Source organism: Carex rostrata, chromosome 28, assembly GCF_964058835.1.
Source record: "Carex rostrata chromosome 28, lpCarRost1.2, whole genome shotgun sequence".
Lineage (NCBI taxonomy): Eukaryota > Viridiplantae > Streptophyta > Magnoliopsida > Poales > Cyperaceae > Carex > Carex rostrata.
The window spans coordinates 3,479,556-3,551,644 of NC_135945.1; the positions used below are offsets into that span (position 1 = coordinate 3,479,556).

At 33.2% G+C, this 72,089-nt stretch overlaps 5 protein-coding genes and 1 long non-coding RNA gene across 6 annotated transcripts; 4 read left to right on the forward strand and 2 right to left on the reverse strand.

Annotated features, from left to right (window-relative positions):
* Nucleotides 1–625: 625 nt before the first annotated feature.
* On the reverse strand, nt 626–6,675 carry LOC144545578 (Major facilitator superfamily protein). The gene is made up of 5 exons (XM_078294145.1): nt 6,125–6,675; nt 5,227–5,486; nt 4,952–5,050; nt 1,782–1,952; nt 626–1,315 (listed from the first exon to the last, which is right to left on the reverse strand). The coding sequence occupies exons 1-5, from the start codon at nt 6,534–6,536 to the stop codon at nt 698–700; spliced, it is 1,560 nt and encodes a 519-aa protein (XP_078150271.1). The 5' UTR covers nt 6,537–6,675; the 3' UTR covers nt 626–697.
* A 4,030-nt stretch (nt 6,676–10,705) lies between these two features.
* LOC144545729 (Tetratricopeptide repeat (TPR)-like superfamily protein) lies at nt 10,706–13,838 on the reverse strand. The gene has a single exon (XM_078294277.1). It carries the CDS (start codon nt 13,598–13,600, stop codon nt 10,844–10,846), a length of 2,757 nt encoding a protein of 918 aa, XP_078150403.1. The 5' UTR covers nt 13,601–13,838; the 3' UTR covers nt 10,706–10,843.
* Nucleotides 13,839–16,111: 2,273 nt separating this feature from the next.
* LOC144545726 (cis-zeatin O-glucosyltransferase 2-like) lies at nt 16,112–18,133 on the forward strand. The gene is made up of 2 exons (XM_078294274.1): nt 16,112–17,640; nt 18,062–18,133. The coding sequence occupies exon 1, from the start codon at nt 16,168–16,170 to the stop codon at nt 17,560–17,562; it is 1,395 nt and encodes a 464-aa protein (XP_078150400.1). The 5' UTR covers nt 16,112–16,167; the 3' UTR covers nt 17,563–17,640; nt 18,062–18,133.
* A 1,703-nt stretch (nt 18,134–19,836) lies between these two features.
* Nucleotides 19,837–21,817, forward strand: LOC144545725 (cis-zeatin O-glucosyltransferase 2-like). The gene is made up of 2 exons (XM_078294273.1): nt 19,837–21,359; nt 21,781–21,817. The coding sequence occupies exon 1, from the start codon at nt 19,887–19,889 to the stop codon at nt 21,279–21,281; it is 1,395 nt and encodes a 464-aa protein (XP_078150399.1). The 5' UTR covers nt 19,837–19,886; the 3' UTR covers nt 21,282–21,359; nt 21,781–21,817.
* A 5,103-nt stretch (nt 21,818–26,920) lies between these two features.
* On the forward strand, nt 26,921–28,518 carry LOC144545727 (cis-zeatin O-glucosyltransferase 2-like). The gene has a single exon (XM_078294275.1). The coding sequence runs from the start codon at nt 26,975–26,977 to the stop codon at nt 28,364–28,366; it is 1,392 nt and encodes a 463-aa protein (XP_078150401.1). The 5' UTR covers nt 26,921–26,974; the 3' UTR covers nt 28,367–28,518.
* A 16,554-nt stretch (nt 28,519–45,072) lies between these two features.
* Nucleotides 45,073–46,532, forward strand: LOC144546020 (uncharacterized). The gene is made up of 3 exons (XR_013508663.1): nt 45,073–45,280; nt 45,616–45,686; nt 46,089–46,532. It is a non-coding gene; the product is annotated as an uncharacterized LOC144546020 (long non-coding RNA).
* The last annotated feature ends 25,557 nt before the right edge of the window (nt 46,533–72,089 follow it).

The window sequence follows — 72,089 nt, forward strand, 5'->3', positions numbered from 1 at the left end:
TACAAAAGTAAAGCAAAGGTGGATAATTAATGCAAATTTGTTTTACAATATGACAATAAAAAATGAACGGTTGTACTTTTTAATAAAAGGGGTGGAGAGGCGGTAAAGTGGTAAACATTGTCATTTCTTTTATTATTTGGATTAAACTGAATTGTTGTGTTTATGTTATGTTAAATAGTGATGATATTAATTTTGGTTGATGGTACTAATGGTTAATTAAAGATGACTAAGTCACTTCTATAAATTAAAATTAACAATTTTGTATTTTATATTCATAATTTGTATAAGTACTTGTATCTTTTAGAGTTTTTATAAACTAAAATTATTCTACCATAACTTATTCAGCCTCCCAAATCTCAATTTTCTAATTTTGTTCCTGCTCCTTGCCAACTATTCCAAACGGAGGGGAAATTATGAAAGAAGCCCCCTGCCTGACTCATTCTTTGAACAAGGAAGAAATGTTGCGGAGTGCTCGGGTAGCGGTTGGCAAAATCGGGCAGTTTATTATTTTTCAATAATCGTAAAAGTGTGAATAATCTGTCAACGCCATAAATATTAAGATAAACTAGATATATAAAAAGAACAAAATACAAATAATGCCTGTAATTCTGTGTACAACTAATGGAACAAAAAGAATAATCATGCATGATCTTTTACTTTGTAAGATATTTTTAATATCATCATCTTGCTTGTTTGCTCACACTTCATCCACATTACCTAGTTTAGCAAGCTGCACTGTTTCCTCGAAAAATTCACTATCCGATTCACCACCACTACTACCCTTACCCTGTGATTTCAACAAGTCCGGTGGGACCAATACTTCGTTTGGGCTCACATTAGGCACAAGAAAGATGAAAAACAATGTGCAAAGCCGAAGCACATTCCTTATAAACAGAGCAAGCCACAAGTTTGTGAAGTCGGTTCTCGTAACATGCAAAGCTCGTAAAAGAAGCCCTCCTCCAATTTTATGTGTCAAAGAACCGAGGCTATCGATGCACATGAGGAGTGCGAAAAATGTACCCTCGATGCCCAACGGGCAAAGCTTTGTGCTCAAAACAATCATGGGAATCCATCTGATTCGGGTTATGATTCGTGAGGTGCATTCTTCCATGATTACAAAGATTGGATCGGGTAGACCTAGCTTTAGGTTCCAACGTAGCACAAAGAAGAGGTCGAGTATGCCGGATACACCGTACAAGAGTTGAGCATAGAAGAGGAGGGTACGGAATCGGAAATTCTTCAAGAATTTGTGGTAGATCAGAACACCTACCATGGATGCCATGGCCCCTATTGCATAGATCATCCCTACAAACTCCTAAATTAAATCAATTGTGAGAAGCCACAGTTAGTTCGAGCCTATTCTGTAATTCAATTACCAGAACAGGTTGTGGTATTAGGTACTAAGTACAAATGAAAATTTAACTACAGGAAAACTTTGCTTTGAAAAGATAGTGAGAAAATTTGAATAATAGTAACTCTTATAAATAGGAATGCTGGAATGCTCATGCCCCAGCAAGTTTTACCAGAAAGTCTTTCAGAGAAGGAACCAATTTGGAGCGGGTATCTCCGATGAACACCCGATCATTCGATCTACATCGAGATTCGTGCGTACATATTAAAATCATAAACTGCTAAATATGGCACACGAATCTCAACACGGACCGAAAAGCCCAAATTAGACATCAGATCAAATTTGGTCTGATGCCCATCAGAGCCCCTTAGCCTTTTCTTGATTTTTGCTTTTGATTTCTATGTAATAAAAAGGGAAAAAAAAAATGTACCTGAGAAAAATGAGGCCCAGCAGTTTTGTCGGTGTACCAGTAAAACTGGCCTTCATGAGTGCTAACACTGAGTGCCAAGGAAATAAACATGTAGAGCGATGGCTGCCACACCGCCGAGATCTTTATCGTCCTTCCCATACCACTCACCGTCGTGCCGACCTTCTCCCATGCCTGTGAAGAACCAATGCCAATCAATCAGCAAATAAAATTTCCGTTTTACTGGTAAATACATGTTCAAATACTACCACAGACAGAACACTTCCTGACATTTTCAAGATTGAGCAGATATGACATGTTGGTTCTGCTTCTTTTACATATTTTTTCACGGTTCAATCAACAATTCATGCTTGACATTGCATTACACCTAACTGGTAGCTTTTACCAGTAATTTAAAAAAAGACATTTCATTACACAATTGCTAAGTCTTGTAGCTACAATTTGGGTTTTAGTCTGATGTCAAAATTCTTCAAGTAGATACATGAATCAATATGAATATTGAAACAAATTAGCTTTGTAATTGGATGCGAGTTTTGTTGAAAACCAAATAAAAAGAATGAAAAAATAGCACAAGTTTTCAACATTGCACACATATTTATGGTAATAAAATCTTAAAAACTAGAAAATGTGGTAATGAATAAACTAAACTAATTAGTTTCTTATGTATCATAATTTAATGTACATAACAAAATTTAATTGTACTTTTAAATAGATAAAAAATCACAACCGTGAAAGTTGTATATAGAAAAACCTAGGGTTCCCTCAAAAAAAAAAAAAAACTATTAACTTCACTTAAAAATAGTTCAAAAATTTCAATCCACTCGAAAAATATCATGCTTAGATCTCATGACAAAGATAATACAGTAATACCCTTTAAATTAAATTGAAAATTCTTTGTCAATATTAAATAATTAGATGATTTCATTCGAACTTTTATTATAAAAAAAATATTAAATTCAACATGGATTAAAAAAAAAAAGCCTATTGACACCACTTGTTACAGAGGAGCCGAAATGTTTGAAAAGATATTATCAAATATTAAGCCTTCATAAAATGTTGCCGACTTCAATTGACGCTGACGCATGTGCAAGTCCAATAGCTGGTCAAATTTGTCTATTCCGTTATTTATTATAATATTAATATTTCATATTTCATATTTTTAACAATAATATTTTATTATGGAATGGATAACTCTCAACAGTTTTGATTAAAATTATACTTTCATTGTATCTAAATTATTTGTACGAATTATCAAAAGTTAGAGCACAAAGAAAAATACATTTCTTCAATACTGTCAAATCTGTAGCACAGGACACGTGCTTGGACACCTGCGCGACACGCATTGACACGGTCAAATCACATTATTCTATGCACACAGTCAATACATTGACACGGTGGCGACACTTCTTAAACACGTCAAGCTCACTTCGTTTTCTTTTGTACACCTATTGCGCAAAAAAAATATATAATAACTTCTCGTTTCACATAAATTAAACCAAAATAGTATTATTGACCGTATCAAGAGCCGTGTTATGCACTTACGCTTATAATTTTTTATAAAATATCGTGCTGTACTGAATCCGATTAGACATGATTGATTGTCAAATTGATTGAGTTCACATTGTCTTGGTTGACTTTAAAAATGCCCATTTATAAAGATATATATCTAGTTAATCTCCAGTTTAAAAGCTCATTGGATGCTCCAGAATATTTTAGAACGTAAATTACACATCAGACAAAGTACCTGAGATGCAATTTTTTAACTAACTGGAGAGGATCCAATACATTTAATTTCTTACCAAGAGCCTCGGAAATTTTTTATACGTAGAAATTAAGAAAAAGGAAGTGAAAGAAATATAGATAGTACATCATATTTTTTTATTGGTTGAAAGATTGGTAGAATTTTTATTAATTTTAAAAATTAAAAAGTTTGAAATGATAGGAATTATACTGATTTAAACTTAGTTTTCTTTTTTTTATTTGATGCATAGATAGAGAGAATTCTTATATTAGATCTTTAGTAAAATATAAAAAAAATTTACAAAAATAGATGAAATGTTCTATTATATGTAAATTTTAGGATAATCTATCTATTTTTTTGTAAAAAAAATTATATTTTCTAGAAAAAAAATTAAAGGAAAAAAATACAAACTGCTTTAGAACAGTAGAATTCCTACCTATCCAAACTATTTTATTTTTAAAATTTGTAGAAATCCTACCAATCTTTCTACCAATTAAAAACATAATACACTCTTTCTTTTTCTCTCACTTCCTTTATTTTAATTTGTACAGATAAAAAGTTCCTAAACCTCACCCGTTAATGATGGTTGTTTGTTAAGGGCCCGTTCAGCAGCCTGGTAGGGAATAGGAATGGGTGTGGGTGTGGGAATCAAAAATTTTGAACTGGATTTTACTGTTTACCGTGGGAATAAAGACTTAGCTCTGAGCAAAAAAAAATTTCCCCACGGTGAACAGTAATCTGCCGAACGGGCCCTAATTGTGCGGTCCCTGTTGGTTTTTGACTTTTGTTGTGAATAAAAGGGAATTATTTGTCAACTAGAACTAAATCTTTGAATAAACGAGCGTACGTAGTCGTTTTCTTTGAATTTATATATCTTAATTATATTGAATTTTACGTAGTCGTTTTTACTACTAATAAAAATATCTTGGCATACTGCATACAGCTAGAGAACTATCACTAAAAGCAAAAGGAATTGAAGTAATTTGCAGGGATTTTTCTTTTTTGGGAACTTCTCAACTCCACAATTTAATTTTCTTTGACTATAAAAATAATTCCAATTAATTTACATGTTGTACTACTAATATTGGGTAAAGGTATTGTTATTTTGTTATTCATAAATTTAATTGGGCAAATGAATTATACTCTATAATTCATTTGCTCAATTAATTTATAGTTGACAGCATATACACAATTTTATCCTTCTTATTTCATATTATAATATGAAATACGAATTGGGGTCCATTTACCTCTTTTATATAATTTCGAGTAAAATGTTTAGATACTGTAGAACTGATTCTCATTCGCAGTATAAAATTTTTACATAATTAATTTTAATTTACGTTTGATTTCTATAGTTAGAAAGTCTTGACTCCGCCTCTAGTAACTATACTGTAAAAATCAAAATTCAGTAGTTTAAATTTGCTGCACTAACCTTCTCTTTATTTGAAACCTTGTAATTCTTCGATTCAAACAGCACAAATCCAAGTAGAACCAGAAGCACCGCCGGTACCGCCATCAACGAGAGCGCTGCCTTTATTTAGAGAAAGCAAATTCATGCATAAAATAAGAAAGAAATTAGTTATTTCCCCTCTCAAGATTATTACTAAAATTACATATAGTTTGATTACATTCATCCAGAGCTAATTGTAAAGAGGAATCATAATAAAAAAAAAAGAGAGGAGGAAACAAAAGCGTGTTGAGACCGACCTGAGGTCCAAGATGATGCACAAGAAACCCGCTACTGGAATACCCGATAAGGGCTCCGAAAGAAGATAGAAACCCGCAAAGGCTTTGCATATCAGGTGCAAGCTTGGGTTTGTTAATGCTGTTTGTTGCGATGCATGCATCGATAGTTACATCCGCCATTGCAACACAAACAGATACCCCCACAAAGCACAAAAGGGCCATGGCGACCGGGAGGCCGGTAATGGCAGATACGGTAAAAGAAGCCACTGTTCCAATTATTCCTGTAGCAAAATTTGAATTTATAGTGGGAGAAATGTAAAATATTGAATAAATTTGTCATGATTGCTCTCTTGGTTGTGTTAATTTAATAATCATTTGTTATGGTTGTTTTGAAGAATATTAACAGAGGAGATGAATTGGTGACTACAAACATTTGCAAAATCCATCTGAAATTTGAAAATTAAATATGTTTTTTATTTAATTTCCTAGAATTACAGATGTAGAACTATGCATTTTTTCCAAATTTGGCTAAAAGAACTATGCTCTAAATTAATACCTTTTGTGTTACTGTAAGACAACTAAAGGAAAAAAAAAATACTATTCAAAAATAACTTTTTCCATTTTCAAATTTGGAATATAAATGCTATCTTCTTACCTAAGCTTCTGGCTTGAGAATTGAGATGCCATCATGAAAATCCAAATTAAGAAAGCTTCTTCCCTTTTAAATTTGAGACCAACAATGGCCTCAAACCCTTTTGTTTTATTTAATTATCACCCAACTATAAACAAAGAAAAGGAAATACCATCTAATTTACTAAGGCCTGTATTTTACTGACATGACAACTAACTAAATAATCAAAACAAAACAATTATTATCAACTACACAAAAAAAGAAAAAAAGAATTCAGAAATGTCATACCGGCAAACACGAAATACGGCCGGCGGCGGTACCCATACACCGGAAAAGCATCGGTAAGCACACCCCAAATGGGTTTCATTAGCCACGGTATATAATAAAACCCGCTAAACATCTGCACATCCGATGGCTGTACCTTTTGCACATCCTTCCAGTAATAATCCGTCACGACCCGAGAGAACGACCCGGTAAATCCCTGGCTAAGCCCGTAGACCAAGAACACACCGAAAATGAAACTCGGGTTTAGTTCCCGGCTGAGCATAGCAATCCATGTGACAGGCTGTAAGATAAGCTCAATTCCGAATGTGGAGCCATGCTGGGTTGATTGATGTGACCCGGGCCCATCTTCCGGCTTCTCGGGCTCGTCAGAAGCAACCGATTGCCGGTGAACAAGTTCCTGGGTTTCTGAGTCCATGGCATTTGGGAGGGCTTGAGATTGGGATGTGAATTGGATTGGTTTTTCTCTTTTCTTCTTTCTCTTCTTTTTTTATGAATTCTCATAGAAGGTATCTGGTGACTTAAAAAAGAGTTAGTTTATTTCTCCATCTGCCAATGAAGGTCACACACAGGTGACAGGCCAAGTAATAAATTCTACAACAGGGTACTATTTGCTAATAAACCCCCAGATAATTTGTAAATAGCAAAATATAATAAATGTACTTAATTTAAGAATTCTATATGCAAAGGGGGACAAATTTTATGGCAAGAAGAAGTAATTAGTTCTAATAAAGAATATACGTTTTGGGTTTATGAAGAATTATTTTATTAATTCACACTTTATGTTAATAAATTAATTATTTTAATATATTTATAACCATATAAAGTTGCTTAAATATGTCGGTAAAACTATTAGAGAAATTTTTTGTAACTCGTGACTTGCTCAAAATCAATTTAAATTTAGCTTGAATTTGTCTCAGATTGGACCCTTTTTTTGCCAGCTTGAGCTTGAACTTGAATTCTGAATTGTTTTATTTTAACTCGCTCTACCTTGATTCTTTTCTAGACCAACATGTTGGTAAAAAAATCTATTATTTTCCTATTCTTTTTGTTAATTTTGCTTTACATGATCTCAATACAAAATCATGATGTTGTATAACAAAAAAATTCCGAGGGCATTAGTGCAAAATCAGCTATTTTGATGATTACTTTTAAAAAAGAAGTCCCTGCAGATCAGGACTAACAAGAAGTACAAAAGAAAATAATTAATTAAAATCGCATGTGAAGTTTTGAGTTCATCCACTTCTCCACTTATACAGACTTGAATGGAGAAATTTAACAGAGCAATTTTAACTTCATGCAGCGCACAGACTATAGAATCAAACCATCTCTCTGCGTGGTTGGTACGCTGTATGAAGTGAAAAATACCCTGTTAAAATATTTACCCAGATTTCAGGCACCTGGATCAAAACTAGACCGCCCAATCTAATCCTACGGTTAAAATCTTCTTCAGGTTCTCCAATAAATACTATAAAATTGGAGAGGATCCGAGCTCATATTTTTTATAGGAAAAGGTTCAAGGTTGTAACCAAGTGAGGTGGTTTTAGGGCTTTTAAAAGTCAACTAAATGGTTTAAATTAGCGAACTAAAGTTCTCGGGGAGGTATACCCTTTTGTTAATTTCGAGTACAAAATAAATTGATGCATCTCTGTAGACAAATATATAACGGGTCAAAAATAAACTATAGAAGCTCTCAGTTCACTTGTTATAGATAAGTTATCTTCAGAATGAGAACAGAAAAACATGATTCCTTACCTTAATCTTTGGCAATTGGCATTCTTCATTCGTCTTAAACAAAAGGGGGAATTTCACGTATACCCCTCAAAAACTTCAAAATTACGTATTTCCCCCTCTAAAATTTAAAATTACATATTCCCCCCTCTAAAATTCAAAAACTCACATATTTACCCATTTTATTGTCTTTTCTATTAAAACACATTCTAAATTTATAAAATACATATTTTACCCTTTTATTAAAAAACATAAAACACCCATCTGACTCCAATTTGAATATAAAGGTTCCTCTACCGTCTGAATTGCTTTGAGATCCGTGCGCGCTAGATTAGCACGAATCTTGAAGCGAACAAACATTGAAATTGATGCAATGTACACAGATCTTAATGCGATGCACACAGATCAAAATTGCTTTGAGATTCGTGCGGGCTAGATTAGTACGAATCTTGAAGCGAACACACAATAATCTTATTGCAATACGTGCGGATCGGACGGTAGAAAAACCCTTCAGATTCAAATTTGAGTTCGATGGGGCATTTTATACTTTTAATGAAGGGTAAAATAGGTATTTTATATATTTAGAATGAGTTTTAATATAAGACAATGAAATTGGTAAATATGTGAGTTTTTGAACTTTAGAGGGGGGAATATGTAATTTTCAAATTTAGAGGGGGAAATACGTAATTTTGAAGTTTTTGAGGGTTATACGTGAAATTCCCCCTAAACAAAAATAATGAGGTTTGCGAGGTTGTTTTAAAAAGGTAAAATTTCAATCTACACCCTTCAAAACCTCAGAATATTTATACAAACACCATGTAAATCTTTTTGAGTGAGTCTATGGACTATGGTACTATGCATATTACGATTTGGCACCGTGATACGGCTCTATATTTGAGTTTTCAAATCCTAATGGTCGATCCTAACCGTTCATCTTGTTCTCCATATTAATATGTGTTTGGAGACCAAATTTTACATTTTTTGAAATTTTTTTACTATTTTTTTAGATTTATTAAAAATCACTGTTTTTGGATGGTCCAAAATTTTCAGATCAAGTGATTTTCTAAATATCTAAAAAAATAGTAAACAAAATTTCAAAAAATATAAAATTTGGTCTCCAAACACATATTAATATGGAGAACAAGATGAACGGTTAGGATCGACCATTAGGATTTGAAAACTCAAATATAGAGCCGTATCACGGTGCCAAATTGTAATATGCATAGTACCATAGACTCACTCAATCTTTTTAGATAAAGAGTAGAACTATGGTGTTCTTAAGCTCACCAAATTTTTTGGTGAGCTCAATTTCAAAATGTACTGGATTGACTTCAAACAAAAAATTCAAACTGGCAAAACTAATATACTTTATAAGTGATGTATTTATATACAAAATTTATAATTTTTTTTTAAATAATTGTTAAGCGGTCAAAATTAGATGAAAAATAAATATATTAATATTAACTTAACATTTTCTTTACGGCTTTACTTTATACTAAATTAATTTTATAATTTATAAATTTTTGCATATAAATACATAAGTAAAGTATTCGGTTTCAATGATTTGAATTCCTCAATTAAAGTCAATCAAATACATTTTGGAGATAAGGTCAACAAAAAAATTGATGGCCAATGTCTACTTTTTCAGGCATTATTGTCTTGAACTAGGGATGATACCCAATGTCAAAGACATTGTTCACCAGACATTGCTAGGATCCGTATCCTCCCAGGTACCTGACTCAAGCAAATTAAAACTGACGGACCAGATTAATTCCAGCCGGATCAAACTCAATTTGGTTCATGTAAAGACTGCAGGGTCCGTTTTAAGATTCGCGTCAGGCTAAGAGAACTGTCCGATTATAAATATCCTCAAATCTGAGAGGATGTGAATTCCACATTGCTAGGGATAATTCTACTTTTTCAGACATAGCTCACCAGACATTGTTGACTTTTTCGTCAAAATGATGCCAATGAAACTAAACTTCAAGTAACAACATTAAAATAATATTTAGGACGAATTTTATGGATATCTTCAAAAACTTTGAAATTACATCTTTCTCCTTCTAAAATTCATAATATTGTGTTTACCCTTCTAAATTTCATAAACCCACAGATTACCCAATTTATTGTGTTTTTATTAAAAAAAAATTTATATATATAAACTGTCCATTTTTTCTTTATTAAAAAAATAAAAATATATAGCTCGTGTAAGTGAAATGCTCAATTTCTAATTGGCCAGTTTGTGAGAACAAAATAATTCGTCTTTCTACTTGTGAAGTAAACGCAAACACAATCAATACATAATTTCACGATTTTTGAAGGACACACATAAAATTTTCCCTTGATTTTATTGAGATATGGACCTAGATCTCCAAATACCAATGACCAAATCTCATCAACTCTTGGTGTCTATTGAAACAAAGTCATTTTTTTAACTAGTTTAGATGATGCATTCATTGATGCCTGCTGTTGGATGTTAGTTGGTATTGCTGGTAATTTGCTATTGGATCCTTAATAGCAACAAATCTTTTGTTGTTGCTGTGGAAAGTAATGCATTTGATTGGTCAGATCAAATTGGGCCCACAAAGGTATAACTAGATGTAATCAATTGGGTTGGAGGCCTGCTGAGTATCAATGCTAAACATTATAAACTGATATAATAGTTTGTAATGATCCATTAAAAGGCCTAGCAAAAATATTATCAGAAAATAACCTTATTAACTACCTATATATACATGTATTTTAAGAACAAAATAGAAGTATCAATACAATTTCTTTTAAGATACAAATGACAATTCAGCAACTTACCAGTATTGAACAGTTTTGGTAAACAAATCAATATATAGATAAAGTAGATGGAAAGCAAATTAAATTATTTCCTCTATGACAAATTGACAAGATAAGATATACATACAGAAAAGAAACTCAAAAACAAAAAAATAAATTACAACTTATTACATACAGTATTAAAAAAAAAAATTGAAATAAAGCAACTCAGTTGTCAGAACTCATCTGCTTCATCCACAGAGACCACTTAACAGACTCGAGAAATTTCTCGTTTCTCCGCATTGCCGTGACAAGATTTGCATATGTAACCTTATCAGGGTTTATTTTCTTACTCCTCATTTCTTGCACCAAACCAACCGCCTCTTCAGGCATGCCGGCAATACCATACGCCTTAATCAGAGTATTATACCCGTATAAATCAAGCCCGAGACCTCTCTCTCTCAACTCCTTCAATACATTTGACACCTCCTCTATCCAACCCTTCTTCCCATATATATTAATCATGGTGTTATAAGTATAGTGATCAAAATTGTACCTTGCATCTTTCATCTTTTGCAAAATGCTGTTGAATTCGTCCAATAGATTTGCCTTGCCGTAAGCATCTAGCATTGAGTTGTATGCCTCGAGTGAAATCGGGTAGCCCGCATTCTCCATTTGTTGTGCTAGGGATGCCAATTTTGAAAATTTCCTATTTTGCCCATAGGCTGCTATCAAAGTGTTGTATGATCTTACATTAACTAGGCCTTGTTTACACGCCATGTGAAACACCCTATTGGCCTTGGTCAATAACCGGGCTTTCCCGTAAATATCCAGCAATACATTGATTGTTATGGTGCTTGGAGCAAACCCTAATTTGATCATTTCCTCAAACAGTCGGGATACTTCATCAACTGGCAATGCATGGCCGCAACAATTTATTATACAATTGTACATTGCCTCATCTAATTGGATCCCAGTTTTCAAGATCCAATAGTAATTGCTTGCCAGTTTCTCTTTCATGTTGCGTTTCTGGTACGTCCTAAGCATGTCACGAAACAAATAAATGTCAGGGGTAATTCTGTCATTCTTCTCTATCACTTCCAATACTGAGCATGCCTCGTGTAGTTTCTCAGCTTTAATATACATCCTCACTACTACACTGTATGCTACCAGATCAAGTTTAGCTCCAGATTTTAGCAAATTTACGTATAAACCCTCAGCCCCAATGAATTTTCGCATGCATGTGAAGACATCGATCATGGTGCATGCAATGTGAATATTGTCGCGGGACCCATTTTTAGGCATGTGGTTATAAACCCTAACAGCATCCTCATACTGGCCGGCCTCCTTGCAAGAACAAATCAACAAATGGTAAAGGTTATCTTCATAAGAGCAATCTCTCCACTTCTTTTCATCCAAAATCCTAATAGCATGGTCAATTAATGAACTTTCGACAAATGCCACTGCTAACAAGGAGCAAGAGGCCGGGTCCGAGAGAACATTCTGGTAAATAGAAGCTTCTAGAAGGCACAGAATTCTCTCCACTCCACCAACTCTTTGATATGCCTGAATAACAGTACTGATAATCACTGAGTACTGACAACCCGCGGCACGCATATCTGCTAGTGTCTCAACTGCATGTGCCACATCAGCATGCCTTGCTTGTAGGTTCACCATTGTGTAGAAATTAGAAGAACTCGGTGTATAACCCGATCTCTTGAGCTCCTTATAGAACGATAGAGCCTCCTTATAATCGTCAACCCGGCCAAATCCCTCTATCATTGATCTATAAGTGGTCTCATCGGGTGTTAACCCAGTTGAATTAAGGCGATTAAAAACCTGTTTAGCTCCGCTCATATTTGACCCCTTACCATACCCGGTAATTAACGTGTTATAAGCAACAATATTTGGTTCAAAGCCGCAATCTTTCATAGAAAGAAACACCGATTCAGCCTCTTTAAATTTACCCCGTTGACTATATACATTAAGCCTCACTAACCAATTCTCCAAATTTGGAATAACCCTATCTTTATCCATAATTTCAATTATCTCCTCTGACTTCTCATATATTCCCAAACGGGTATAAATTGTGATCATGGACGAATAGGCACTTATACATTTGATTTTATAATTTCTCATCTGGCCAAAAACATGCTCAGCTTGTGAAACATTTGAAACCCTTTGAAACATTCCCATGAGCATACCAACTGTGGCGATATCAGGTACCACTCCAGCCTCTAACATAAAATCGTACCATTTTCTCCCCCAATTAATAAGCCCCCTTTTTGCACAAATAAATATGAGCGAATTAAATAACTTCACATTCAATTCACACTCCGAAACTGAGACCATTTCTTCGAGCAATTCCTTGGCTGTGCGCCAGTGCTCTCTCCTTGCCACTGCCCTCAGTGCTAACTGGTACGCATCGGCATTTTTCATCAATTTACCGTGAGATCTCATCCAATCAAAGAACTTAAGTATCCCCCCATCGTTATTTCTCTCGAGTTTCATTAAAATAGAATTGCACATCTTGACAGTAGATTCCGGAGTAACAGTAGATAAATAAGCATCTACCTGACTATTATCTCCTTCTGTTTTTCTGAAACTTTTTTTGCTGTGCGGTACATGCTTTACCGGCTTGCTGACATGCATGCATCTTCTTCTAATGCCTTTCACATTATCATCAATTTGAGTTCTTTTCTTCACTTTTGGATTTACCGATGGTGTGATGCCGATACCAGTACCACTATTTCGAGGTCTGATAGCTAAATCTGTTCCCAGTTGGGTCCCATGGACAGCTTCAATTTGACAAATTTTACCAGTATTATTTAACCTAACATTAACCTGGTATCCCCAAATTGATTTAAGAAATGGCGAATTGAAACCAACCAAATCAGCTACATTCCCAAATGACTTGTTACCTAAAAGTCTGTACCTTTTCGAATCAAAAACATCTTGGGCACTGCAAATTTTGAGGGTAGCCATTTTCTAACCAGAGTTCATCTCTGGTGCCTCAACTCCTCAATCAACTGAAAGCAAAATCAATCAAGGCTTAGCAAGACTAATTAAGAGTAATGAGGTAACAAGTTGGAATAGAGGAAGGAGAGAGAGAGAGAAGAAAGGGTATAAGATAAGAGAAACGATGAGAAGTGATTGGAGGTGTTTCTTATCCAGCGTAGAGATTTTGATTTGAATTGCAGCCTCTCTTCTGCTCTCAGTCACTGATCACTCGTTTAACTTGGAATTCGTATCCTCTGAGATATTTCAAACTTTGCGTGACTTGATGGAAAATCCCATCCGTTTAAATATGTTCTACACGAATCTCGAAGCACACATAATACTGACCCCTACATCACCCCCGAATAGGCACCGGACACGTCGGTCACGCAAAAGTTGAGATATCTCAGAGGAAAACTTCCTACTTGCTTAGAACTTGGATCCATATCCTCCCAGGTACCTGACTCAGCACAATTGAATCGAACAGCTCAGATTTACTCTCATCCGGTCGGGATTCGGGATGATAGAGGGGGCAGGATTATTGTGCTTTGAGATGCGTGCCAATCCATTTCCAGACCGTCCGATTCAATTCTACTCAGTCAAGTAACCTGAGGGGATACGAATTCTGCTTAGAAGCGGCGTGTTTGAAATTACATAAATACCCCTCTATTTTTCTTTAGCAAATGCCAAATGGCCATATGTGAATTCTTATTCACAGGGAAATTTTTAAAATGATTCTCTAATAAGTGAATCTGGACTGTTCTTTTAACTTGTACGAGTGACGAGTCACATTAGTCCGAATCTCAAAGGTAGTGTTCGGCAACCATAGCTTAAAGCTCCTTACTGCTCCTTAGTGCTCTAATGAGTCTTAAGCTTGCCGAACGGGTGCTCCTTTGTCAAGCTTAAAGTTACTTTCTTAGTGCTCATTTTGTCCACTTTTCTTAAGCTTGTCCAAGATTTTAAGCCATAGTTATACATGGCTTAAGCAATTTGCCAAGCTTAAGTCTTCTTAAGAAAGCGATTCTTCAACTTTATTGTCAAACGGGTGCTTCCTAGTACAGCTTAAATTTTAAGCTTGTGACTCTTACTGAACACCCTCAAAGAGAATGAAAGTAAATCTTAGTGGATCCCACTGGAGAATACAAAAGACAATACTGACACGTTGGAAATTACATAAATACCCCTTCATTTTTCTTTAGCAAATGTTGGTTTTTGTCTTTTATTAATTTTTTTTGTTTTGGAGTAATGCTTAGTATTTTTATATCAGTGTTATAAATAACGGTACGTGTTTATCGGACTGACGGAATATCATTAAGTGATTAATATGTAAATAATTTTACATTTTTATTAAAGTTATTTGCAAATAACTCATATTTTTTAAAATAATTAATTTACTTATGAAACTTATTAAATAAATTTATTTTAATTTAATTTATTATTAAATAATAAAATTTCATAAAATTATCATTTAGAAAAGGTCCAAATAATAAGACAAATCAAAACATATAAATCAAAGCATATGACGGATTAGTTGTATTCGGTACACCTATCGCTCATATTGCCACACGATTACACAATTGGTTACGTAAAAGAACAGCATGTACCGAACCGAATGTGGGTGCATTAATATAGGAGTGGCAAAACAATTCGTAGTTCGTGATTCGATTTGAGTTTGATTTGATTAGAAATTAGTTTATTCTGAAACAAATTAAACCAATTCAGTTCAAATGTTATTCAAATCTAACTCAAACTGGATATAATTCGTTCGAAATTGATTCGCGAACTATTTAAATTCAAACCTCAAATAATGAAATTAATGGATTCAATCATTAATATTTAATAATGCAGAAACTAAAATTATATCATAACTCAAAATTATTAATATAATTAATAATAACTTATAATAGGAAAATGTTTCAGCAACGTAACAAATTAATAATGGAATAAGTTCCATTTGACTAGGTACATACCGTGATTTTAATCAATCTAGCAGCGTAAAAGGTAAGAAAATCTTGAACTGGTCCATAATCTATTAGTGTGAATTCGTGAAAGATAAAAGAAGACCGTGTGAATTTTGTTCAGCGAAAAAAAAAACTAATGCATAAACTACCGCGAGAAAAAAACTTTGTATGTAGTTCATAATTCGGTTGACTTCGATTCGAAAAATTTGTAGCTTGCAATTAATCTGATTCAAAATTAATTTGATTCGAAACAAATTAAATCAAGTTCAATTCGAATTTTATTCAAAGTCAAACTCAAACTGAGGTAAGTTTTGATTCGTTTACAGCCCTACATGAATATATATGGTCCTTATTTTTTGTTCAATATAATTTTTTAAGTATACGGTCCTTATTTTTTGTTCAATATAATTTTATTAAACATCATGATTACTAATTGTCATTAATTGTGGCGGTGTTTCTCCAGTTGAAAAGTTTGACTAATGACTAGTCTGCAAAAATAAATAAATACCTTCATCTGAGCTGTGAGATGTGAGCAATATCTCTTCAATATTCTTTCTTCACCAATAATTCAAACAAGCACCAATTGAAGAATACATGGAGGCAACCAAAGTGGATGTAAGCATTGTGGTGGTTCCTTTCCCTGCTCAAGGTCACCTCAACCAACTCCTCCACCTTTCCATCGTCCTCTCCGGTCACGGCTTGACCGTGTACTATGCGGCCCCCGCAATCCACATCCATCAAGCGACATCTCGTCTTGAAGGTTGGCATGCTTCCGCCATCGACTCGCTCCGTTTCCACAAACTACCCATCCCTTCATTTGCCTCCCCTGCACCAAACCTCAACTCGAACTCATCCCTCTTCTTCCCGTCTCATCTCCAGCCCTTGTTTGAAGCGTTCGAGCATGTACGACCTCATTTGGCTGATCTTTTACGTTCCTTGTCTATCTCTTCACGTCGCGTCGTCGTCATATCTGACTATTTGGTTTCCTTTGTAGCATCAGAAATTGCTGCACTATCTAACTGCGAATCATACGCTTTTCGGTGTACACTGCCTTCATCTGCTTTACCATGGGAAGATCAAGATAGTCCAGCTGGGGCCCTACTAAGATCATTAGGCCTGAATGCACCATCTACGGATGATTGCATATCAGAAGAATTTCTTGCGTTGCTTACCCGATGCGAGAGACAAGAGGACTCCGGTATACTCATAAACACTTGTCGTTTGTTAGAAGGTGAGTTCCTTGACTTCCTTATGAAACAACAAAACGATTCTTTCGTCGGAAAGAAAGTGTTTGCCATCGGTCCATTGAATCCAACAGTAATAACAGAAACAACCAGGCCAAGACATCACTGCTTGGATTGGCTTGACAAACAACCTCCCGGTTCAGTTATTTATGTATCGTTTGGAAGTAATTCATCTATCTCCGACAACCAGATCGAACAATTAGCAATTGGATTGTTGAACAGTGAGCAGCGGTTTGTTTGGGTGTTGCGGGAAGCAGATCGTGGCGATGCCTTCACCGAATTAAATGAAAACGGTCGGCAAAACAAATTGCCTTCGGGTTTCATGGAAAGAATTCACGGGAAGGGAATAATAATCGGAGATTGGGCGCCGCAATTAGAGATATTGTCGCACAAAGCGATTGCATGTTTCATGAGTCATTGTGGATGGAATTCATGTATAGAATCTATTAGCATGGGAGTGCCAATGTTAGCATGGCCTATGCACTCAGACCAGCCATGGAATTCTGTGTTAGTATCAAATTATCTGAAGGTTGGGGTGATTGTTAGAGATTGGGACCGTAGAAGAGAGATTTTGCTTGCAGAGGAGATAGAGAAAGTTATAAAAGATGTGATGGTTTGTGATAAAGGAGAGGAGATCAAACAGCGAGCAAAGGAATTAGGAGAGGCTGTCAGAGGGGCAGTGGCTCATGGTGGCTCTTCCAACGCCGAGTTCATTTCATTTATTAATCATATTACAAGATCCTAAGGGCATTTATATATTTTCAAATGTTAGAAATGAGAAAGGCATCTTTAATATATGTATAAATTAAAGATGTTATATTGAGTATGGCTAATATAACATCAGTGTCATTTCAGTCTATATATAACGCTAACTTCAAAACTTATCAAATCGAGTTCAAATAGTGAATCCAAACCGTTCAAACCAATCTACTTCATTAGTTGTGCGTTTACATGTAAAATTTATAATTTTTTGAGTTTATTTGGTATCAAGTCAAGCGATCAAATGTGTGAGTTTTTAAGTTAATTTTATTGCATTCATTTTGCAATTTTTTTGCCGCTTGATTTGATACTAAAATAACTCCAAAATATAAAAAGTTTGCATGTAAATGCATCACTCATAAAGTAAATTAGTTTGAACGGTTTGAATTCACCATTTGAACTTGATTTAATAGGTTTGGGAGTTGGTGTTATATAGACTGAAATGACACTGATGTTATATTAGTCATACTCTGTTATATAATTAGTTTTACTTTCTTTGTGAAAGGAAACAGTTTCTTTGTTTGGTTGAGGTATATTCAAATTCAGTAAAAATTGGACGGCTGATCTAGTATATAAAAGCATTTTTTTACATTTCAAAGATTTAGGGGTAGAAGTTTGCATCTCAGTGACAGACCTGAATGTAATTAAATTGGTCATATTTATATTTATTTTTTTTAAGTCTGTTATTAAATATTACATTTCTTTTACTATCTATGTTTTCTTTCCGCATTCTGATAACATTAGTTTGAGCATGCATGATCGATCTTTTATTTAATTTATGATTAACTTTCATTTTTGTAGCCCAATTATGCATAAGATAGATTAGTGTATTTAGAAAGAAAACGGTAACTTAAATAAAAATATTGTTGTTATTCTCTATATAAATATAAGGTTAGAAAAAAATTCTGTGTATGAAATTCATTGGATGATGTACGCAATTTTTGGATTATTCTTTCAAGTGGACGGTTAAAAAATATTGATGGTAAAGGCAATTTTCTTCTTGTAAGAGTTTGCAGATTCAAAAATTGAATGGATCCTTTGCGGATATTATCTCAGTTGGTTTGATTTAAAAATTGGACGGTTTACAGTGGCTTTGATATAATATTAATGAACGTAATTAAAGACTAATTAAAGAGTAATTAGAGGGTAATTAAAAGTAATTAATGAGTAATTACAAAATAATTTAAAAATAATTTAAAAAAGTACCTATAATCGCTTAAAAAATCGGTTGAAATCACCTTTTTTTTCTCTCTCTTTCTCTCTGCCTTTGCTCTGATGTTGAAATAAATTTGGAATGAGCAGGAGAGAGAAAAAAAAAAGAATATATACTACTTCTATAGCTGACTGCTCCTGCCTGAGACGGCAGATCTTCCTAGCGGACCGTCTCTACCTGGGGCAGTCAGGTCCTCAGAGTGGGCGGTCCCAGTAGGGAACAGTTGTTGGGGCAGTTTTTTTTTAAAAAAAAAAAAAATCGACGACATGTTCATTAAAAACTTTTTTTTTATTTAGGGTACTAATAAAAAATTGGGGACCCGATTTGATGGGTTTAAAATTTGAATGTTTAAAATTTTCATATATAGACGCATCACTGGTAAGCTAGGCGGGTTTCAACGGTTCAGATTTATCATTTAAACCCGATTTGATGGGTTTTAGACTTTGAGTTCATCAAGGAACTTGGTAAGAACACCCTCGTTCTACTCGGTATGTGTTCATCGGACCGATGAGATATTGTTAAATGATTATTTTGTATGCATACAATTTTATGTTTTCATTAAAATTATGTGTAAATAACTCATAATTTTTTAAAAATAATTAATTTACCTTATCAAACTTATTAAGTAAATTTATTTTAACTTAATTTATTTTTAATTAATACAATTTTATAAAATTATTATTTAAGATAATTTAAAAAAAAAATCCAAATAAGACAAATCAAACCATATATGACGGATTAGTTGAATTCGGTACACCTACCGCTCCCATTACCACAAGATAACACAATCGGTTACTTAAAAAAACACCATGTACCTAACCGAATGTTGGTACATGATTATATGGTCCTTAGTTTTTGTTCAATATAATTTTTTTTTAGTATATGGTCATTATTTTGTGTTCAATATAATTTTATTAAACATCATGATCATGACTAATTGTCATTAATTGTGGCGGGTGTTTCTTCAGTTGAAAAGTTTGAGTAATGACTAGTCAATGCAAAAATAAATAAATACCTTCATCTGAGCTATGAGCTGTGAGCAATATCTTCAATTCTTTCTTCACCAGTAATTCAAACAAGCACCAATTGAAGAATACATGGAGGCAAGCAAAGCGGATGTAAGCATTGTGGTGGTGCCTTTCCCTGCTCAAGGTCACCTCAACCAACTCCTCCACCTTTCCATTGCCCTTTCCGGTCACAGCTTGACCGTGTACTATGCAGCCCCTGCAATCCACATCCATCAAGCGACGTCTCGTCTTGAAGGTTGGCATGCTTCCGCCATCGACTCGCTCCGTTTCCACAAACTACCCATCCCTTCATTTGCCTCCCCTGCACCAAACCTCAACTCGAACTCATCCCTCTTCTTCCCGTCTCATCTCCAGCCCTTGTTTGAAGCGTTCGAGCATGTACGACCTCATTTGGCTAATCTTTTACATTCCTTGTCTATCTCTTCGCGTCGCGTCGTCGTCATATCTGACTATTTGGTTTCCTTTGTAGCATCAGAAATTGCTGCACTATCTAACTGCGAATCATACACTTTTCGGTGTACACTGCCTTCATCTGCTTTACCATGGGAAGATCAAGATAGTCCAGCTGGGGCCCTACTAAGATCATTAGGCCTGAATGCACCATCTACGGATGATTGCATATCAGAAGAATTTCTTGCGTTGCTTACCCGATGCGAGAGACAAGAGGACTCCGGTATACTCATAAACACTTGTTGTTTGTTAGAAGGTGAGTTCCTTGACTTCCTTATGAAACAACAAAACGATTCTTTCGTCGGAAAGAAAGTGTTTGCCATCGGTCCATTGAATCCAACAGTGATAACAGAAACAACAAGGCCAAGGCATCACTGCTTGGATTGGCTTGACAAACAACCTCCCGGTTCAGTTATTTATGTATCGTTCGGAAGTAATTCATCTATCTCCGACAACCAGGTCGAACAATTAGCAATCGGATTGTTGAACAGTGAGCAGCGGTTTGTTTGGGTGTTGCGGGAAGCAGATCGTGGCGATGCCTTCACCAAATTAAATGAAAACGGTCGGCAAAACAAATTGCCTTCGGGTTTCATGGAAAGAATTCACGGCAAGGGAATAATAATCGGAGATTGGGCACCACAATTAGAGATATTGTCGCACAAAGCAATTGCATGTTTCATGAGTCATTGTGGATGGAATTCATGTATAGAATCTATTAGCATGGGAGTGCCAATGTTAGCATGGCCTATGCACTCAGACCAGCCATGGAATTCTGTGTTAGTATCAAATTATCTGAAGGTTGGGGTGATTGTTAGAGATTGGGACCGTAGAAGAGAGATTTTGCTTGCAGAGGAGATAGAGAAGGTTATAAAAGATGTGATGGTTTGTGATAAAGGAGAGCAGATCAAACAGCGAGCAAAGGAATTAGGAGAGGCTGTCAGAGGGGCAGTGGCTCATGGTGGCTCTTCGAACACCGAGTTCATTTCATTTATTAATCATATTACAAGATCCTAAGGGCATTTATATATTTTCAAATGTTAGAAATAAGAAAGGCATCTTTAATATATGTATAAATTAAAGATGTTATATTGAGTATGGCTAATATAACATCAGTGTCATTTCAGTCTATATATAACACCAACTTCAAAACTTATCAAATCGAGTTCAAATAGTGAATCCAAACCGTTCAAACCAATCTACTTCATTAGTTGTGCGTTTACATGTAAAATTTATAATTTTTTGAGTTTATTTGGTATCAAGTCAAGCGGTCAAATGTGTGAGTTTTTAAGTTAATTTTATTGCATTCATTTTTCAATTTTTTTGCCGCTTGATTTGATACTAAAATAACTCCAAAATATAAAAAGTTTGCATGTAAATGCATCACTCATAAAGTAAATTAGTTTGAACGGTTTGAATTCACCATTTGAACTTGATTTAATAGGTTTGGGAGTTGGTGTTATATAGACTGAAATGACACTGATGTTATATTAGTCATACTCTGTTATATAATTAGTTTTACTTTCTTTGTGAAATGAAACAGTTTCTTTGTTTGGTTGAGGTATATTCAAATTCAGTGAAAATTGGACGCTGATGTACGCAAAAATTCTTTAAAGTGTATGAAAATTTGACACTGATGTACGCAATACTTCCATTGAGACAGGACAATCCCCTTTGGCCCACGAGCCACTTCAATCCCAAGAAAGTATCTCAGATGTCCCAGGTCTTTCACCTCAAACTCTTTCCCCAATCTCACCTTTAGCCTAGCAATCTCATTCTCATCATCGCCCGTGATAATCATGTCGTCCACATACACGGCAAGCATCGTGATATGGCCTCCATCTCGTCGAAAGAACACAGTATGATCGGCATTGATCTGCTGATACTCCATGCCAACCATAGCCTTTCTGGACCTGTCAAACCAAGCTCGAGGAGATTGTTTTGATAGGTTCAGAAAGGCTATGGTTGGCATTCATTGCATCTAACGGGAACCTAGCAAAAAGGCCCTTCAAATTCGAGCTATTCTGGCTGAATTATCAAGAAACCCGAGATATTGTGGCGACCGCATGGGCTTCTGTTCTGGATAGAGGTAACATTGCCAAAACCTTTCAACTCAAAATTTTTGCAGTTCAGAGAGCACTGAAAAAGTGGGCACGGGAAAAATTTAATTCGTCTGAAACCTATCTCAACCGATCCAAATGGGTTCTCAGACAGTTAGATAGAGCAGAAGAGCACCGACAACTCAATAGGACTGAAATGCAACTGAGAATTTCACTCAGGGAGCACATTTTCAGGCTGTCAAGTGAAAAAGAAGAAAAATGGAAACAAAGGTCTAGGTGCAGATGGTTAAATCTGGGGGATAAGAATACGGCCTATTTTCATGCAGTGGCTAACGGTAGGAGAAATCGGAATGCTATACTATCTCTAACTGCAGAGGATGGTTCAGAGATACAGCAACACCACCTCGTACAATTCGTTCTGGATCACTTTCGGCAGGTACTGGGGCAGAGCCGCCAGAACAGACCGGCTTTTGATTTGACGGGGTTAGTGGGACCTAAACTCCAACAGCAGCTGCTCCACTTGGATGACAATATCATGAGTCAAGAGATTTTATTGGCACTCAATCAGATGCCGAAGCAGAAGGCTAGTGGGCCTGACGGTCTGCCAATAGAATTCTACCAGAGGTTCTATGAAATAATCAGGGAGGATCTGATTAAGCTAGTAACAACACTGCACAATGGAGCACTAGATATTTCTTGCCTGAATAGAGCGGCGATCACGCTGGTGCCTAAAAAGATAGGAGCAAATAGAATTGCTGATTATCGACCGATAAGTGTCATTAACACCGTCATCCGTCTAATCACAAAAATCTTGGCAAACAGACTGCAACCACAGCTCCAATGCATCATATCTAACACACAAACTGCCTTTGTAAAAGGTAGGTCGCTGATAGAATCTTTTTTGATAGCAAGAGAGCTACTTTGCGCTGCGCATGCCAACAGGACCCCGGCTGTGCTTTATAAGGTGGACTTTGAGAAAGCCTTCGACATGGTGGATTGGTGTTTCCTTACAAATTTACTCATAGAAAGAGGATTTCCGCCGAGGTGGTTATCAACGGTACTGAGTATCCTCAAATCGTCTTACTCCTCGATCAAAATCAATGGAGACACCACGAGCTTCTTCAAACATGAGAGGGGCCTACGACAAGGGGATCCCTTATCCCCTTTGTTGTTCATCATAGTAGCGGACTCGCTAAAGTGGTTCATATCCAACTCAAGGCCAGACATGCACACACCGATCCATATTCCGGCCACAGTGATTCAGTATGCAGATGACACCCTCATAATCACGGAGGCACACCCAAAAACCCTAAAAGTCCTCACGCTAGTCTTGGAGACATATGAATCTCTCTCGGGACTCAGAATAAATAGGGCCAAGAGCAATTTTGTACCAATATCGGTCCCAACACAAGTAACTCATGTGATTCAGAGGATCCTAGCCAGCCCGAGTTCCCAGCTACCAATGACATACCTTGGATTACCATTGTCAATCCGAAAACCGTCTAAGGTCCAATTTCAACCGATCATTTTGGCGGTCCACAACAGAATAGCGAGTTGGAAGTCCAACCTCCTGTCATATGGCGGGCGATTGGTACTAGTTAAATCGGTACTATCGGCCCTTCCGCTACATTATGCACAAGCATTCAGGATACCAAAATGGGTGATAAAACATATAGACCAACAGAGAAGGAACTTCCTATGGAAAGGAAATGACAAGTGTAAACCAATCAACTGCCTAGTCAACTGGGAAAGGACGTGTGCTCTAAAACAAGAGGAGGGCTTGGGGATTATAGATATAGCAGACCAGAATGCGGCACTGCTAGTTAAGTGGCTATGGAAACTGCACAACGATGAAAATGGTCTATGGGCGCAGACTCTCCTCCAATTATACGGTATCTCACACCAAGCAGACTTGGGAATGCAGGGATCATACTTCCTTAAATCCCTAGCTGAATTCTCATCCTTCTTCGACTGCTCGGTAAATCTTGACCACAACTCAAATCGCTTAACCTGGAAATGGACAGAAGGGACCTTCACTACGGCATCAGTCTACAAGGTCTTACATCGAAAAGGAGTCAGGTGCGAATACTACAAAGTTATCTGGAAACTTAAAATACCGCCCAAGGTTAGAGTATTTGTTTGGCTATTCATAGCGGATAAATTGCTAACAAGGGAAAACCTAATAAAAAGGGGCTGTGCGGTTGATTGGGAGTGTGTCATGTGCACAACGGAGGAGGTTGAATCTAGAGATCACCTATTCTGGAATTGCAACTTTGCTAGGGCTTTCTGGATGGGGCTCTTTGCGGCATTGAACATAAGGCTACCAACACATACGGAGGTTGCACATGAAGTTTGGTGGAATAATAGGGTCACCCTATCAGGGGAACAAAAGAAGAGATGGGACGGGGCATGGGCGGCGGGGCTCTGGACTTTGTGGAAAGAGAGGAATCAGAGGATCTTCTCTCAGGAAAGAAAGCAGACGAATATATTAATTAATGAAACAACAGAAGAAGCTATTTTGTGGTCAGCCCATTGTTAGTAAAAGGAGAGTAAAGAATAGAATGGGAACGTACGATCATGGTCGATCATTCGTGGCCCTAATCAGTGTGTTATTTACGAGTTAAGATTGTGTAAAGTAGGATAAAAAGCTCCCGTTGGGAGATGTAAATAAATTTTTCTTATTCAATATATCGACAGCTGGCTACTGGCCAACTGTCCTTCAAAAAAAAAAGTGGACGGTTAAAAATTGATGGTAAAGGCAATTTTTTCTTCTTGTAAGAGTTTGCAGATTCAAAAATTGAATGGATCATTTGTGGATATTATCTCAGTTGGTTTGATTTAAAAATTGGACGGTTTACAGTGGCTTTGATCTAATATTAATGAACGTAATGAAAAGCTAATTAAAGAGTAGTTAAAGAGTAATTAGAGGGTAATTAAAAGTAATTAATGAGTAATTACAAATAATTGAAAAGTAATTTAAAAAAATACCTATAATCGCCTAAAAAATCGTCTGAAATCACATTTCTCTTCTCTGTCTTTCTCTCTGCCTTTGCTCTGATGTTGAAATAAATTTGGAATGAGCAGGAGAGAGAAAAAAAAAGAATATATACTACTTCTATAGCTGACTGCTCCTGCCTGAGACGACAGATCTTCCTAGCGGACCGTCAGGTCATCAATGTGGGCCGTCCCAGTAGGGAACAGTTGTTGGGACAATTTAAAAAAAAAAAAAAAATCCACGACATTTTCATTAAAAACTTTTTTTTTTATTTAGGGTATACTAATAAAAAATTGGGGACCAAATGTGAATTCGTATTCAAATGGGAATTTTTAAAATGATTCTCTAATAAGTGAATCTGGACTGTTATTTGAACTTCTACGAGTGACGAGTCGCATTAGTCCGATCGAATCTCAAAGAGAATGGAAGTAAATCTTAGTGGGTCCCACTGGACAATACAAAAGACAATAACTGATACGTTGGAAATTACATAAATACCCCTTCATTTTTCTTTGCCAAATGTTGGTTTTTGCCTTTTTGGGCTGGGAAAATGTGATTATATTAGGGCTATGATCATTATAATTTCTTTTTGTTTTAAGGTAATGCTTAATTAGTATTTTATATGAGTGTTATAAATAACGGTATATAAGAGTAGATCTAGGGTGTTCTTAAGTTCACTAAGTTTTTTAGCGAACTAAAGTTTAAAACTCGTAAAATTAGTTTTAAATGATGAATTTGAATTGTTGAAATCCGCTTATCTTACGAGTGATGCGCCTAAATGTGAAAATTTTAAACATTCGAATTAATTTAATATAAAGTCAATCGGTGTTAATAAATTAATTTTAATGCATTCATTTTTTGAACGTTTTTTGACCGCTTAACTTTATACTAAATTAATTTGAATGTTTAAAATTTTCATATATAGACGCATCACTGGTAAGGTAGGCGGGTTTCAACGGTTCAGATTTATCATTTAAAGCCGATTTGATGGGTTTTAGACTTTGAGTTCACCAAGGAACTTGGTAAGAACACCCTCGTTCTACTCGGTATGTGTTCATCGGACCGATGAGATATTGTTAAATGATTATTTTGTATGCATACAATTTTATGTTTTCATTAAAATTATGTGTAAATAACTCATAATTTTTTAAAAATAATTAATTTACCTTATCAAACTTATTAAGTAAATTTATTTTAACTTAATTTATTTTTAATTAATACAATTTTATAAAATTATTATTTAAGATAATTTAAAAAAAAAATCCAAATAAGACAAATCAAAGCATATATGACGGATTAGTTGAATTCGGTACACCTACCGCTCCCATTACCACAAGATAACACAATCGGTTACTTAAAAAAACACCATGTACCGAACCGATTGTTGGTACATGATTATATGGTCCTTAGTTTTTGTTCAATATAATTTTTTTTGAGTATATGGTAATTATTTTTTGTTCAATATAATTTTATTAAACATCATGATCATGACTAATTGTCATTAATTGTGGCGGGTGTTTCTGCAGTTGAAAAGTTTGACTAATGACTAGTCAATGCAAAAATAAATAAATACCTTCATCTGAGCTGTGAGCTGTGAGCAATATCTTCAATTCTTTCTTCACCAGTAATTCAAACAAGCACCAATTGAAGAATACATGGAGGCAAGCAAAGCGGATGTAAGCATTGTGGTGGTGCCTTTCCCTGCTCAAGGTCACCTCAACCAACTCCTCCACCTTTCCATTGCCCTTTCCGGTCACAGCTTGACCGTGTACTATGCAGCCCCTGCAATCCACATCCATCAAGCGACGTCTCGTCTTGAAGGTTGGCATGCTTCCGCCATCGACTCGCTCCGTTTCCACAAACTACCCATCCCTTCATTTGCCTCCCCTGCACCAAACCTCAATTCGAACTCATCCCCCTTCTTCTGCTCTCATCTCGAGCCCTTGTTTGAAGCGTTCGAGCATGTACGACCTCATTTGGGCGATCTTTTACGTTCCTTGTCTATCTCTTCGCGTCGCGTCGTCGTCATATCCGACTATTTGGTTTCCTTTGTAGAATCAGAAATTGCTACACTGCCAAATTGCGAATCGTACACTTTTCAATGTGTACCGCCTTCATCTGCTTTACCATGGGAAGATCGAGATAGTCCAGCTGGAGCCCTACTAAGATCATTAGGCCTGAATGCACCATCTACGGATGATTGCATATCAGAAGAATTTCGTGCGTTGCTTACCCGATGCGAGAGACAAGAGGACTCCGGTATGCTCATAAACACTTGTCGTTTGTTAGAAGGAGAGTTCCTCGACTTCCTTATGAAACAACAAAACAATTATATGGGAAAGAAAGTGTTTGCCATCGGTCCATTAAATCCAACAGTTATAACAGAAACAACCAGGCCAAGACATCACTGCTTGGATTGGCTTGACAAACAACCTCCCGGTTCAGTTATTTATGTATCGTTCGGAAGTAATTCATCTATCTCCGACAACCAGATTGAACAATTAGCAATCGGATTGTTGAACAGTGAGCAGCGGTTTGTTTGGGTGTTGCGGGAAGCAGATCGTGGCGATGCCTTCACCGAATTAAATGAAAACGGTCGGCAAAACAAATTGCCTTCGGGATTCATGGAAAGAATTCACGGCAAAGGAATAATAATCGGAGATTGGGCGCCGCAATTAGAGATATTGTCGCACAAAGCGATTGCATGTTTCATGAGTCATTGTGGATGGAATTCATGTGTAGAATCTATTAGCATGGGAGTGCCAATGTTAGCATGGCCTATGCACTCAGACCAGCCATGGAATTCTGTGTTAGTATCAAATTATCTGAAGGTTGGGGTGATTGTTAGAGATTGGGACCGTAGAAGAGAGATTTTGCTTGCAGGGGAGATAGAGAAGGTTATAAAAGATGTGATGGTTTGTGATAAAGGAGAGGAGATCAAACAGCGAGCAAAGGAATTAGGAGAGGCTGTCAGAGGGGCAGTGGCTCATGGTGGCTCTTCCAACGCCGAGTTCATTTCATTTATTAATCATATTACAAGATCCTAGCTAGGGCCATTTATATACTTTTCAAATGTTAGAAATGAGAAAGGCCTGTTTAATATATATATAAAATATGCTATATTAGTTTTACTTTCTTTTTGAAATGAAACAGTTTCTGTATTTGGTTGAGGTATATTTAATAAAAATTGGATGGCTGGTCCTGTATATAAAAGCAATTTTTACATTTTCAAATATTCAAAGGTAAAAGTTTGTATCTCAGTCACAGATAGGGTGGTAACGAGCTGCTAAAGAGCGAGTTAGGTGTCACTCGTAATCAGTTTGTTTATGGATCAAACTAAATGAGCGAGTTTGAATTTTTAGGTTTCGAGCTGAAATTGTTACTCAAGACTCGTGGCTTGTCCGAGCGAGCTGAACTAGCTCGTTAACAGCTTAGTAGATTCATAAATTTGTATATTTTCATTCCTGCTAAATCTTAAATTTGTATATTTTCTTACCCATCTTATCAATTGTAGCTAAAACAAAATAATATTTATATGACTAATTATTTAGGAATACTCTTAATTCAACTGCAATTAAGCAAATCAACTACTATAAATTAAGTTTACAACTAAATTCATACAAACAAAAATATCAAATCCTAAATTCATACAAAAATACTCACATAATAAATTCATGCATATCAAATTAAACAAATTCATACATATTAACTTAGTTGCTTAATTAATTCACACATATTCTATACAAAATTACCAATCAACTTAAGCACAGTCCAAAGTACAATTACCATAATATTGGCTATAACATCCATAAACCATAATACCCCAATCGAAGTAAATGGATTCGAATAAACTATTAAACTACGTATATTAAATAGCTCGTGCCGAGCCAGGTCAAACTCAAACTCATTAATTCTAGTTCGAGTCTATGGCGAGCGAGCTAATTTTAACTCGGTCCACTAACGAACAAGTTGTTACTGATCGAATCACGGACGAATACCAAGCAGGCCATGAGCCACGCTTTTTTGCCAGCCCTAGTCACAGACCTGACTTTAACTTTAACTAAATTGGTCATTATAATTTTTTATTTAACTCTGTTATTAAATTTTACATTTCTTTTACTATCTCTGTTTTTTTTTTTTTTTTCGCATTCTAATAACCTTTGTTTGAGCATGGTCGATCTTTTATTTAATTTATGATTAGCTTTCATTTTTGTAGCCCAATTATGCATAAGATAGATTAGTGTATTTACATTTACACATAGTTTTGCAACTTTTTCAAAAATAAAAATATTGTTGTTATTCTCTATAGGAAGATAAGGTTAGAAAAAAAATTCTACGTGTATGAAATTCATTGGATGATGTACGCAATTTTTGGATTATTCTTTCTTAAATTGGACTGTTAAAAATTAACATTTAATTTAGTGGTAATGGCAATTTTCTTTTTGTAAGAGTTTACAAATTCAAAAATTGAATGGACCCTTTGCGGATATTATCTCAGTTAGATGGTTTGATTTCGAACTTCATTTAAAAAATAAAATAAAATTGGACTGTTTACAGTGGCTTTTATCTAATATTAATGAACGTAATTAAAAGCTAATTCAAGAGTAATTAGAGGGTAATTAAAATTAATTAATGAGTAATTACAAAATAATTAAAAAGTAATTTTAAAGAAACATTCTGTAGTCATTCAAAAAATCGTCCGAAATTGCATTTCTCTTCTTCTCTTTCTCCCTCTCTTTCTCTTTGTCTTTGCTCTGATATTGAAATGAGTTTGAAGTGAGAAGGAGAGAGGAAAAAAAAAGGAATATATACTACTTCTATAGCCGATTGCCCCTGTCTGAGGCGGCCAGATCTTCCTAGCGAACCGCCTCTACCTGGGGCAGTCAGGTCTTCAGAGTGGGCCGTTCCAGTAGAGGGCAGTTGGAGTAGTTTCAAAAAAAAAAAAAAAAATCGACAGCATTTTCATTAAAAACTTTTTTTTAAGGTACTAATAAAAAATTGGGTTTTATTGGGGACCAAATGTGAATTCGTATTCAAAGGGGAATTTTTAAAATGATTCTCTAATAAGTGAATTTGGACTGTTCTTTTAACTTGTACGAGTGACGAGTCGCATTTGTCCGAGCAAATCTCAAAAGAGAATGAAAGTAAATCTTAGTGGGTCCCACTGGAGAATACAAAAGACAATAACTGACACGTTGGAAATTACATAAATACCCCTTCATTTTTCTTTGCCAAATGTTGGTTTTTGCCTTTATGGGCTGGAAAAATGTCCCCAAGCGGTTGGATTATGTTAGGGCTATGTATAATTTCTTTTAGTGGATTAAAAATTATAATTTTATCTAGTTTTAAAATTGGGCTTCAGAAATTCTAAAAGTTTAATTTCAAAATTATTATAATAACTTTTACTATTAAAAAGTTAAGAAAAGAAAAATGTACATTGTTTAAATCAGTGTTGTAAAAAACGACTGACTAGTCGTTGGCAGCGACCAAACTGTCACGGATTTTTCCGATTAATTGGCTGATTATTTTTTATTATAGCCGATTATTCATAATTAATCGTTTGACGGTACTATGTCCATCCAACAACTGCATACTGTTATTTACAACACTGATTTAAATCAATTTTATCAATTACATGATAACTGTTAATTAAATTGATGACTACATATGGTAACCACTGATTTTAATTTTAAATTATTCTATTGTACGTTCAATATTATCCAAAATAATGATCATCGATGTTAAATGATACAAGAGTCCTTTTCCGGCCATTTTTATTAATACCCTTAACAAAAAACTTAATTTAAAAAATGTCATTTGTACCATTTTTTGTCAAAACTACCCCGACCACCTGTCCCACGGGCGGCCCAAAAATCCAACCAAACCGCCGGTGGCTGGGGCGCCCCACGGCCTTTTTTATTTTTAGAGATCTTAGTATTTTGATTTAAATAATTTTGTGAATAAAAAGTTTTCTTGTTTAGAGTGTATGCCAAAAAATAAAACATTTGATATATTTATGAAGTGATGTCGTAACTCTTTATAACTATGATTTTTATTTTTTATTTTTTATTTTTTGGTGAACTTTGATTTTATTTGTCAGTTGGATATCACAAGTCTAAATATAACACTAATTAAGGACTTGACTTTTATTCAAAAAAATTTAAGTTCTGACAGCTTGTTGATCTCTTTTTTTTTTTCTGATTTTTATAATATATGTATAATATATACACATACACATACACATACACACATATAAACATATACACATATACACATACACATATACATATACATATATACATACATATATACACATACACATATACATATATACACATATACATATACACATATACATATATACATATATACATATATATAATTTTTTTTATAATATATGTACATATGTATAAATATGTACATATACATATACATATACATATACATATACATATACATATACATATACATATACATATACATATACATATACATATACATATACATATACATATACATATACATATACATATACATATACATATACATATACATATACATATACATATACATATACATATACATATACATATACATATACATATACATATACATATACATATACATATACATATACATATACATATACATATACATATACATATACATATACATATACATATACATATACATATACATATACATATACATATACATATACATATACATATACATATACATATACATATACATATACATATACATATACATATACATATACATATACATATACATATACATATACATATACATATATATACATGTAGAGTAAGGCTACGCTACTTCGTGAATTAAACGGGGCATTTTAATTCGTGCTCATATCTCTAGTTTCGAAATCCAAATATCCGATCTAAACCATTAGATGTTTAATTTATATTAAAATATGCTTGGAGACCAAATTTTATATTTTTTTGAATTTTTTTACTATTTATTAAGATGGTTTGAAAATCGCTATTTTTTAATGCCTACCGTCGAACGAAAACTTAAACTGGATTTTTGAGGCACTAAACGATATTTTTTTGAAATTCTGATGCTTTTGATACGACGATGTTGGTGTACCACCGAGGCAAAATCGGATCCGTCTCGTCCTCCCCTTTTCGAAAAGTGCTCATACAAGTAAATCCGACTTTCCTAACCAAAGTTATAGATGTTTAAAGTTTTTTCAAAAATTAAACTTTGAAAATTCATAACTAACTGTAGAAAAATCCAAATAAGTTGAAATTTATATCAATTCTGTGTATTTTTTAATGCTCTACATGCTGGTGCAATCACTTTTGCAGTTTAGTCCCTGTATCAATCCCCACTACATCATTAGAGGAATGTTGACGTGGAGACTATTGGAGGACTGAAAAGAGAGGATCATCATATCAAGTTACGCACGAAAATATTAATATCTTTCTTTGCAAGTATTAATCTCTTATTTTTCAAGTATTTATACCTATGAAAGTTGACGCATAAACTAATGCAGTGACTGAAAAAGAAGGCCATAAAATTAGTAGAGACCATAATATAACCTTCTTCTACTGTAGTTACGAGGACAAAAGAAAAACTGGAGTGCAAAAATGACTATAATTATTCATATTTTTTCCTCTTCGAATCAAATCACCTATAAACTATGTGTGCAAGTGTTTGTTTTTTTCATTTTTTAAGTACAGTCGTTTTTTTATTTAATAATTTTTTGTAACCAAAATCTATGGTAAAAGTTTTTATTATAGAAATGTATTAAATATTTTGTAAATAATCTGAAAGATGGATTTTTTTTTAATGAGATGAAAAAATTTTGAATTTTGAATTTGATTTCTTTAGACACTTTCTAATTGATTCGATCTTTTTGAGTTTGTATTGCATATCAACTATTGTCTATGGTTAATGATTTTGGTATGCATATAAATTTTAAGGAATCAAATCAATAATTTAGTTCTTTAAAATATACTTCAAATCAACTATTGTCTTATTTTTTGACATACACTCTAAACAAAAAAAAAATTTCTTCACAAAATTATTTAAATCAAAATACTAAGATCTCTAAAAAAAAAAAAGGCCCGTGGGGCGCCCCAGCCACGGGCTGTTTGGTTGGATTTTTGGGCCGCCCGTGGGCCTAGCAGTCCGGGTAGTTTTGACAAAAAATGATACAAAATGACATTTTTAAAATTAAATTTTTTGTTAAGGGTATTAATAAAAATGGCCGGTCATTTTCATAATTGTACCCAAAAAAAATCTCTTCTTTAAATAACTTTTTAAATATTATTTCATTATTTAGTTTTAAATTTATATTTTCACAATTTTAGAATGTGTTCGAAACCAAACCCGGAATATAATGAAATTTCATGTGTCACGGATTTTTTTTTTTTAATTTAAGTCCAAGCTATTAATTACCCTCTCTCACTTTTTTTCATTTTTTATAAAACGTTGGCTCATGTAACAGAGATTTTTTTTTGAGTTTTAGCTTCGTTTCTTTGTATAAAACGTTGTCGTGTGGAATGAAATTTGAAAGTCTAATTTTATCAAAAAAATTTGAGAATCCGATTCCAAAACCATCAATTCTCATAAATTTTCCCTGCGCCTAATAGGCCCTTATCTAAAGCAGATCGGACGGTTAGGATTTAAACTCAAACTTTGAGTTAGCTCAGTTGATTGAATCCATCGCCTGCTAACTCGCTCGCAAGCTAGTGAAATTACATAAATGCCCTTCGTTTTTTTTTGGGGCACGTGTTGGGTTTTGGGCTGGAAAACAGAGTCTGTAAACAATTGGATTGTGTAAGTGTTATTATTAGAGCCTTCCACCAATTACCCATAAAAAATCAACAGAAATTTAGCTCGATATAATTTGATTTGGTATTATATTGGTTATCATAGAAATAAAATTAAGTAGTTTTATCATATTACATCAACAATTTTGTGAAAATTTTAAAATAAATTCGGACCTCCTTTTTATTTTTCACATTCCAAGGACAGTTCATCCTTATATGAAATTGACAAAAGAACAAATAATCAATGATATTTAGCATAATATTTTTTTCAATAATTTTCGATAACTTATAAATTTTCTATTGAATAAATACAATATATTTAGCACAATAATATTTCAATAATTTTTAATAAAGGTGTAAAAACTATTTACTCATATATAGCAACATAGAGGCTTAGTGAATCAAAGTAAATTTTAATTTCAAGTCATACAATCTAAAAGTATAAAAATTGCAATGATAATTTAATGTCACAATGCAACTGGACAATTCATTCACATATATTTTCACATGAAAATTATTCAAAATAAGTGTATAATCAACATAGTATTTAAGAACTTGAAAAAGTTCCTTAATTTAGAGAAGTTAATATCAATAATATTAAATCATACTAAAAAGACAAACGACAAGAACGATAAAAAAAAATTAGTATTAATTAATACAACACAATGTAAAAACTCATTATTGTTTTTAAAATTACGCAATAACCATCATTTTTTTCCATCAGTTAAAGAGAAAGTTGTGTCACTGATCAGGTATAACTTTCTGTATGGTTGTCAGTTTGTCACGAAATCAACTTATTACAACCTTCCACATGAAAGTCATAGAAAATTTAGCCGTAGAAGATCCTAATATGCAATCGCAAATAAATACAGCACGTGGCACATACTGATTCAGCGAAAGATGGGGATCAAGGCCGAATTCGTATCCTCTGAGATATCACAAACTTTGAGTGACTTTATGGAAAATCTCAACCATTTAAATACGCTCTGCACGAATCTCAAAGCACACATAATACTGATCCCCTATATTACCCCCCAATAGGCACCGGACACGTCGGTCACGCAAAAGTTGAGATATCTCAAAGGATACACACTCATCAAGGTCCACTGCAACACGATGCTGAGTCCACATCGTCTGCATTAACTCAAAAGAGAATATTTTGAGTTAATGTATTTGGACCGTCTAATTGTAAATGAAGTCTATCTGACTCCGGCCTATAAATATTAGTGTAGATTTAATCTAAATAAATTTTAAAGCTGATCTGACAGTCCATAAACATTAACTCAAAAGATTTCTTTTTGAGTTAATGCAGAGGATACGAATTCCACACGAGCTAGGAATCTTAAAAAATTAGAGCATGACCGGATATATCACGACATAGTACTGTTTTATCATGATATGTCATGTATGTTGGTCACATGTCATGATTTACGTATCATGTGCTGTGATCATTCGTGTGATGTGATCATCTTTTAAAAATTTGTTACGATATGACAAGTCATGCAAAATATTCTATTACGGCACGGTACGTGGTCACGCAAATCTTCTGTAATTTGGACTGTTAAATATTGATCAAATAGTGAATCTTGAATAAACTAACGTAAATTATGAAAAAAAATTGTTAAACGTAACCAGTCACGTTTGAACACACCATATGTAGTCACAACGGAACTAATGTACCATGACCATTCACGTGTCGTAACCGTTTTTTTAAATTTGATCACAACACAGTACGACACGTCACGTATAAATCAAACTTACTCACAGCAGAAAACGACACGTAATTCAAATCACAACAAGACTGTCACAACACCACGAAAATAAATTTACTGTAATTCTCAGGGAATTTTAGGACTCTGTAATCCCGATCCCAACCATTGATCTTTCTCTAGATGTGTGCATAAAAACTTACTTTTTTAATAATGTTTTCGAGATCTGTACACAAAAAAAAAATTAACAGTTGATATTGAAATTGCAGGATCCTTAATTCATCCCGGAATTACAGCAGATTCGGACGCCAACACCACAATACATACTAATTTAGATCCTAACACAAGCAACATGTTTTCCTGGGCGTGTCGGTTCTGTTGTGTTTCCATATTTGTTTTCAACATGTAACAAATCAATTCAAACCCATTTCTAATATTATGTTAATCCTTTACACATATAGTTGTATAGTTTTCCGTACAGAGGATCTGCAAGATAAGAAATTCACATAATAGAGAAATTAAATTATTTTGGGGGGGATTTAGCTGAGTTTGATTGCAATTTAATGCTCCGAAAATGCTCAATTAATTAGTTAATTTGTTCAATGACATTAAATTAAACACACATTATATACTTAAGATATTATTCTTTCGATTGCAGCTACATCTTTGAGATTGAGAACCAATTGAAATTTCACATGTTGTGCTGCCAAACACAAACAGAGCTATGTTATGTAATAATCTACTCTGTTTTACAAACCTAGCTATTTTCTATTAACATTACAAACATTTTATTCCCTAATTATATTAGAGGGGTGAATTTTGCAAAGGTAGGATTATATGTGCCCACTCTTTTGCAGCCCGGTATATATATATAACAGAAGTCATAACGGTCGAATTCATGAGGGAATCGGAAGGATACACGAGTTGATACAACTCGACGTATCTGGCGACATGCCGTTAAGCTGACAAGCGACAAACTTATCGAGTGTAGCCCAGTCGGTTGGCACCGATGTTACAGTCGAATTCTTCTGAGGTTGGAATTGTGCAAATCTTTCATGCATGGTGGTAGTGTTAAAAAGAGATTTTTCAGGGGTTAGATTGCTAATGTTGAGATTATGTAGCTTGTCATTACTGGAGATGTCCATTAGGGAATAATTGTTGTCAATGTCATGCAATGCTTTACTATGGAAGTGTATCTTCTTTTTGAAAACTCTACAAATGACCCATCCTTCATCTTGTGTTGCTTCTTTAATTGAATATGGTATCTGTTACAAATGAACAACAATGTCACTATAACTAATCATTTCATTGTTAAATTTTATCCAATGATAACTATAAAAGCGAGTGCGAATTAAGGTAATGCTCTCCGTATGAAAGATACAGCATACTTGAAAGTTGAATATAATTAAAATAGAAAGCCTAAGCTCCTTTGTTAATTAAGTTATCAAAAAGGTGCAGATACAAATTTTACAATAACTTATAAGATTTGTAAACTGCTTCTTATTTGATTGTTTAAAAATGATGAAGCAAGGATGCATGCTTGATAACGCAATAAATTAACTTAAAATGTATATAAGAAAATTATGACATAAAATTTCAATAAAACATTGTGTCTATGAGCATTTAAGCTTATAATCTTCTATTTCTATATATAACTATGTAATGATCATACATGATATTTCCTAGTTAATTTGTAATTAATTACCCATAATTTTTTTTTTTTAAGAACTTACAATGGTGCTTTGTGAATTGTTGTCTATGTTGTTATCAAGCCGGTACTCGTGCATGATCCAGTCGGACTTCCGGCTATGTGGGGCCCGACCTTTGTAGAATACCAGTGTCTTTCTCAGACCAATACATCCTAAGCTCGTTCGGATGACTTTGTCTCGGCCTGTGGCCTTCCAAAAACCCGATGCAGTTGCACGGTTGGTTCGTGTACCATACAGGTACTTCTTACCATTGTTGCTAAAAAGGTACCACTCATTTTGTGGCCATGTCCCTATCCTACACTTCTCTGTGTAAAGTCACAATCAATTAAATTAATTTTACACTTCTTAATTACCATTATTTTTAAGAAAAAGGTTTTGTTTTGCTAACAAATTTTTCTTATGTTAATTTACAACATTTTCTGTGAATAATGCTTGTCAGTCTTGTAAGGCCAATATTTTAATTCTAAGAAGAAAAATAATTATCACAACTACTAGACAAAATTATATATTCTATCAAAAGAAATGAAAAAATAGTTAATGTTTATATTTTATGGAAATACAAATGCCATGACTGAGATATATATACCTTCAATGTCCCATGGTTCAAGCTTGTTAAGATCGACATCGCAAATGAAATCGAGACCGATCGTGTCTGAAGCGAGTTTCTTTCTCAAGTAATAGTTAATCAACTCTTCTTCGGTCGGGTGAAAACGGAAACCAGGCGATACCCATGACTGCCCATTTGCTGTTATGTTCATCTCCTCTCTCTAAGTTTTGTGTTGAATTAAGGGGAAAAAAGAGAGATGTTGGGCTTGTGAAATAGTACGAGAAAGAGGTAATATATATATAGAGAGAGAAGGGTTAGACTGATAACATGTAATTGGTATACACTGAATTTAATTTGCATGCATGGTTAGTTTTGATAGGATAGAGAAAAGCCACCAACTCTAATTACAGAAAAAGGATTTGTTATGGAGCTGAGAAGAAACAGAGAAACTTGTAAGAAAATAGAAATAATTGGTATTCCATTGGATTGCTATGTAAATTTCTATGCAATTTTGTATTTCAGAAACTAGAAAATTGAGAATGGAAAGCTAAAATAGCTACTGTAATAATTTTATAAAGAGACTAAAAGATATGAATCCTTATAATAATTTAAAATATAAACAAAAAACTGTTAATTGTTAATTTATATAAACAAATTAGCTTCTGCTATGGATTTTTCAAAATATATATATATATATATATATATATGAGATGGGCTACGGTGAGTTGCGAAGTAAAGTGACTATTTTACTTCACGCTCATATTTTGCGATTTTTAAGTTCAAAATGTCGATCCGAACCGTTCATCTTGTTCTCCATATTGAAATGTGCTTGGAGACCAAATTTTACATTTTTTGGAATTTGTTTACTATTTATTAAGCAATTTTGAAAGTCGCTGATCTGATGGTCCAGAAAATTTTACTGTTCACAGCAAAGCAGCAATTTTGGAATTTTCTTAATAAATAGTAAAAAAATTCTAAAAAATATAAAATTTGGTCTCCAAGCACATTTCAATATGAATTAAACATCTAACGGTTCGGATCGGTCGTTTGGACTTTCAAAATAAAAATACGGCATGAAGTAGAAACGCGTTTTACTTCGCAACTCACCGTAGCCCACCTCTATATATATATATATATATATATATATATATATATGAAAAGTATATATCACTTTGTTAATGTTAGATATTACATGTAATATGTATCCAAGTGCTGGATATATATAAAAGAAACAAAAAGAAGAAAAAAAGATAATAATAAATCAATAAATAAAATAAAAATTTCTTGATGTCTTTTGGCATCAGAATCAGATCAGAAAGTGAAAGTAGAACTCTGCTTTTAGGACCTTTTCTATCTACTTTCCAAAAACGAAAGGTGTTTAAATTGATAAATTCTTACAATTAAATTAATTTCTCGTACCTTATCATGGATCAGAGAAAATGACCGAGTACGTACCCCTGTCATTTTCTAGTATTTTAAAAAAAATAATTGAAACTATTATCTTTGTTATGATGTTCTCTTTAAGCTAAAGCTTGAGATTGGTATCACAGAATTATCCTCTTTGGCGTTCTTTTTTTTTTTATATAAAATTCATGAAAAAGGTTTTCTTTTGGCACAATCTGGATTGATTAAAAGGAAGCAGGTTAAAAATGCCTTCATTTTTTTTTTTTAGTTTCTAATAATAATTTTTTTTAGAATTCTAATGTTAAAATAAAATGTTAGATGGGTTCTATACTTCTATATTATTTTTTTCTAGATACACATAAAATATTATCATTTGTTGATTTTGTTTTATATGAATTAATGAGTTAAATATTAACATTCAGAAATCATTAGTATATTTTTAAAAACTTTTGATACAAATAAAAAAAAAATGCTGTAATCTTTTACATATGCCTATACAAAATAATATAGATCAACAATTAGATCAATTTTTTTTTTTTTTTTTGGTTTCCTCAAAAAAAATATTATATTTTTGACATTTAATTTTAATTTTAAGCTATTAAAATTTTAAAATAAAATATAGTGGAGACAAAAAAAAATTGAAACATTTTAACCCCAATTGAAATCTATTTGGACCACCAACTATTGTGTTCAATTAATTGAAAGAAGAATATGTGTTTATTTGGGCTAAAGAACAGAAAGGTGCCACATTAGCACTAGTTACAATTGAAGACATGTCTAAATGACAGTTTTCTACTTCTACGTTGACAAAAAAAAAATTGAACAGTAGCCGTTAAAATTTTGCTTTTCTTAACATAAAATGCTCTGCATATCATAAAGCCATATTCATCAATGGTACATGCATCCTAGAAATCTAGTGGTTAGAACATTTAATGCATGAGTCCCACTAGATTCCTTTTTTTTTTTTTTTTTTCTGTGTTGTTCTTTCTTCACCATTTTTGAACAATATATTGACAAAATTGGGTCAACAGATAAAACGCTTTGACCACATTTGGACCAGGGATTATATCCAACCAAGGTTTAACTAGCGCTATGTGGTGGATCAATTATTCTTTGATTGTATATTTAGAGAAAAATATAGGATCATATTTCTTTTATTTATTTATTTATTTATTTTGAGAAAAGTTGATCTTTGAGATAAAGATGTGTACTAGGGCTGGCAAAAAAATTCGAGGTTGGTGATTCGATTCGGGTTTGATTCGAGTTTAATTTGATTCGAAATGGGTTCGAATTGAAACGAACTAAACCAGGTTCGGTTCGGAATTAATTCAAACCAAACTCAAACCTAGCCTGGTTCGATCGAAATAGGTTCGTGATTTTTTTGTGGTTTGAATCTCATAAAATTACCGGCCATCCATTTACCTGATGAAATTAAAATCCAAGATAGAGAGTCATAATTTAACTTAGCCGATACTCCCTCGTTCTCAAATCTCAATAACCTAGTTCTCTCTCCACCTCTCCCTAACTCACTTTCCCTCTAGCTCTAAAATCTAGCCGACGCTCTCGGCGACTGGCTGTCTCTCCGGCTATCACTCCTCTCTCCGGCCTAGATGACTGTCACTCCTCTCTCTTCGGTCGTCTCTCATAGTTCATACCAGGAAAGTCATCTCTGATGTATTTTTTCATGAACAATTTTTCAACTTAAAAACACTTATTTCATAGTTCATACCGGTAAAAGGAAGCCATGTGAATTTTGTCCCGCGAGAAAAAATTAATGTATAAACTAACGGTATAACTAGGGCTGCTAAAAAATAATTTAGTTCGTGATTTGATTCAGGTTCGATTCGAAAAATGTGTAGTTCACAATTAATTCGATTCGAAATGGGTTCGGTTCGAAACGAATCAAACTAGGTTCGGTTCGAAATTAATTCAAACCAAACTCAAACCTAAGGTAAGTTCGGTTCGGTTCGGTTCGTTGCCACCCCTAATGTGTACATTGTTATCTAGCTATTTTTATTTTTATTTTTTTTTACAAAACAGATGAGAGATAAGGTTCTTAACTGTAAATATCCATAAAAAAACATATTTATTCGGATTTTGAACATACAACCTCCATAAATAAATAAACTATCAAATTTATGATTGAGGAATTTTTTTTTTTCAATTATATCCTTAAGAAAATCATTTTGTTTATTGTTGTTTAGCCCATTGGCATCTGAATTTTCATTCTAGCTTTGAAGTTTACAAGAATTTATTTCTTCAAGTTAAGTGTTTAGTGGTACTATTATAGAGATAGGTAGTTAACTAACTAGGAACAAAATGTAGTACTATACTATCTTGGGCAGAGCAATGATATCATTTTTTTAAATATGCTTTGATATATTTATTATCAAGTTTCATTCCCCAAAGGTAATGCGATTGAATTTTCTGGCATCAACGAATACATGGGTTCTTTTCTCAAGGTAATACGTACCCAATGCAGTTACCGGTACCAAACATTTCAACTGACTCACTAATTTGCTATTATATCCTTGATCCTTTGTGTTTGGGCACTGGTACTGTTTTTTTGTTCACTGGTTTGGTCTTTCAGTGAGTCACTGGTCCTGGTAGATTTTTGCTGCCACAGGTACTGTAAATGATTTATTTTATCACTGGTTACTGGGTTTCACCTTACTGGTACTGCTACTGGGTTTTGTCCTCACTGGTACACTGTCTCACTGATACTGTTTTTGCCTTCATTTTTTTTTCTATGAATTTATGTAAAACATGTGTTATATTATGGTTTTTAAATAATTTGTTTCTTTTTGGGGTATGTGTACTGGTTCTATGTATGTATGATGGCGATAGCTGTAATATAACAACTACAACATTTGTGCTGGTTTTTCCAGGGTTTTTGTTTATAGTTTATCATTTTTGGTAATTGTAAGGTTTGTGTTCATGTATAAGGGAGCTACCATAGCTCTGAGGTTGTGCTGTAACTCCAAGAGACAGTCATGGTTATTGGACACACAAGCCCTCAGGTTACCTGACTGAGTACAATTAAATTGGACGGTCAAAGATTGGAATTTTTAACTTGGCACGAATCTCAAAGCACAAATAATATTGTCCTCTCCACCATTCCGAATGGGCACCGACTGATATTAAATCTGGTTCGTCCGTTTCAATTTTGTTGAGTCAGGTACCTGGGAGGATATGGATCCGATAATGTATGGATGCATGTTTGTACTGTTATTTGAGTCTTTAAGCAGTTGTGTTCTTATATCAACTATTCTATGTAATATTAGATTCTACTTTTTTCAATTCTTGATCAAAAAATGCCTGTAAAATAAAATAATTGCTCAAGAGGGACAAACAGGTGGCAAATGTTTTCATTGGGTTTTAAAATGCTCTACCGTTCTGATTAGAAGGATAAATATCTTCGTCAGTAGACAGTAGAGTGTGACAGTCAATGTAGCACGTAACTGTTCCCACAATTTCTGACCCTGTAACCCATTCCATGAATGAATACACAGAAGGGGCCACAGAGAAAGGAGATTGTTGAATAGAAATGTGAGGCTCATGTGAGGTACAAATGATGAAAGCTCGCCAAACACAACTTAAAATCATACTGGTTTCTATTTGGTCAAGTTGAAGGAATATTTAAGAAATATTGTCCAAAATACTTTTGCTGGCTTCTTGTTTACCGATTGGTTGTATGGGTAGTTAGTATTAACAGATGATATCTTTTTTTCGGTTTGTATTGCACTTACTTATATTGTTTGCAAATAGATATAGATATATATATATATATATGATATTCCTAGCTAGAAGGGATGGGGTCGGTTTTTCTTTTAAAATATGGCTTTTTTGGATTTGTATTTCACTTGCTATTATATTTTGTAATTGTTCGCTATATAAATATCGCTTGTTTGGATTTGTATTTCACTTGCTTTCATACTAACTACAGTTAAAAAAAAAACCTAGATCTGATAAGAATCAAATATGGTAAAGGAGAAAAAAAGAAAACTAAATGATTGATTACAAAATTGAGGTAATGAACGACATTTTTTGGCCTTTAAAACAATGGATTTTCTGTGTAAACCCATGAAACATTTGTTTGTCTTCACAACCAGTGGTGCCGATTTTTTTATTTATATCAAAAAAAAAATATAAATTTAAAAAACTAACCCAACTGCTTGTTAATTTTCAAATCTACTCAAACCGGAAAATTTTTTTCCGGTTTCAATACCAATTTCCGGAAAAAAAAATTCCGAAAATTGGATCCTAAATCCGGAATAATTTTTTCCGGATTTAGGATTTTTTTTTCCGAAAATTTTTTTTTTAGGAAATTTTATTTTTCATTTTTCAGTTTTTATTTATAATTGATTTATTTATTGTATTGAAGTATTACAAATATTTAATATATTTTAAAAAAAATAGATGAAATACTATATAATTTGATTTATTCGAACTACTGCTACAAATAATCCGGATCAACATTTTTCATGCTAGATTTTTTACGACCGTAAGAAAAAATAATATAATATAATATATGTATATGTATATGTATATGTATATGTAGAGTACGGCTAACGCGCTTCCTCTAGCATATGGACCGAAATGCTTCCGGTGGAAAGTTGAAATTTCAAAATCCAAAAAGTCGATCTGAACCGTTCATCTTCTTCTCCATATTAATATCTGCTTGGAGACCAAATTTTACATTTTTCTGAAATTTTTTACTATTTATTAAGCCATTTTGAAAATCGCTGATCCAACGGTAGCTTCTGATTTTTACTGTTTGGTAAGCCACCGTTGGATCAGCAATTTTCAAAGTGGCTTAATAAATAGTAAAAAAAATCAGAAAAATGTAAAATTTGGTCTCCAAGCAGATATTAATATGGAGAAGAAGATGAACGGTTCAGATCGACTTTTTGAATTTTGAAATTTCAACTTTCCACCGGAAGCATTTCGGCCCATATGCTAGAGGAAGCGCGTTAGCCGTACTCGTATATGTATATGTATATGTATATGTATATGTATATGTATATGTATATGTATATGTATATGTATATGTATATGTATATGTATATGTATATGTATATGTATATGTATATGTAATATAATATATGTATATATATGTATATATAATATAAGAGGAGGGTTCCAATGCCTCATTTTTTTCATACCTCATCATACCTCATATTTTATATTTTTGTTTTCAAAGTCCAAATTGTTGATCCGAACCATTCAATAAAATATTTATACTAAAATATGCATGGAGATGAAATTTTATATTTTTTGGATTTTTTTTGCTATCCCTTTTCATTCATTAAAAATATTATTTAACTATTTTAAAATTTAAATTGATAAGTATACCCTTTTAATAAACTTATTAGTTTGAAAAAATTGTGAAAATGCCACTGCAAATCTGGAAATTGAAAAAATGCCACTGCAAACTTCAGAAATTGTGAAATTGCCATTATTGCTGTATTCTTATACTATTTTAGTATATGTATTTTTGTAATTCCAATTTTACCCTTCATACAATTAAAAGACTTATTGTTGACACCGTAGCCTCCAGTTCATACCATTTCACTGATCAACGAAGACGACGCGAATTCACAGAACACGCGATTCCTCCTACTCGCCGCCGCCTCCTCCTCCTCCTCCCTAATCGCTGCCGACGCCGCCGCCGCCTCCTCCTCCTCCTCCTGCTTCCTCCTCCTCCTCATTCTCCTCCTACCCAGCAGTAGGTTTGAATCCGAGGCAACCTGAAAATCAGTCCCGCAGCTCACCATAAAAGGTATCAAGCCTAATCGCCTCCTCCATTTTTGTGATTTTGTGTATGAAATTTTTGACAGGAGCTCTAATCGCGTCCTCCATTTTTGAAATTTTTGTATCAACCCTAATCGCCTCCTCCTGTTTAGGCCTTACTAGTTACAACCCAATTTGACAGGAGCTCTTTGAGGCAGAAATGACAGCTACTAATTAATTGTCCCGGTTCCAGTCCCTATTCTCTTGTCCTTGTACTGGAATTAATTACATTTAATTCCATGACATCATGCCATGAATTAGTTACAGACACATTAACATACTATATATCTAGGTTGTTTACATCATAACTATCTCTATGTGTAGGTGCTGCGGCAGCTGAGTAAGCTTTTGAGAGCAATTCCTTCATTTTTGCAAAATTACTGCCGTACTGAGAGGTGAATACAAACTAGTTTTAAAATTTCCTAGAAGAAATGTTCTGACCATGAAGTGAAAATTGTTAGGCTTTGCCAAAAATAAAGCTGACACAGTAAGAGAAATTTGAATATCCTACCTGCCTTAGAAGAGAGCACGAATTTGGTTGAAAGGGTACCCCACATATATATATATATAGAATGATAGAATAGAGTGAAACCTAGCTACTTGGATTGGGAATTTGGGATATGGGCAAAAGTCAAATTGGTAAAAACCAATACCTAACTTTTAATGTAAAATTTCATTACCGGTCAGTGCTTAGAATTCACATAACAACCACAGACAGGTACACTACTGGTATCTGGTACAGAAAGTGCAATTTCATTTCTTTATCTGACTGGTACCAATCTTTTGATGTATTCCAGTGCCTCCTCCAGTCCGATCTAATCAGCATGCATCGCTCAAATCAGTGAAGGAAGATTGCATTATAATTGATCTCAGGAGTCAAATGACCCTCTTGTTGGTGGCCAACCATCGTCGGAACGACCAAGTCAGCACTGACTTCATCAATTAGGTCATTTTATGGCTGGAAGCTGATCTTCATAGATTTGGTCGCGTGTTTCACTGAACTTGCTTCAAAGATGTTGCTGGCACCAATTTGGAATTGAAATCAAAAAATTAGATAGTCTTTTATTATTATTATTTTTTTATTAATCTGTTTTCTTTTTGCTGTTTTCTCCTAACTCTAATTTTATGCTTGTTTGATTCAATACAAAGGTTGTAAATAAGGAGAAAGAGATATATGTGTGTATCTATATAGATGTGTGAACTTTTCTTACCATTAAAATTTTATTTTTAGCAATAGTCAACTGCAGGGTTTGACCTTTTCATTTTATTTTCAGATTGAGATTAATCTAGTTATTCCTCCTAATCAGCTTTTCTAAAACTATGTAAATTTCAGAATATGTACATTTGAACATCCTTTACAAGCTGTAGAAGTTTCAAAGGGGGGCTCAAAACCAGCTCTGATTTATTATTTTTCTTGTGTTTCTTCCATTTTTACCCCTGGTAGGGGTGTTTAACATTTTTATTTGATTTTTCTACCTAAACTGTGTGTCTTTATTATATAACTCAGATTAAATATAGAAGAAAGTTAGAAACATAGAATGAATTTTTCAGGATGCTAAGATTGCAATGTTAAAATTAATTTTTACCATACTGGTAATTTGAAAGCTTTTGAACTGTAAAACAAGTTCCCATTTCATTGAAGGTCCAGTCCACCATCAGTGTTAAAGAAATACTCAATTTTTCACAAGTATATTCCTTATTAAAGTTAGTTAATTTCTTCAAGGTCAGAGCCATTTTTATTTTATTTTATGCATTTTCACATTCCTTTTTCCAAAATGCAGCAGTCATTTGTGTTCATGCATTGCAATTTTACTAAGTGCACTTGTAACTTCAGAAGTGATTAGCCAAAAACATGTATTGGTTCTTGTAAATTGGATGAGGATTCATTTCCCTTGATAAAAAGGCAAACAAAAGTATTTCATCTAACTCTTTTATTTGAGAAAGATTATTCCAATTCCTGGATTGTGTCCCCATTTACCTATATATATGTGATTTGGCAAAAAATCTTCTACTTGCAAAAATTGTTATTAGGAGTAATTAATATATGCAAACTAGAACTTGGAGTATAGATTATCATGCGTAAGCTGTAACCAACATAAAGAGACTTGGCACTAAGGCTGGTACCAGCACTTAAAATGGCAGAAAGACAATATAACCTTCTAGTATCCAGTATCAAAAGTAAGATGCATCGGTATTCACAACTTTTCATGCGTTTTACAAAATTTACATGAAAACTAATATATCATGAAGGCAGTTAGGATCAATCTAACATCGAATAATCAGGGGGGCAAATACAAAACTCTGCACTTCTAAGTTTGTTTATTATTGTTCATCAACTATACTGGCATAAACAAATGCGCCAGAAGCGGAGGAAGGGGATGAAGTCGCTTCAGTGCCAGAAGCCAGGAGCGAAGGTGTGATTGAGTTTAGGGTTAGTCAGGCGAAGCGGAGGCGTGATCGCTTCAGAGAGGCGTGGTTCTTTTCTCCTAACGGAGTGTGTCTCCAGGGTCCAGGTGAAGGAAGGAGGCTAGGTTTCGTATTTTTTTATTAAGGGTATTTTAGGCAGTAAAAAGATTAATACAGTATAAATGGTATTTTCACAAATTAATCAACTTTAGAGTGGCATTTTCTTAATTTTAAAGTTTGGAGTGGCATTCTCCCAATTTCAAAGTTTTGAAGTGGCATTTTCACAATTTTCTCTATTAGTTTTGTTTTTAAGTCTTCCTTAATTCCACTGACAAGTTGTCTTGTTGTGTCCTCTTGCTACCTCCATGAACTTCCTCTTTCTATCTCCGTGAATGTTACAGAAAATTTCCAATCTGTGAGTCCTCTAAGAAATAATTTAGTAGCCACATTAGAGATACTTGGGATGATGTTAATTAGTCGCACCTATTTCCTTTGGCTATATAATCGTTGGTTTCTGGAAGAATTATCGGGTTTCTTTTACTGGATTTGATTTATAAGAGGGTTGGGATCCGAGAACAATCCTGGCTTCGACAGAGAAGGTTCCAGTCATGGCGAATCAAAGACCCGACACTTGGGGAATTCGAGAGTGTTCTTAGCGGTGGCGGGCAGCTGCCAAGATGGCCGGAAAGCCACCATCTTTTCCAACGAAGTTCATTTTCAAGCTATAAACATTTTCTTCTTTATTATCTGAGTTCGTTGCATTTAGACAGTTTGTTTTATCGGATTGATGATTTGAACGTTAAATTATAATAAAGTCATGTAAATATGGTACCGGATTGGTTTTCAATGAGTGCGTACCATCTGATTTTTGTTCAAATTGGTACTGTCAGAATGAGACACTTTTCACGAGGATAAAAAAATAATTTTTTGCGACGGACTACTCTCGTTGTTCAGTCTTTTCTTTTTGCGACAGACTACTGTCATAAATGCGTATTTTTCCTCGCAAAAAATATCTACTTTGTTGTAGTGCGTGTTGGTTTTCATCTTTGCAATGCTTATACTGTGATCATAGATAAGTCAAGTAATATTTTAAAATAACTAAATAATATGTTTAATGGATAAAAGGGAATATAGAAAAAGAATGTTAAATATCTATTGAGATATTAGATATTAGAGTGATTTGATGAGTTGACCATATTAGAAACTTATATGTGTACACCAAAAGTTTTCTCTAAATTCAAAACGATTGATGTGAACCGCTTAACATGATCTTCTTATAAAAATATATTTGGTGGCTAAAATTCATATTTTTAATTAACTTTTTTACTAGTTTTTAGCTAAGTAAAAGAACTTTTATCCACAATATTTAGAGAAAAAGAAAATAATAATAAAAAATTGTGGCATGTAAAATTTGGTTTTTACAACATTTTCATATTCACTCAAACGGATCGGAATTGATGGGATTGGAACATGGAGAACATTTTCAATTTCAGTCTAGCTGTCGAACAGGCATGACATTATTTAATAATAATCCCACATCGTCCAAAGTCTAGCTGTCGAACGTGCAGGAATGGAATTCACATCCAGTGCAGTATATATATGACTAAAAATAATTAGATCTGAGTGGTCAGTTTAACTTGGGACGAATCTCAAAACAGACTCTCACCCGAAAACCCGATAAGTTTAACCCGGTTGGATTTTAATCTGGGCAGCCCGTGGCTAATTTTCCTCAGTAAGGTACCTGGGAGGATGGGATTATTAAATAATGTCATGCATGTTCGACTGCTAGAATTTGCGGATCCGTAACCTCCTAGGTACCTGATTCAACACAAATGAAACGGACGGCTCAGATTTACTCTCAGTCGGTTCTTTCTCGGATGGCGCGGGGACAGTATTATTTGTGCTTTGAGATTCGTGCCAAGTTAAAAAAAAGAACAATTTTGAGCTGTCCAATTCTACTATGCAGGAGGTATAGCGACTGTCATTTTCAAGAGGACATAGACAACATCAATAATATATATTTTTTTCCTCAATACATGATAATATTATGTTTGTAAGTTGTGTACATGCAGCTAGCTAACGTGTGAGAACGTGTGAGAACGTGAGCGAAGTTTCTTAACTTGAGAAATATATAAATCCATTTTATTTCTCAAGATCAATACAAAAATTAAGGCGACTAATTAAGCAAGCAAGAAAGCATGAGCAATTTAGCAAGCTTGGCTTCCTCTTCCCGCCCACCTGTTATCCTAATGGACCCCCGACTACAACAGATCCTCAAGGCATGCTCCGAAGGTGATGTCAGCCTCTGCATCAACATGATCAATGCCGATCCTGATATCCTGCTCTCTACCACTCCTCACAAAAACAACTGCCTTCACATTGCTGCCATGCTCGGCCATGACGAGTTCGCAAAGCAGGTCTGGTCCAGAGCCCCTTTCGTCTTCTCTGGCACCAACATTGATGGCGAAACCCCACTGATAGCTGCTCTGATGGCAACTAACATTTCTTTGGCTTCTGACATCATCACTGCTGTACAAAATATACAGCATGATGATTTGGAAGAAGGTAAGTTCTTGAACAGCATGCTCATGAAGGTGGATAGGCACGGAGCAAATGCATTGCATCATGCTCTGAGGAATGGTTTTGGAGAAATGGCAGTACGACTCTTGGACATAGAGCCGCGGCTATCCGAGCAAGTAATTAACACAGGTGAGTCACCAATGTTTATGGCGGCCCGTAGAGGATATTCTGAAGTTGTAGAGAAATTGCTAGAAATCCCATCTTCGACAGATTGTGGCCCATATGATGAATCAGCTATGCATGCTGCTGTGAGATATGACCACCCAGGTTCATTACTTACAAGCCCAATTCTGTACATGTTATTTTTCACTCTAATTGCGGACTTCCTATGCAATTGTACATTCTGTTGTAGTTAGTCTTATGTATGTATATCAGTTGAGAAAACTATTATTTTGGCTTTTGAGCGCTAACCCAATTTGACTAAAAATATTTGTTCAAATTATCTCAAGTCTATAGTCAGCCATAAGTCAAAACACGTACATTACTCATTTCCTTTTGTAAAATTAAGAACTTTGTGAACCACAGCTGCGACCCCACCACTAACTTCGCCTTCCAACTTCCACACCAACTCTATATGTTGTTATTGCCTGTATTTAAGAGTCCTAAATCCACCTTCACCCATTGTCTCACCTCATCTGCCATCCACCGCTAAGGCTTGGAGCGAGCCAATATTGCTATCGCTCCAGAAACTTTCGAGAAATTATCATTGCTCCCTCCATGCATTTGAACCACTTACTTCCCATAGATTCTAGGTGGTCTTAGTAAATGTCATAATTTTATCGTGGCATGCACTGTCAGGTATAGTTGAGCAACTGTTGAAAGGACGGTCCCAACTAGCATACAATGAAGACAAAAGTGGAAACAATCCGATGCAGAGAGCTGTAAAGGACAACAAACTCATGCTGGTGAAGATATTCTTAGAGTATTATCCTAATTTGGCATATATTAAGTATGAAAGCACAGGATATACTCCATTTATTGTGGCCGCACAAAAAGGTTATTTGTTGATTGCGAAAGAGATCATGAGAACTTGTCCAGACTCAGTTTATACTGCTGATAAAGATGGAAATAATGCACTCATGCACGCTATCAAGTATGAGAAATCAAATTCTATTGACTACATACTCAAAATGCCCCAGCTTCATAGGCTTATTAACCAAGCCAACAACGATGGCAAGCTTCCCCTGGATCATGCTGCTCAAAAGTGTGACCCAGAGCTCCTTCGTTCTTTACTAGCCCATAAAGGACAAGATTATACTGCTGTTGATTCTGCCGGGAATAATGCAGTTAATGCAGTCTATGCACATACTGAATTATGGAAGTCTTTGAAATGGGTAAGTTAACTAATTTTAATTGATCTTACCCGCAACACTTAAATTTAATGAGTATTAAATTTGTACATTTCCTTAATTCCAATAATAATATAGCTAGTGTTTTTTTATATAAGGTTAAGAAAGATCACGCATATATTTATGTTTTTTTTTTTTTTTGTTGTCACAGAATGAGTCCTTCACATTGTTGTCAGATGCAATTCCCAACGGATGGAAACATTCAATAAGAGATCATGCAAAACAGACAATCAAGAAACAAGCAATTCAGGAGGTCAAGTCACTTACTGCAAAGTACACTTCCAACACATCTCTGATCGCTGCCCTTCTCGCTACTATCACTTTTGCTGCTGCTTTCACATTGCCAGGAGGATTCAGTGCTGATCCCTCTGATGCCGGACAACCCCTTTTTGCTAGGAAAGCAGCTTTCCAGGTGTTCCTCATCTCTGACACCATAGCCATGAGCTCTTCTCTTGCTGTCGCATTTCTTTGCATTTTGGCAACATGGGAGGACTTAGATCTCTTGCTGAATTACAGAAAAACAACGAGGGCGCTCATGTGGTGTGCATACGAGGCTACTGCAATTGCGTTTGGTACCGGTTTGTTCACAGTGATTGCGCCCAACAACTTGTGGCTTGCAATTCTCATACTGGTAGTTTCCTCCATCCTTCCGTTTATCTCAAAGGTCATTGGTGACTGGCCCGTATTAATGTTGCGCTACAGGCTTCATGGTCTGTTTCAAAAAGATCTTGTTCCAAATATTTGAACAAGTGCAAAATCATATTATAATTAATAGAAGGGTTGGACCATTTTTTAAATAAATGTAAGAGGCTTCGTTGTATGAGTTTTGAAGAAAATTATTAAGTTCAGCTGTATTCTTCATTTGTTATATTATCATATCTCTGTCTTTTTTAACTGAGACGAAAATTAAGCATGGAAAATTTTGAATGAACTTGTGGGCTTCCATATTATAAGAGTTGTAACTGTTCCGAGGACCGCTGGTACCAGTGCCCTGCCAAACAACCCCTATAAAACAAAAAAAATGAACATTTCTTGATTTGCTATTCCATGGGTGATGGACTGATGGGCCTAGATGGAAAATTGAAGTTCACTTATTTCAATGCTGTGTTTTAAATTTGAAGGTAGGAATTTATTTTGCTGGCAACGGTTGGTTAATTCCCCTTCTCTTCTCCTAAGGAAATAAATCTGCTGTGATTCTTTGAAATCGCAGGACCCAGCTTTTTCAAATCAAACCATCTATTTGTTTTGAGATTTGTTCTTAAAACCAACTATTTTTTAGATCAGTGTATTCCAAAAATTGAATAGATTGATTTAGAAAAGCAGAATCATGCGATTCCAAAGAATCGCAGCAGATTTATTTCCCTTCTCCTACTACTAATAAATTCTTTATCGAAATCTCCACTTGTAATCTCCTTTTTATTATTAACACTCATTTCATTTTTCTATTATATCACCTTTTTAATACTCATTTTATGTTTAATACTAATAATGTTCAACTTAATGCTTAGAATCGAGAAAAACAAAAAAGTAAATTGATCAGTGAAAGGTACGGTTCAAGTACATATCTGTTTACAATAGCGACTACTGTTCATATAAAATAAGACACAATTAAGTGAGCGATAGTTTTTCAGTGCAAACTTCAATGGTATTTTAGTATTTATGATATAATTTTATTTTCAGTGGTGGATTCAAATGCCTCCATTTTTTTGTTCCAAAATAACACATCGGAATTTTGATATTTTTAGTGGAGGGTTAAAATAAAACACAATTTACTTCTAGAATAACACATCGGAATTTTATAAAAGAAAGATGCCAGTTTTGTTTATTATATTTTTTTTTACATCATATATACATTTGTGAAGAAAAGGGTTTATAATAATCAAAGAGGTGTAAGATAATGCAATACTTAGAATAATATTTGATTTATTGGAAATTAAGAGTGCAAAGAAAAGCACACTACTAGAATTCACGCTTTTTCTATACTTTCAAAATTGACTTTTTTCATGGACTTACCTTTGAAAAAAACCCTAAATTACTTTAGAAGGGCCCAAATATTACAATAAGATGGATAAGAAAAAGTATAACTAAATTAGGTAAAATATTTTACAAAATCAACATATTTTTAACAAATTCGTGCAAGAGGAGCAACCAACGAGACAGCTGGTTATTGGTTAATAACTCATTACACTATTGTTATACCGAGATTTAAGTGGATAGTGCAATAGTCTTCCACATGGATCTCTCTCGTGGCATGATTAATTTATAGTCAATGGGTTCAATAATGAATCTTAATATATACCCAGTTGTATCTATTTTTTAATAATGAATCTTGTAGTACACCATGCTTCATCCAAGAAGGGGGAATCACCAAGCACCAGGTTCTAGATATTATCACTTAATTTTAACCTTACTTCACTCCGAAGCCCTTAATTGGCTGGAAACTCGGTGATTATTAAGTCAGTGAAATTCATTAAATGGTTAAATGAACAAACGATTAAATTTATAATTGATCATTTGATTGGTTCGCACAAATCCTTTCTGTAATTTTATAGAGAAGGGTTAAAATGCACCATTGGTTTTGTGTCTCAACCATATCTTACGTCTCTATCTCCGTTTACGTAGTTCAAACAGTCGATCCGAACCATTCATCTTGTTCTACATATTAAAATGTGCTTAGAGACCAAATTTTATATTTTTTGAAATTTTTTTACTATTTATTTAGATAGGTACAAAATCACTGCATCTGGACCATCCAAAAACAGTGATTTTGTACCTATCTAAAAAAATAGTAAACAAATTCCAAAAAATATAAAATTTGTTCTCTAAGCACATTTTAATATGTAGAACAAGATGAACGGTTCGGATTAACTGTTTGAACTTTGTAAACAGAGATAGAGACGTGGGTTATAGTTGGAGCACAAAATCAATGGTGCAATTTAACCCTACTCAATTTTATATTACTGGTCTAGGAGCATGGTTAAAAAATAGTTAAAAAATATTGATTCTAGGGGTGCAAACAAATTGGATATTATCCGTCCGGATCCGTATCCGAAATTTTGCGTATTCGGATATTCAGATACGGATAATTTACGGATACGGGTACGGATATAAATTATGCGGATACGAATACAGATACGGTTTCAATTTCAGAAAATAAATACAAAATACTTCCGGTGCTTTAAGTCTAGTTGAAGATATTTTAGCACCGTAAGAAATTTTATTTCTTACTGCTAAGTGCAGGATGTACATATATAGGAACAGTTTATGGGGATATGTAGGTATACATCGGGTACTAACCATGCTCTTGTGTATAGAAATGAAATCTTCTACACTCATAGTTGGCTGTAATTATTTCTTATATCGTAATAAATATCTTCGGCAGCCTCTGCCAATTCATCAAAAAAGAAATTTTGTTTCTTACGATTGATTATTATAATTATGTAAATAAATTAATGTAAACATGATTCTAATAAACAAAAATTAAACAATAACATACACGGATATGATAGTGTGATTATTATTTGAGAGACTGACAATAATTATGTTTATTAAATAATTTGTTGAATAATAAGTTAATTTTAGTACAACATCTGTATTATGTATCCGAATGATATCCGTATTATGTATTCGTTTAATATCCGATCATATCCGTATCTATTTAATATCCGAACCGTATTCGCATTTGTTTATTATCCGATCCATATTTGTATCCAAAAAATAAAAATGGATACAGATATAATTTTACCACTATCTGATCCATATCCGATCCGTTTGCACTCCTAAATTCGCACTAATACATAAACATTTATTGTGCATGTAAACGTGTCTAGGGGCATTGTATATGGAACTGCACACGTTTCTAAATAAAACATCATTATTTTTAGCAAAAACATTCGTACATGGATTTTTAAGTTAAAACACCAATCATACACGATTTTAATTGAAAAACCATTTATAATTCATATCGAAAAAAAATACTTTTGTCCTATATCTGAATTCATACCAAAAATACTAAATTTAAAAAAACTATAAATTCAAATACAACGCATACTATAATTAAACACTTCATTTATCAACATAAACAAGAGTAAAGCTAATATACACTTAAGTTTAGGCCGTTCGATTTCTTTATAAGTCGTGTAGATTTTTTAAAAGTCGTGATAGCACGACTTTTAAAGAAATCGAACGGCCTAAACTTAAGAGTACGGTACACTTAAGTGTATATTAGCTTTACTCCATAAACAATATTAACAATTATATTATACAAATTGTTACATGAATGACATTGTTATTAATAAAGTGAAAATACAACAACAAAAAAATCGAGATTTTAGACTTTATATATTTACATGAATAATGCTTAAGAAAAGATATGGTAAATGCATGTGTACAAAATTGAAAATAAGAATGAAAGAAAAAACTGAATAGGAAAGTTCAACTCAAGTTGTGAGGCCTGACATTCCCTTTGTTTTTTTGACGTGACAAAAAAACATTTTCAATGTATTAATTAGCTATATATGTTGCATATCTCATCACAAGATTTCCGAATTGGGGTAAAATAATGAAATTGGACACTCGAGCAAAAATATATGCCTATTTGAAGTTCTTTCTTTTTAATTATTTTCTCGTTGAAAATATTGCCCCCCTTATCTTACCCCTCGGCCTAGCCTCAAGTGTTTATATATAAGAGATGGCTAAGAGAAATACATACAAGGGAAGAGATGCTTGAGAAATAATCAGAGGTGGATCTAAAACTTAGCCAAAGTGGCTAAGCCACCCCTATGATTTCATAATTTTAACTATACGTATGGAGATTTAATTGACCAATTTCATCTTTTTTTAACTTTCTATATAGTCTAGTCACCCTCAACAAATGACAAATGTTAATTGTAGCTTAGTGGTTAAAGTTCAATTTTGTAGTTGAGAGGTCTTGAATTCAAATTCCTCTCACCATAATTGTGCAATTTAATTTGCAGTCACCCCTATCAAAATTTTCTAGTTTCGCCCTAGAAAATAATATAAATGTTTTAAGAAGATAGATTTTTATGCATTATAATTGAAAGACACAAATCAAAGAAAATTTTATATTTTCTTTACATGAATCATACAATAAAATCTATAAGTATAAATTTTTTTTTTGGTAAAAAATTCTACGGAACACAAAAAGACAGTTTGGGTCAATAGGTTTTGATTTTCTCTACTCATTTATAGTTTGCATGTAAAATTTCACTTTTCCCATCATTTCCTTTTCCTCAATTGACGACCTACCACATTTAGGGAATTTTAGTTCTAAAAAGATATCTAAAAGTCTGAACGTGTTAGGCTTTTATCGAAATCAAACGATTGTGAGATCTGAAATAATATTAATAGGAGAGTTCAATTGAATTTTATGATTGAAATAATTCACTATATATAGAATTAATTCACATAAGATAAATCAATTTTCCTGAAAGATTGAAATAGCTTAGCTCTACAAAGGGATTTCATTTACATATAATAAATGAATAATCTCATTTTTTTTTTCTTATTTACTTTAGATATAATTTAACTCTAGTTCTAGATGGAGTACTCAGGAAAGCAAAAAATTGCTTAACCTGCTATCACCTCTTTCGGAGACTCTTATATTTTGCCTTTTTTTTTAACAATTAATTTCTGCAGCTATAAATGCATCCTTAATTGATTTGTCTTTTTTTTAAATGTTTTATAAGTTCTAACATTTTGTATTCTCCAATATAAATTTTAAATTGATAATAATATTTCACTTCCTATCATTTTCCTACTTTTCATGTGTAAATAAAGTGTTTATCGGGTTCGAATGCATATCATACCTTTGAATGTAATTAAATCCGTAAAATAGTTATTTTTTCTCTGAAAAAAATGTGAAGCCTGACAATGTTTTGAATCCATTTTTCTTATTGAAATAGGGTGAATTTAATTGAGAAAAACTTTATAATTAATGATTGTATTAACTCCTGGTTGGGTCTGTTTTATAAGCTAATACACAACATTGATGAACTGGATGAATATGATTAGTTTCTCGTTTCCCTTGTTCCTTTTGTCAGGTTTGAACCCAATTCTGACACTGATACCAGTAGGTATCAGTGCATTTTGATTTATTGTATATCCTGATACAAGTTTCAGGTAATAAATTATGAAATTAAAAATTTAAAGGCATATTCTGTAATATTTTGTGTGGTTGGCCACTTGCCCCTATCAGAAAGGGTTCTGTTCAAATAATTGAGGCCTGTTTAGAGCTCGGCTGGGAATGAATATTAAGAATTGTGCTGATTGAATAACAGATATGGGCCTTGTTGAGTTTGGGCCTTTGAGACATGTAAAATTTAAAAGAGAAATTAAAATGTAAATTTAATAACAGATATGGGCCTTGTTGATCGAGGTATGCGTTTAAGGATGGATATTTTGAGAAATATTCAATATAAAACAACTCTTTTCTCCGTTCTTACACATAATTATTTTAAAAATATCAGAAAAAAGAATTACAATTATAAAGTAATGAGCATGCAACTCTCATTACAACTAAAATTTAATAATTACTCACATTATTATAACGAAAGGAGTTCATTTAGATTATTATTGTAGCTCTTGTTCAAAAAGACATTGCAAGGTTGTCTAGTTGTATCAATTCTTGCCTCTTCTCCAAACTATGAGGCTTCCAGGGATGTTATTGCTGTTGATTAGAACCCGACAGGACCTCGAGCCGTACCTTCACTTCCTTCATTTTTGGTTTTTCTTCTTCTTTTATTCTCAAGCACATTTTTGCAAGCTTGGCAACAGCTTTGAGTTTTGTTCTATGCCCCTCCTTCATAATTTCGGGATTTTAAATCTTAAAGAGACGATTCTCTTTTATACCAGAACTAAAATATGCAATGAGACTACCTCCCTGAAACTTCCTACAGGAAAATAATGGTTCTTCTCTCGTAAGCAATTCAGCTAGCATGACACCAAAGCTCTACACATCACTTTTCTGGGTTAATTGGCTAATGCAATGGTACTCGGGGTTCAAATACCTGTGTGTACCTTGGATAGTTGTCGTTATGACTGTTTGGTGTATTTTGACATATCTTGAGGCACCAAAATCTGACACTTTTTCTGTGAAATAATCATCCAAAAAAATGTTTGACGATTTTATGTATGTGGAAAACTGATATAGAGGCAAATGTGTGAAGATAGAAAATTGCTCAAACAACCTCAAGGGCAATTCTTAACCCTGCAAGGAACAGTGTTTCTCTCCATGGAGATGATTAAAAAATGTTCTGTTCGAAATGAACTCATAAACGAGCAATGAGACTTCGGTCTATATATAGGCAACATCCATAGAGTTTCACAACATTTCTGTGGTTGACTTATGAGACAATGACAACTTCGATCGATTTTGACCTGATCAACAATTTTTGACATTTTTATGGCCACAACACGTTGATCCGTATATATAAATCTACATAGCAACCATGCGGTATGTGGTAGCCTTCTGCATACCGTAATAAAACCGCATTTAAAAACATTGGTTTTTACAGAGCCACCCCTGCTACTCTGCATACCGTAATAAAACCGCATTTAAAAACATTGGTTTTTACAGAGCCACCCCTGCTACTCTGCATACCGTAATAAAACCGCATTTAAAAACATTGGTTTTTACAGAGCCACCCCTGCTACTCTGCATACCGTAATAAAACCGCATTTAAAAACATTGGTTTTTACAGAGCCACCCCTACTACTCTGCATACCGTAATAAAACCGCATTTAAAAACATTGGTTTTTACAGAGCCACCCCTGCTACTCTGCATACTGTAATAAAACCGCATTTAAAAACATTGGTTTTTACAGAGCCACCCCTGCTACTCTGCATACCGTAATAAAACCGCATTTAAAAACATTGGTTTTTACAGAGCCACCCCTGCTACCACCCCCCCCCCCCCCCCCCCCCGCCTTCAATCTAATCCAAGCATATAGTGGCGAGACAAGAGAGATAAGGGTCGAAACAAGGGAGGCGAGATGTTCACCGAGGAGGCAACCGGAGATGTAATTTGTAACTGTTTGCACGAAACTCCGATTTCAACTTATGATCACTTTTTAAAAAGCTTGTAAAGAGACAAACAAATGTTTCATGGGTTTACACAAAAAAATCCATTGTTTTAAAGGCCAAAAAATGTCTTTCATTACCTCAATTTTGTAATCAATTTTTTTTCGTTTAGTTTTCTTGTTTTCTCCTTTACCATATTTGATTCTTATCAGATCTAGGGTTTTTTTAACTGTATTAATTTAGTATGAAAGCAAGTGAAATACAAATCCAAACAAGTGATATTTACATAGTGAACAATTAAAAAATATAAAAGCAAGTGATAATACAAATCCAAACAAGCGATATTTATTTCCATATTTATATAGCGAACAATTACAAAATATAAAAGCAAGTGTGTAATACAAATCCAGAAGAGCCATATTTCAATAGAAAAAGCAACCTATCCCTTCTAGCTAGGAATATTATATATATCTATATGACTATATATCTATCTGCAAACAATATAAAACATAAAAGTAAGTGCAATACAAACCGAAAAAACGACATCATCTGTTAATACTAACTCCCCACACATCCAGTCGGTAAACAAGAAGCCAGCAAATGGTACACATGCACATAACTGCTCGATTATAGATGACAGCAAGAGGGCAAAGTACTTTGGACAATATTTCTTAAATATTCCTGTAACTTGACCAAATAGAAGGATAAAAGATAAGATGGAACAGTACTTTGATGTCAGCCATATGATCCCCATCATGAAGCTCAACACTTTGTGGCCTTGGAAGTAATACATACCAACTCTTGCTATCATTGCCTGTATGATCAGAAGATGGTGCACTGTTGCACTCTTTATAAAAAAAATGCAGGGTGTGATAATTGGATTAATGCAAGTCTTAGCTCTTGCAGAAAGCTCATGCACAAGTCCTGATAACACTTTTTCTACTGTCTCCTTTACCATCTGGAACATCTGCATGTAATTAGTTATTCTTTTATGAAAGCAAAAGATTTTGGGTTTTAAAAAGCTAAAGAGATTTAATTACCTTTCCTTTAAAGGGATCCATGTTGAGATAAGTTGAAGAAATTAAATACGGGATCTCTCGTATGAAGGAGTGTGTGTGTGTGTGTGTGTGTGTGTGTGTAAATGCTGTCAATTAGACCGGGTTGACTCGCCAAGTCAAACCATTCTAATACCTGGGCTTTCTTTTCTCAACTGTCCATGCATTCACAGAAAGAGACTTATATATAATTATATTTGTTTCTGCCTATAATATTTTTGATATCTCTAAATTATGTTTTGAATCAACATATTATTTTTTAAGGTCAGCGAGTACCACTGACATTTTTATTGATTAAGCAAAAGAGTTATTTACAAAAGAAGGTCCTACGTACATATAAATTACAAATAACAAATTACAATAATCTACAAGTACTAAAAATCTCATCTCTTCCCATGCACCATACCGATCTTCTATAGGTTTAGATACCCGGCTGTTAGCGATCCCCACTGTCTTACATTTGAGGGAATCAACATAATTTTGAAAATAAAATTATGTTTAATGCATCATTGAATTTGTTTTTATCTTTATTTTATTTCAAAATTTGTTCATTTATTATTATATAAAAAGTGTTGTATAATGAATTGTTTTTCTCTTTGATAGGTAACATATATTGTATTGAATTATGTAGAATGTTATTGCTTGAATTTTTTTTTTTTTTTTAGATTGTTCTTAACAGTTTTATAACAGTTAGGAATACCAATTTTTTATTAATTGAAAATAAAATAAAAAAAACTTCACGAAAGGAGATCGTTTGCTAAAAAATCAAAATATATAAAAAAAAAAGGAATGGTTTATCCCGTCCTTTTAATCCTATCCTAATTAGCGATCTAACTGAAAAAAAAAAATGGACAGAATAAACCATCCAGTCCGTCACTGTAGCAACTTTTTTTAGTTGTTTTTTCATTCTCTTATATGAAAACAGACCCTCCAAAAAAAAAAATATACTATAGTGCTGGATCTATTCCGTCCATGATTTTTTTAATTTTTTTTTCTGCTTAGCGGGGTTAAGGATTTAGATTAGTGGATCACTAATTTGGACGGAAAATTCTGTACCGTCCGGACAACGGGATAATCAATCCAATTTTACCTATATTTAAATTTTTAAGCAAAACAATCTCCATTCACTAGTGGAAAAACAGGAATCAGGATCGGTTATATACACATATCAGTATCGGAATCCAACCGATCCTGATGAAGGCGATACTGATACTATCAGGATCGGTTTTATATTTTTCAAGAACCGATCCAAATAGAAACTATTAGGATCGGTTTTTTAATAAAACCGATCTTAATAGTTGTTATCTAGATCGGTTTTTGACTAAGAACCGATCCCGATACGTACTATCAAGATCGGTTTTTATATAAGAACCGATCTTGATAGTATTTTCGAATTTTTTTTTAAATTACATAACAACCGATCCTGATACGTACTATCAAGATCGGTTTTATATTAAAACCGATCTTGATTGTATTTCAGATCATAATTCCAAAAAAAAAAAAAAAAACTTTTAGGATCGGTTTTTATTTAAAAACCAATCCTAAAAGTTTTTTTTTTTTTTTTTTTTTAATTATGATCTGATAAAAAAAAAACTTTTAGGATCGGTTTTTATTTAAAAACCGATCCTAAAAGTTTTTTTTTTTTTTTTTAGAATTAGGATCGGTTATTTTAAACAACCGATCCTAATAGTAGTAATCTGGATCGGTTGTTTAAAATAACCGATCCTGATATTTATTGAAGCTAAAAAAAATATTTTTATTTATTTGACCAGCTTCCATATATATTTTGCTGGCCAGCATCCTAAATTTTTTTTTGTTGCACAGTAAGAAGCAATAATCAATTAAATATCATATACACATTCTAAATTAATTATCATACACATCTTAAACTATTACAAAAAATTCATGTACTTCATAAAAAGTTTTGTGAAGCATTACATGTTATAACAAGAAATTTAAATCCAAAAAAAATTAATTAACAAACATACAATTGACTAATTGGGCTATTTCTTCAATTAACACACATTTATACAATATACACATTTATGCAATTAATGTAAAGCACAACAATAAAAAAATCAATAATTACCTCTTTTGCAATCACATCACTTGAGATTAAAAAAGACCCTAAAAACAAAAACAAATGTAACAATTAGATGGAAAAACATTTTCCAATAAAAAATACAAAAAAATGTGTTTTAAAAGTATAATAATGAGAAAATTAGATAAAGCTAATACCATGATAGTTGATCGGCCGGATGATTAAGTAACTTGAGAGAGATGTCCTCAAAACTGTAAAACAATATACAAACACCATTAATTAATTTTTGAAACAATAAAACAAATTAAAAACTGGCACAATTGAGTCGGAGGTGCGAGAGGCTCGGATTTGAGAGGAAGAGACGGAGAGAAAGAGAGAGAGAGACACGGAGGAGAGGGAGAGACGGAGACAGAGAGAGAGAGACAGAGTACTGAGGATTTGAGAGGAAGATACGGAGACAGAGACAGAGATGCTAAATTGAAAATGAGAGGCGCGAAATGAAAATAAGAAGAACCCTAGCTAAGCTGGTTATATAGGAATTATCATTAGGATCGGTTGTTTATAAAGAACCGATCCTAATAGTATCAGGATCGGTTTTATAATAAAAAAACCGATCCTGATACTAATTTTTTTGTATAAAAATAGTATCAGGATCGGTTTTTTATTATAAAAAACCGATCTTGATACAAATTTTTTTTTCAAAATTGATTATGTATAAAAAAAAAAAAAAAAAAAATCAGGTTCGGTTTTTTATAAAAAACCGATCCTAATAGTATCAGGATCGGTTTTTTATAAAAAACCGACCCTAATTTTTTTTTTTTTTTTTTTTTTTTTTACAGAATCAATTTTGAAAAAAAAAAATTGTATCAGGATCGGTTTTATTGCTAAAAACCAATCCTGATAGTATCTGGATCGGTTTTTAGCAATAAAACCGATCCAGATAGTTTTTTTCTTTTATTTGGAAACTCTTTTCATATGGTTATGTTTAAATAAATATAAAAAATTACATATTAGAAATATAAGTTAATTATTTAATAGAAATTTTATTTAATTTTCAAATTCTACTTAAATAATATTAAACAGGAGATAGGTACTATTTGACATTGACATTTCATTAATGTAATTTTGATGAAAATTAATGTAATTTATATTATTAAAATTTATGTGATAATATAATTAATTATTTGACATTGATATTTCATTTTGAAGTCATTTTGACTATTGAATATTTTTATACAATCATGCATGATGCATCAATGACTTGTGCCGTATAATAATATACATAGGACTTGAACCCTTGTTGTGTGGGGTTGTGAAGGAACGAATACGAACATTAGCATTTGGTCGATCGGAACCGTTAAAATGAAAGAATGTCATATTAATTTCACCATTATAAAATTTGATACAATTCGGGATTCATTTACTAGTTCATCAAAGCAAAACAATATAGCAACATCGCTCGGCCGTAAATAGTTTACGTTGGATCTTAATATTATTTAAGTAGAATTTGAAAATTAAATAAAATTTCTATTAAATAATTAACTTATATTTCTAATATGTAATTTTTTATATTTATTTAAACATAACCATATGAAAAGATTTTCCAAATAAAAGAAAAAAACTATCAGGATCGGTTTTATTGCTAAAAACCGATCCAGATACTATCAGGATCGGTTTTTAGCAATAAAACCGATCCTGATACAATTTTTTTTTTCAAAATTGGTTCTGTAAAAAAAAAAAAAAAAAAAAAAAAAAATCAGGGTCGGTTTTTTATAAAAAACCGATCCTAATAGTATCAGGATCGGTTCTTTATAAAAAACCGACCCTGATTTTTTTTTTTTTTTTTTTTTTTTTTGCAGAACCAATTTTGAAAAAAAAAATTGTATGAGGATCAGTTGTTCTAAACAACCGATCCTAATAGTTTAACTATTAGGATCGGTTTTTTAGAACAACTGATCCTGATACTATCAGGATCGGTTTTTTAGAACAACCGATCCTAATAGTTTAACTATTAGGATCGGTTTTTTAGAACAACCGATCCTGATAGTATCAGGATCGGTTTTATAAAAAACCGATCCGGATAGTTCACAAATTAGGATCGGTTGACTAAAAAACCCGATCTAACTAGTTTTTAGGATCGGTTTTGTTCAGAAAACCGATCCAGATAGGTATTAGTATCGGTTGTTTCATATAACCGATCCAGATAGGCCGATCCTGATTCATGTTTTTCCACTAGTGATTGACTTTTTAAGCAGTATTTGCTAGAGAATTGGGAGTTCCTATCATAATGCATGACCACTTAACCAGGGGATTCACTGCAAATACCAGTTTGACTTTTTATTGTCGTGATAATGATCTACTTTTTCACATCTAACTTATTGTATTTTTATTTTATTTTCGATTAATAAAAGAAATCGGCTCGGAAATACAGCTTAAGAACCGAAATAAACTTTCTCAGAAAAGAAAAAAAAAAAAAAAAAAAACGAGATAAACAGGAAGAAACTCTCTGTTCGAGTCAAGTCAATCTGGGGTCCACTTGTACGAAAGAAAGGACAACCCCTTAATGATGAAAATAATGCGTTACCTAAGTTCTTATATTTATTTGGTAACAGATAAATATCACTCAATTTAATGTTTTAAGTAGGTCACCTTTTTTACCGAATTTTTGTTATTACCATTTTTCCAAAAAAAAAAATTAAATAAAAAGAATTGACATACTTTTCTTGAAATTCATTTTTTATAAGAGAAGAAGATTCGATATGTGTCTAAAGTGGAAAAAAAGTGCCGTGTCGTGCTTAACACGCCGTGACTTTGGTCTCGTATCGTGCCGTTCTGTGATCAAGTGAACAGTGACTCGTGTCGTGCCGTGCCATGACCAAAATATCAAAGGATGGTCACGGCACGCGAGTCACGCCGTGACTCGCATGCTGTGACTGGTCGCGTTTCTCACGTTTAACTATTTTTTTATAATTTAAATTAGTCTCTTCAAGATTCACCATTTGATTAAGACCTAACGGTCCTAATTACACGTGACTCGCGTGATTACGTGCTATGCCGTGACCAAAATGTCAAGGGGTGGTCACGGCACGCGACACGCGAATCACAACACATAACAGTAACATATACCGTGCCGTAGTTCTGTTGTTCTGTAACGGAGTCGGCTCCACCGTACCATTTTTTCAAGACAAGAATGCGTACTAAATTTGCACTGCCTTTTAAGAAAGAGCATGCATGGTAATAAAAAATAGCTAATTAAAGAGAGAGCATATCTAATATGTGTTCCTATTTTGGGTGGGGAACACATTATAGTTCTGCTCTCGTGGTAAAAATGAATTTTCGTGAAAATTATATTAATTTTATTTTAGAAGATGGTACGAAAAAAATTTGGCCTTTTTTATTTGACAGCATCACGTGATGTTTTAAAAATAATGAAGACAAACATAATATGGTTTAAATACCTCGTGTTATTTATCTCTATTTTTGAAGTTTAAATATCCAATCTAAACTTATTAATATGATCTCCAATTAAAATATACTTGGAGACTAAATTTCATTTTTTTTTTGGAAAACTTTTACTAGTGTTTTAGATAGGAACAAAATCACGGTTTTAGATTGTCCAAAAACAGTAATTTTGTATCTATAAAAAATAGTAATTAAAAAAATATATAAAATTTGATATTGAATCACATTTTAATTTATATTTTGATCTCCATATTAAAACAAAATGTGATTCAAAATCAAATTTTATATATATATATATATTTTTTTTTAAATTACTAGTTAATGCAATATATAGTAAATTGTAGAAAGCAATGATTAGCAAAAAAAATAAAAATAAAGCTGTAGAACATTTAATGCAATATCTGGTGATTCATTTAATCCGAAAAGCTGATGAATCTATCAGCCAATAAATGAATAAACAGAAGTGGTGAATTTATAGAAAAGTACGAAGAAATTGATATAATTGAAATTCTGACCCCAGAAAGAGCCTATGTATATAAAGAGATTCTTGTAACTGCAGGGCTATATAAGCATTCATCAAACCTCACTGATAAAGCGATATAATTTGCAAAACATAGGGTATCAATAAGGGCGTGTTCGGCGTGCCACTGTGTCCCTGGGGAAAAAAAAATCACTCAGAGTGAATTTTTTTTCCCCACACGCACATTGTTTCGGTCATTCAAATTGGACTTGAACTCAAGCTCATTCTCATTCCCGCATGGCAGCCGAACACGCCCTAATAATATTATTGTCATCGAAGACATGAAAATATGTGATAGAAAAATCAATTTCTGTATACATTTCTAAGAATTATAATATAAAATTAGAAAAATATGTTTGTATTTGATTGAATCCAAAAATTATTTGTGCACGTACTTCTGCACATAAAATGGTAAAATATATTCTAGTCAGTATTTCAATATAAAATATGGATCAAAACATATTTTTTTTCATTTTGGCGTATGGGGTACCATTCTTAGTCAGTAGACTTTTGTCATGCTCACCCTTTATATTTTGAATCTTTGAACGGCTATAGATGATAAATTGATAACTAATTGTATAATTATAATAAGAAAAAAAGAAAATAAAAATAAATTTGCTAGTTTTCGTACACAATAAATGTGTGAATGCAAAGTGAGCATAAATATGCATGTTCTTACATATTTTTTGTATGATATGTTGAGTTCAACCTCATATTAATTACATGACTTGTAGGTTTAAAAGAATAGCAGAGTTTTTGAAAAGACAACTAATTTTAACATTTTTTCAAGTAATTGTTATATTAATTAAGATATATATTAAAAAAAATTACCTTATTTGTTTTACTTTGTGTTATGAAATATTCAATACAACTCTATAAAGATAATTACATACGTCTTTTTACACACAAAAATAATGAAGAAAAATAAGTGGACATAATCATATATAAGTTATTGGAGAAAATCTATGTTAACATTATATTGTTTTATATTAGAAAAATTTGCAGTAATCTAAAGTTATGCATTATTAGTTTCTCTTAGAATATTACAGTACTCTAGTTTTTCTCCGTTGAGAAGAACTAAATGAAGTTTGAGAAAGAATTAAATGGCATTAACTAATGGGAGGAGCCAGGCTACAAATAGCCGTTGTGATCGAACAGAAACAAAAAGAATCTTTGATTTCTGTGGTGTATTTCCTAAAATATCAAAAAGATTCTAAGTTGAGAGAAAGCGGAATAAAAGTCTACAAATAGTCTTTGGAATGAAAAAAATCTTCGCCATTAATTCGTAAAATATGAAAAAGATTTGAAACGGAACTGGAAGAGAAAGCGGAGCGGACAATCGGCATTCCACCTGAGGTTTTAGGAGTTTAGGAAAGTTCAATTGATAGAACCTGAGATAATATAAATTTTGAGTTTAGATCTGGACCATTCGATCTTATTTTGCACGAATAATAAAGGTACCAGTGCTTTCGACATTGATCATTTCCTCTTAATGTGTGCTTGTTTTACAGATGTGTCAAAGATTCAGAGGCTCAGAGCAAGCCGGTTGATTTTACAAGAAAGCTCTTTTGTTTTGGTGTTATTGCAAACCTTCAAATCTATATATATCGAAACACAATCAAGTTTTATTTATAATTTCTCCTCAAATTTTTTTTTTATGAGTTATAATTCTTTTCAATTTGTTTCAACTTCTCTATAGTAAAGTCAAGAGTTTGACAGGTCTCCGGTACCACACTGCTTTGCTTTACTTTATTTTTTATTCTATAAAATATCCTCTGATGCTCTTTCTGTAATGAGTTACTACTTGCTACTATTTTGAGTCTGTTTGTAGCATCCATCCGTCCTTGACTAATAAGTTATAGGAGTCGAGTCAGAAAGGTTGTAACAGAGAAACAACACTCCTGTCTCTGGTGCAAAAGTTAATGATATCAAAGGTCTTTTTCAAAATAAAAAATAAAAAAATTACTAAATGGGAAATTGGGAATAATGCATCGTAATATGAGCAGAGTTGAATGAATAGTTGATGGAAATTAACTTATGACACTTGAATCAAAAATTGAATTAATGATTTGATTAAAGGAATATAATGTCATCGGGTTTAGAACAATTTAATTTAATTTCACTCCAATTTTAATTAGAATAACTTGTTACACAATCAATTACTTATTATCCTAAAATAACTCTTATGACGTCTTTATTATATTAATATTGAGGTCAAAATCATAACAATAGAATTTAAAACATTTTGCATCAAGTTTTAAAAAAAAAAACTATAGTTACGCAATCGAGTTGTTAATATATTTACACAATGTTAAACTTTTACAATAAATAAAATATATAGTATTATATCTAATTGTTTTGTTTTTTTTTTCAATTTGCAGGATTTGCATATTATTCCGTTAAATAATTAATGTTGCAAACATATTTGGAATATCCTGCAAAATTATATGCATGCAATTAAGAAGATAATCTGAACATTTGTCAAAGTAGAAGAACTAAATTAAACTTTTACAATATAATAACTTGCTATTGTTGCATTAAAGAAGAATTCATCTCCACATAAAAATTATTCATTCTTAAATCCAATTCGCCATCTCTCTCCCTTGTATATCTCCGCCAAGTTTCCAAATCTATAAAGATTAGGGGTGTTCAATAGTTCTGTTTCGGTTTCAAAAATAAAACCGAACCGAACCAAAGTTTTATTTCGTTTTGTTCGGTTCAAATCAAAATATATTATTTTTTTATTTAAAACAATTGATTTATAATAAACCGAAGTATATTAAGAAATAAACCGGGGTATTAAGAAATAAACTAAGATATTAAGAAATAAACCGAAGTATTTAAAGCAATTGATTAAGAAATAAACCGAGGTATTAAAAAATAAACTGGGGCGATCTGGACCAAATTCATAATATATAAAAGTTCGGTCGGTTCGGTTATTTCGGTTTTGAAAATTTCAAACCTAACCGAACCGAAATTATAATTCAGTTTTAAAAAATAAATTGAACCAAATCATGAAACCGAACCATTTAATCCAAACTAATTCAGTTCGGTTCAAAACCAAATAAACCAAACCCAATCAACACTCCTAATAAAGATTGAAACACAATCAAGTTTCATTTACAATTCTTTTCAATTTTTCCATTGTTTCAACTTCTCTACAGTAAAGTGTAGAGTTGACAGGTCTCGAGTTACGAGTATCACACTGCTTTACTTTCCTTCATGTTTTCTTCTGTTAAATATCCTCTGCTGCTCTTCCTGTAGTGAGTTACTACTTACTACTATATGAGTCTTTCTGTAGGACCCACCCGTCCGTGACAAGTAATAGGAGTTGAGTCAGAAGGTTATAACAAAAAAACAACACTCCCGTCTCTGATCCAAAATGGTAATGATATCACCGAATTTTTTATTAATAGAAAATAAAATAATAAAATATCGAAAAAGGTATAGATTTTGGATTTTGTCAAAAAATAAGTAGAACGGGTTTAGTAAACCCGACCAGCGGGACGGGTCTAATTATTCCGTCCGGGTTCAAGTAATTAATGACAACGCTAATCAAATCAAACTCAATGGAAAGAAAAAAAAATCTGGCCCTTCCCTGAAATATGTTGTTGGCTTCTAATAGTGCCAATAAAATATAATATAATATACCTTTCAGATAAATTGGTTGTTGGGGTTTCTCAGAATTTTTTTTTCTTTCTGTTGAGTTTGATTTAATTAGCGTTGTCATTAATTACTTATACCCGGACGGGATAATTAGACTCGTCCCGCTGGATGGGTTTACTAAACCCGTTCTACTCATTTTTCGACAAAATTCAAAATCTATACCCTTTTTTGATATTTTATTATTTTATTTTCTATTAATAAAAAATTCGGAATGATATCAATTGTCTTTTCCAAAATAAAAAAAATAGAAAAATTACTAAATGAGAATAACGCATGTTACGCATCGTAATATGAGCGGAGTTGTTGGAAATTAACGAACTTTTTTATAAACTAGAAAAAAAAATTTATGAAATCAACATGATTATTTTTTTTTTCAAAAATCATAGAAACAGAAATGATCCCAAAAATTTTTATAATTTTTCAACATTTTTTTCTTGAAATCTAGAAAAACGGTTGGGACCGAAATGGTAATTCGGTCTTAAAAAAAGAAAAGGAATCGAAATGGCATTCGGTTCTTATGGTTTTTGAAAAAACAAAATTCTAATTATGGTTTATGAAAAGAGTTCGAAATTAACGTATGACGCTTGAATCAAAAAATTGAATTTATGATGTGATTAAAGGGATAAAATGTCATGGAGTTTAAAACAATTTAATTTCACTCCAATTTTAATAACGGTAAAAAGTTTTGACTTCAATAAATTTTGTACATAATTCGTTTTTTGTTGTTGAACTTTATTTATTTATTTTTAATTAATTAAATTTTATTTTTGTCAGAATTTGATCACTTTCTTGAAATGCAATATGAATGTTATGGCAAGAAAATATAATGTAGCGTCTCTAATTTTTTATAATCAAAATATAATGTACCGTCTTTAATTTAGCTATTCTAACTATTTTATAATCAAACATATCCAATATTATTAATAGTCACAGTCGGCTGGGTCCTACAAACAGTTCTAAAATAATAAAGAAATATGCAATAGAAGAAAAAAGATTTTCCTTAATTTTTTTTTTTCCTTTTCTAAAAGCACAAGCAAACATTAATCAGTGTTACTTGAAATTCTGGTACTGAGTTCTGCAAATTTGCAATTATGTAGTAATTAACCAGCTGAGGAAACAGATAAAATGAAATCATTTGGTTAATTAGGAAAAAACTAAGAAAATTTGTTGTTAATCGATTTCAAGTCATATAAACTAAAAAACTCTGATTTCTAAAGAATTTTAATTCTACCCTAGTCGCAGTATACCGATGTGGCCCCAAAGACTAGAGTCTGCACTATTCTGATGCGGCCCCAAAGACTAGAGATAAAAAATTCTGAAAGAATATTTGTTCTTGCTAAAACCAAAAAAACAAATGAGGGCCGCACTGGCATTCTACGGCCCCCTGACTGGGGCTGCATCGGCATAGTGTGGATCCCAGTCTTTGAGGTCGCTTCGGCATAGTGCGGCCAGGATAGATTTGAAATTCCTCAGAAAAGAGAATTTTTTGGTTTATTTTTTTTGAAAAATAATACAAATAAAAATTTTGGTTTTTTTTTTCTTTGAAAAGTTTACTGCATTTTTTCAGAAATAGACCAAAATCAGAAAAACTTAGCTTAATTAGTAAAATTAAGAAAAATCAGTTGCAATTGCTTCACTTTAAAAGGGGTATGTAAAGTTCTGAATCCAAAGTGATTTG

Coding starts and splice junctions, on each gene's coding strand:
- LOC144545578 (XM_078294145.1), bottom strand. CDS start 6,536: ATGGACTCAGAAACCCAGGAACTTGTTCACCGGCAATCGGTTGCTTCT. Junction 5,487..6,124: donor GCCGTATTTCGTGTTTGCCG/GTATGACATTTC, acceptor ATTTTGCTACAG/GAATAATTGGAACAGTGGCT. Junction 5,051..5,226: donor TGCATCATCTTGGACCTCAG/GTCGGTCTCAAC, acceptor CTCTAAATAAAG/GCAGCGCTCTCGTTGATGGC.
- LOC144545729 (XM_078294277.1), bottom strand. CDS start 13,600: ATGGCTACCCTCAAAATTTGCAGTGCCCAAGATGTTTTTGATTCGAAA.
- LOC144545726 (XM_078294274.1), top strand. CDS start 16,168: ATGGAGGCAACCAAAGTGGATGTAAGCATTGTGGTGGTTCCTTTCCCT.
- LOC144545725 (XM_078294273.1), top strand. CDS start 19,887: ATGGAGGCAAGCAAAGCGGATGTAAGCATTGTGGTGGTGCCTTTCCCT.
- LOC144545727 (XM_078294275.1), top strand. CDS start 26,975: ATGGAGGCAAGCAAAGCGGATGTAAGCATTGTGGTGGTGCCTTTCCCT.